Source organism: Punica granatum, chromosome 2 (genome assembly GCF_007655135.1).
Source record: "Punica granatum isolate Tunisia-2019 chromosome 2, ASM765513v2, whole genome shotgun sequence".
NCBI classification, from domain to species: Eukaryota; Viridiplantae; Streptophyta; class Magnoliopsida; order Myrtales; family Lythraceae; genus Punica; species Punica granatum.
In genome coordinates, this window is record NC_045128.1 from 8,580,445 (window position 1) to 8,648,178 (window position 67,734).

The 67,734-nt window shown below is 37.0% G+C and overlaps 5 protein-coding genes and 1 long non-coding RNA gene across 8 annotated transcripts; 1 reads left to right on the top strand and 5 right to left on the bottom strand.

Moving 5' to 3' along the window:
* Positions 1-4,247: 4,247 nt before the first annotated feature.
* LOC116194452 lies at positions 4,248-5,170 on the bottom strand. Its single transcript, XM_031523258.1, has one exon. The coding sequence runs from the start codon at positions 4,930-4,932 to the stop codon at positions 4,729-4,731; it is 204 nt and encodes a 67-aa protein (XP_031379118.1). The 5' UTR covers positions 4,933-5,170; the 3' UTR covers positions 4,248-4,728.
* Positions 5,171-13,802: 8,632 nt separating this feature from the next.
* LOC116198053 (60S ribosomal protein L13-2) lies at positions 13,803-15,902 on the bottom strand. Of its 2 annotated transcripts, none has more exons than XM_031528366.1 (5): positions 15,752-15,902; positions 15,086-15,205; positions 14,796-14,929; positions 14,489-14,647; positions 13,803-14,310 (listed from the first exon to the last, which is right to left on the bottom strand). In XM_031528366.1, the coding sequence occupies exons 2-5, from the start codon at positions 15,192-15,194 to the stop codon at positions 14,089-14,091; spliced, it is 624 nt and encodes a 207-aa protein (XP_031384226.1). In that variant the 5' UTR covers positions 15,195-15,205; positions 15,752-15,902; the 3' UTR covers positions 13,803-14,088. The 2 variants fall into 2 exon arrangements, with proteins under 2 accessions (XP_031384226.1, XP_031384227.1); XM_031528367.1 differs by lacking the exon at positions 15,752-15,902 and adding an exon at positions 15,323-15,384.
* A 2,149-nt stretch (positions 15,903-18,051) lies between these two features.
* On the top strand, positions 18,052-26,171 carry LOC116196133 (protein TRANSPARENT TESTA 9). The gene is made up of 21 exons (XM_031525711.1): positions 18,052-18,578; positions 19,750-19,801; positions 19,883-19,959; positions 20,039-20,172; positions 20,270-20,366; positions 20,515-20,572; positions 20,894-21,002; positions 21,122-21,245; positions 21,333-21,519; positions 21,616-21,938; positions 22,440-22,528; positions 22,604-22,674; positions 23,014-23,124; positions 23,460-23,525; positions 23,640-23,777; positions 23,858-23,963; positions 24,054-24,122; positions 24,219-24,277; positions 24,413-24,572; positions 24,749-24,915; positions 25,359-26,171. Exons 1-21 carry the CDS (start codon positions 18,526-18,528, stop codon positions 25,677-25,679), a joined length of 2,571 nt encoding a protein of 856 aa, XP_031381571.1. The 5' UTR covers positions 18,052-18,525; the 3' UTR covers positions 25,680-26,171.
* Positions 26,172-29,657: 3,486 nt separating this feature from the next.
* Positions 29,658-33,636, bottom strand: LOC116198104 (protein SMAX1-LIKE 4-like). Its single transcript, XM_031528446.1, has 4 exons — positions 32,832-33,636; positions 31,813-32,011; positions 30,417-31,326; positions 29,658-30,309 (listed from the first exon to the last, which is right to left on the bottom strand). Exons 1-4 carry the CDS (start codon positions 33,428-33,430, stop codon positions 29,786-29,788), a joined length of 2,232 nt encoding a protein of 743 aa, XP_031384306.1. The 5' UTR covers positions 33,431-33,636; the 3' UTR covers positions 29,658-29,785.
* Positions 33,637-43,238: 9,602 nt separating this feature from the next.
* On the bottom strand, positions 43,239-47,048 carry LOC116194520 (mannosyl-oligosaccharide 1,2-alpha-mannosidase MNS1-like). Of its 2 annotated transcripts, none has more exons than XM_031523336.1 (13): positions 46,859-47,048; positions 46,519-46,656; positions 46,257-46,369; positions 46,068-46,133; positions 45,784-45,949; positions 45,405-45,494; positions 45,121-45,245; positions 44,908-44,973; positions 44,689-44,800; positions 44,349-44,447; positions 44,123-44,203; positions 43,840-44,010; positions 43,239-43,717 (listed from the first exon to the last, which is right to left on the bottom strand). In XM_031523336.1, the coding sequence occupies exons 1-13, from the start codon at positions 46,979-46,981 to the stop codon at positions 43,538-43,540; spliced, it is 1,530 nt and encodes a 509-aa protein (XP_031379196.1). In that variant the 5' UTR covers positions 46,982-47,048; the 3' UTR covers positions 43,239-43,537. The 2 variants fall into 2 exon arrangements, with proteins under 2 accessions (XP_031379196.1, XP_031379197.1); XM_031523337.1 differs by having other exon boundaries at positions 46,519-46,707; positions 46,859-47,045.
* A 10,105-nt stretch (positions 47,049-57,153) lies between these two features.
* LOC116194747 lies at positions 57,154-58,464 on the bottom strand. The gene is made up of 2 exons (XR_004154517.1): positions 58,065-58,464; positions 57,154-57,919 (listed from the first exon to the last, which is right to left on the bottom strand). It is a non-coding gene; the product is annotated as an uncharacterized LOC116194747 (long non-coding RNA).
* Between the last annotated feature and the right edge of the window lie 9,270 nt (positions 58,465-67,734).

Sequence of the window (67,734 nt, forward strand, 5' to 3'; positions counted from 1 at the left end):
TATTGGTTCGCCCAAGAAATCTCTAAAGTGGGATAGACGTAGGACTTTATCACAAGTTGATATTTTAGTTTCCAAAACTAAAATAAGTATAAATATTTTTCTTTTTGGGTGAACGGAAAAGGAAAGAAAGAAAAAGAGAGAAAATATTTCCAATTTGGATGAAGAGGTTTGGATAACTCCCCAAAATTCTCTCTTCTTTGGACTCCCTGGGTATCCTAGTCCCTCAGCCCAAACAATAAAATTGTTCATTTAGATTAATATTTTTTTATTATAAAGGAGATTTATGAGTTAATGTAAAATTAATATTTTAAATTGATTCAAATCTTACTAGTAATAAAGAAAGTACTCCAATCCTCTTTCGACAAAGAAATGTTCACGATTGCCTCTTGGTTTGCCACGATTAGCCAGACTTCTAAAGTGTCTCCTTATATTATTGGCTTTTCAATTGAGAAATGTAATTATTGGACTTGATGAGATTGGAAAAGGTTCTACGTCACCCCCATTGGGGAAGACACGTGTCAATCAAGGTCTAGTCCGACAAGAATCGAATTAACCACCATTCAAGATTCACCAATAACGCAGAATGCCTAATCGGTGCGAAACCACAGAAATATTAGTATAAATGGTGAATCAATACCGATTTCTCTATTGGTCTATGTTTGTTGCAATGCATAGCATATGTGATGGAGGTATAATAATTTGGATACTTTTACCCCCACCGCACTTGCAAAAGATAGGGCAACATTGCCTGATCCGAATTTTTAGATATTGTATGTAATTAAGGATCCATATTGGTTCTACATATCATAGAAAAAAAAAAGGATCAATGTTGATGCTGACCTCCATTTCGCAACTTTTAAGCTTTTGATCATCTCTTAGCCCCCACCTGCTATGGGATAATAATTATTTTTCTCATCATTAATCGACTTAAAAGTTTTTTTTTGACAGGGTTATAACACACTGACTTGTGTCTTCGAAGCACTTGTTTGGGACTCTCATCCGAAAAAAAAAAAATGCCTAATGGATGTACGGAAGATTTCTCCTCTATTTGTTTTTTCTTTTCTCTTTTCTTTCTTATTAGATATATAATATAGAGGAGATCTATATATTAGCCTATTATATGAAAATCAAGCTAAACAAACAAACAAATGAACTAACATGGGTTAGTTTAAGCGATTCCACCCTTGTTTTCCTTGAATAAAGTCTCGAATTCGAGTCCTTATAAATGTAGAAAATTCATACTATGATAACTTTACTTCCTTAGTGGATCGATCTGGCTCGAACTGAATTAATCGGGATGTTGGACTTCCGAATACCACGGTACGCATAAAAAAAAAAAGCTAAACAAATTAACACAGAGAATCACATTGTCAAAAATCAAATCCAAAATCTCTTGATTTTGCGGCATTAAAATCGCCGTTATACTACATCTCCTTTTTCTGCATTAGTTTAGACGTAATTATTGGCTACAAGAAAGGAAGAAATGGAAGTCATCATGCCCCTTCTTCTGGCTTATCGCTGACAGTCTGTTCAGGGTTTGAAACTCAACGATCGCAACTAAATATGAGGATTGCATTCATTACGGGGCTTTAACGCAATACCTGATGGCACGAGCTGACAACAACCATGCACTACTTGGATCCATATTCGTGAAGGCACACCTCCTTGTGTCCATGTTCTCTTTCAAATGAACTCCCCGGCATGTCAAGCTCCAGTAAGGTTCTTCGTTAGCATTGAATTAAACCGTATGCTCCACTGGCCTAGTCGCAATCAATTCCTTTGAGTTCCATTTTTGTATCTGAAAATTTGATTTTGAATAGAATTTATTAGCCAAAAACAAAAACGGTTCTGCTGATACATTTGAGTAATGAATCGTTTCATAAAAATTTCATTGGGCTCACACGAAATTGGGTCCAAATTCGAACTGTTAGACGGTGTAACATAGAATTCTCCCTGTATACCTAATTATCTTTCTTTGTTTGGCTGGCGTGGAGTTTGCATTTTTGACTCTCAACAATGGTAGGACCTCTATCAACTGATTTTTATTTTTTTTTATGGATTAAGAAAAGAAAAAGCAGAAGCTCGTTCAATGAATGTCCGTACACCCACAGACGAGAGCAACTACGAAAATTAAACCAAAATGAATGTATATATTCAATCATTTTGAAGGATCATGAAAGTCATTATTTAATACTTGAACTTGTTATACACTTTACTTAATAATAAGTACTTAATCAGTATTGCAGTTTTTGTACCATATCTTAGTATTTGATTATCAAATTCACATGGTATACGGACACAAACCGTTCCATGTGCAGAGCGGGTACATCTACCGCCCGCTGTATGTGATATTATGCAATGTCGTCGTACAATACGCCTACATTGATATATATTTAATCAATGCACAGTCTTATTAAAAGAATGTAATCGCTTCCATTAACATCAGTTCTTTCTCGATGTATGTAATTTATTATGTGAGATCTGCTGGACGTGCACCTGAACCGTTCTTAAATACTATTTAAGAAATTCAGTTGAAAGATTTTCTTCTATTGTTGTCATGTCGTAGAGACTTTCTGGTGAAGTTAACAAAGGAAATTCAGGCCAAAAAAAATGAAAAAACAAGGAAATTAAAATTTCGGCAAATAATGAAACTCCTGCCAAGAGGTCTGAATTTAATTCGTGTCAGTGAAATTTTCTTTGATCAGTTGTTTAATTCCCCTTTTCCTTCCTGATCTGCTAGCTCTACGAACCTCTCCTATATCTGAAAAATTAAATATTCCAACAAAAAGAATATTAACATTTGTTCATTTAGTCAAAAATTAAAAAGAAAAAGATTTAATGCAGCAAGGAGGAAAAGGGGTGCATTGATCAAAATATGGTCCGCCGCCTGGATCAAAAGTAAATAACAAGAAAAGGCAAAGGACTCTGTCGGTTATTTATTTTGTAATTTCTTTTATGTAAATTTTGTTTTATAACTTTTATTATTTTTAATGATTTCTTTTTATTTTATTTTATTGAATTAAATAACAAGAAAAGGCAAAGGAATCTGTCGGTTATTTATTTTGTAATTTCTTTTATGTAAATTTTGTTTTATTATTTTAAATGATTTCTTTTTATTTTATTTTATTGAATTTACCACCTCGCCGTAAATTAGTTTATGTTCTTCTTGACTAACACCGCAGATCTAGTTAAGTGAAAGAGAATTACCACCAGCACGATGGTCTAATGGTTAAGTTTCAAGCGTTCCACTTGAATATCACGAGTTCGAACCTCACTGAGGACGTAGAGCTCACTACTATTTGAGTGTATTCACTAGTGTGTTAGTGGGGCTGCAGTAATCAGATTTGACTAAAGTCTCAACGAGTTATGGCGAAATGAACATTTTATGGCGGTTAGGTTCTCTTAATTAGGACAATCACAGCGGACTAATAACCTAACCTAATACTTAGCAAAAAAAAAGTGAAAGAGAATTTACAATGATTAACTTTATGTGGTTTTGCGCCCCTCCTTTCATTTGTCGCTCCAAGTTGTCCCTCTCCTAAAAGAACTTTAGTTTATTTTTTGGTTATACTTATTTATTTATATTTTATATGAATCACTTAATATTTGAAAAACTTAACAAATAATTTTAATTAATTTAAGCTCGAGTCAATTCGGCTTAATATGAAAAATTCCTCTACTCGTGATTTTTCATTTACGAAACTTACATATGAGACTTTATAGGTCCAAGCACCTCAAGATTAGTTAATGTCCTTATTTTTAGTTGGGTTAATTGCCTAAAATTAATATCAAATTAATAATTCGTGCATTTTTAGGTAAAAAAAAATCCTCATACGATTGATAAAATCTAAGAAATTTGTATCGTTTTAGGCGATTAATCATTTTTAGTTTGAGGGCGGTACCTCATAAATTAGATTTGTGTCGGTCTCGAGTTATATACGGTGTCAGAAAAGCCGCCACGTCGCTTTTGGTATCTTCGCCCTCTGAAGTTGCCGTTAACTCCAAGGGTATCATATCATAGTATCACACGGATTGATTAAAAGGGAATCAGAAAATTTAAAGACAAGTGGAACACATGCAAAAAATTTTAAAAAAAAAGAATTTTAAGTACAATAAGAAAAATTGTTGAGATGGACTTCGTCATCCTGGTTTGTCTAAATTCAAGCAATGTAGGAACAGGGAAGAGCAAAATAAGAACAATTTCGAGAACTTTCATCGAGAGCAATGTAATGGCATATGTCATCGTGTGAATTAAGAGATTTCAATTCGATTCTCGTCAATGGAGAATTTCCGTTACTTTTGTCAATACTCAGGCTCTCAGCTCCGGCCTTCTTTATAATCGAAAAAAAGAAAATAGTAATAAAAGATCATCGTGGACAGTCGCGATCCCATTCGATTTATATGGAAAGACCCAGAATTCTAGAGAAGGAGAAGACCAGCTCATGACAGAGACCCAAAGTGCGTACCAGCCATGATTCATCCTTGTCGGACATTTTACGATCCAACAATAAGAAACAGAAGGGGAAAAAAGAGATTGCTCGACCTTTCGAGTCATCGTTCACTAATTACAAGGCTAAAGCTTTAGCTAGATTGCTTTCCCGCGGCAGATTTGAGATCGATCAGGTAGTGAAGAAACGAAATCGATTGAATTACCCGACTCGGACCCGGTTTTCGTCGGTTCATGTGATCGGGGTTCCTCGATGATTTACCGGGCGGGGAGCGGGGCGGCTACTGGTAGAGGACGAGGCGCTTGGAGCAGAGGGAGCAGTAGTACTTGCGCTTGAAGGAGAAGCAGACGGGGAGGAAGCAGAACCGCCAGTGGGTCTCCACGTCCACCGCCTGGACCTTGCCGCCGCAGTGAGGGCATGCCCCCGAAGCTTGCTGCCTTCCGATCTCCCGCTCTTCCTCTTCACAACCACACACCAAACACATTCTCTGTCTATGTCCGTCTCTCTGTCTGTCAGTCAAATGATCTCAACAACAAGAAGAAGAAGGAGAAGCTCTGCTTCCTCTTCTTCCTTTGATCAGTTTTTGGCTGGTTCTGCTGGGAATTGAATCTTCTGGAAGGGCTCTCTGTCTGTCTGTCTTGGATTTTGGGTTCTTCTTTGTTTCTATGGAGAAGGAGAGAATGAGATGGGGGGTAGGGAAGAGGGGAAGACTGGAAAAAGGTAGGGGGTGGTGGGAGTTTATATAGATAGAGAGGGGTGGGATTTGGGATATTCCCCCATGGATGAGATGAGTCATAGTTTCTGTTTAAGGTCAATTAATGATAAAGGTCGGTGGCCCCCACCCTGCTTCATTTGTTTATTATTGTTTTAACAATACTTACCTGAAAATATGTTCTTAGGAGTGTTATGGAGAAGCTGTTGGCTGATTATATTTCGCGATAGAAAGTATTAATTTACAACATTAAAATTAATATTAATTATTCGGATAATTATTATAATTATTTTTTATAAAAAAAATATTTATTAACTCTCTCTTGTTGTGTTATTTGACGTAATATCATTTTCTCGGTGTCATGGGAGTTGTCTTCAACAATTAACCATTTAGGAAAATCCCGACATCTATACACGTTGCATGTAGGAATGGACTGAGGGAGAGAGGGAGAGGAGTGCAATCGCCCATCTTAAAATTTCGATATTCTAATAAAACTTACACATGATATATCAAAATTTAGTAAGATTATTTGTGTTTGCTTTCTCTAAATCGAAAAACTTACTTTCTTATTTGTCTGTTTAAGATTTCTGCCCTTTTCCGATCGAAATCCTGAATCCATCCCCGCGTATATCTCACTCTTATATGAGTCCATAACATTAGGTCTGTGTTGAAAGATGACGGTATTTGAAACAAGCACTGTTTGTAAGAGTTTTTGGCAAGATATTGGGGAGTCCTATGACACGCAACACCATGAGATCTCGATTTTGACTTTTTGGCATCTCCCTTCCCCTACCATTTCCCTCTCCTATGCTATTCTAGGTCCGTGAGCTTTCGTCCATTAGACAAGTGCTCCTAATTGTTCACTAAGTTGAGGTTGGATTTTTGTGCAAGAATGAGGTGAGTTATAGAGGTTTCTTCTTTTTATACTTTTCGCGGGTCAATTTATTAGCTGAGACTCACATCGTTTAGGAATTAATTTGACTTTAATTACAAAGTGTTTTCAATAGGTCTCAAAACCTTTGCACTGCTTTATAAATGAAACTTCGTGGAAACAAAGCTTATTAAATAGTTATTAAGTCACATTCTTGTGATTTATTATGAGGTCATTTAGATAGTGTTCGATAAATTAAGTGCTTAAAAATTAAACACTTAATTAGTTAATAAAAAAAATATATAGGAAAAGATGAGGAATGATAAGGATGAAAAAATGTTTTGTGAGAGAAAAAAATAAGTGAAAAATAACTTATTTCATTAAGTTAAAAAAAACTTTGATCCTCTCATTAAGTAACTTTTTACTCATGATTGAGTAGATTAGACCATTATCTTTCATGTTTATCTCCCTCTCCTATTCAAATTTCCAATATAACTAACTAGTAATTATAAGCATTTATTTTATTACGTTGTAAACAAACATAACCTTAGTCTAAGTAAGTCATTTATTTTGCCCTAATAGTAAAAAAAGAGCTCCGTAAATCCTTCTAAAAAATTTATTGATCATTCTCGTAACTATTTATAATAGTATGGTTTGTAATTTAATCAACATCTAACCATTATATAAGATAGGGTAATTATGAGAATTTTTAGTATCCCTTTGAAGAAGGATGTTGCATTTTCTTATTAATGAACTATAATATAACAATTTAAGTGGTGACATGTGGGAGTTCTATTTAAATGACCCTCAACAATCTCTAATCTCTTAGGGGCCGTTTGGATTCAGAGTTAAAGTTACTTTGATTTTGATTTTGATTTTGATTGTTGAAAATAACAAATGAGATGTGATTATAAATTTGACTTGAGAAAAGTGTTTTTGTTGTGTAGTGTGTTGAGTTAAAGTTAAAGTTAAAATTTTTAAATTGGAAAATGTGTATTTTTATTGTGTAATGTGTTGAGTTAAAATTAAAGTTAAAGTTAAAATCAGTTAACTCTCAATCCAAAACGAGGCCAACTTTTAGATTATTTTAATCTTATCTAAATTATGACAATTATTTTATTGAAAATTACGAACAATTTTTAATATTACAAGAATATATATGTAATATTAATTAAAAAAATTTCTTCACATCTATATAGATGAATTTTACATGTTTTGGACATACATATTCAAGGCTGGTAAGTTTGACTTCAGGAAGGGCATTTAATAGGAATTTTTAATTTAGCGAAAGTCTTGATTAACATACCAGCAAATCACGCTGCCTAATGAGAATATTCTATGCAGTTATAATATACAAAAGCCGGAGAGCGAAAGGAAAATGCACCAAGTGATTCAAATTATGAAATTCTCAACTCTACATCGAATGAATAACCTTCAAATTCCAGTTCAATAAACTTTTACGATATTCGTTTATGCCATATCCTACGTACTTTAATTATTTATCCACATTATTTGTAAGTAGTAATATATAACTTTACTTTTTTAAAAAAACTAAAAGTTTTCACAATAACTAAAAATGACTCCTTAAAGTATGTATTTTTTTTCGAGTTTAATATGACAAATGCCCTATAAATAAAAGAAATGAAAATTTTATTTTTTATTTTTATCTTTTTTTTTGTCTATTATAGTTTTTCCAATACCATAACTCCTGTACATTATATCATGCAGCGACAAAAGCTTAACACGCAATTGCACATGTATTAACTAGTTAATATTCTTTTTCGAAGGCAGGTTCACGCACTTCATAGCTAAGGAAAATTTTGACAGTTGATTGCTTGTCGTACTTTTAATTCATGGCTATTAATTCAACACGACAACGTTTTGGTCAATCACGGAGCTAGACACACACTGGTACGATTTATTGCTAACATTACCTGTACTTGTACCGTGAGCTGTTTCCATAGTCAAATAAAAAATGAATTCATAAATAATTTTTTTTCACATAAATGTATTGAAAAGGAACTTCTAAAATTATGTCATCCATGTATGTATGGCCCATTAGACGCGACGAAATAATTATATTGTGTCTTTGCTGCAAATTTGTTGGTGTTTTCGCATACTGAAAGTCATAATAGTTCGGACCACGAATGACAAAAGATAAGGGAACCATTTGAGCCATGTATTTGGCCGATGTTGTGTGTATTAGAGAGATGATTGCGTGCCGATAGTTCTATCCAAGTCTCATCTCAAATCAATGCCTTAATCAATGTGACCTCTACATTTAACGCTAGAAAAATGCTGGTTCCTCGAATAATTAGAGAGATAGAGAACGCATGGGGCGCCTAAAGAAGAAATATTTTTGTGGTTGATATATGTAAGAGCAAAAATTCGTAATTACGACCAACATGGATTGGTTAAAGTTGTTTGGCGTCTATTCCGCTTAAACAATGTTTCAGATTCAAGTTCTTGTGATTGCAGAAAATCCATACTGTGAGAGTTTTATCCTTTAATGGGTCGACCCGACTCGACCGGATTAGTTGGGGTTCAATTAGGCTTTCGGATACTATGATTCACATAAAAAAAATTCTTAATTACGTATAAAACGTATGTATCCATATACTATCTATGTATATCCATACAATTGTAGGATGTCTGAACAATATCTACTCAAAATTATGAAACTGTCCATTATAGATCATATTTGATTAGAAAAATATAATCAGTAGAATCATTTTGTATTTTTTTGGCAAAAAAAAATGTATGTTTTCACTCTTCCATGACTACAATCTTCTCTCCATCTGTGCACATTTTTCTCCGCTGGCTCTCCCATTTCAAAGTGAAGCCCACACATCGCATTAGATTTGGATGTTGTCCACTTTGAATCTGCCACGCATAAATTCGAAATTTACTTAAAGTATTTAGTACCCCACAAAAGCTTATGGTATAGCAGATGATGATTTCAATAAATAAATTAAGAATACTATAATCACCACGACGAAAACTCTTAAAATTTTAAAAATTATTTCCTAACTCCCTGAGTTTCTGACATCTACTCAAAAAATGAAAGAACTTGAACGGTTTCCTTGTCGTGAAGCCATTAGGAGCCGTTCCTGTAAGAACTAAAACTCAGGCTGGGATCGAATTAGATGCACCAAAAGCCAATGGATTCTAATTTCAGAAATATACAAAAAAAAAATAAATAAAAAAAGGCAAAGATGGAAATTGTGAAAAGGGATATATTTTGGGGGCCGAAATAGAAAAACAAGAAAAAGATGGCCGGGGGAAAGAGATGGTTGTGTTTCTTCTGGGGGAGGAGACCAGGGGAGTGTCAGCCGAACGCCCTCAGATGAATCTGGGCGGTCAATTCTGATGTCGACTGTGGGACCCACCAAAACATGTGGGCCCAGTGAAACTGGAGGTTCCGGTGGGGCCGAGAGGATGGATGGGTTCTTCTGTGGCAAGTGGGTCCCATCTATTGTTGAGAAATTTCGAGGACCGGACCAAAGTTTTCATGTGGCGACGAAGAAGCTTCTGGGGCTAACAACATTCTGCCCAAGTGAATGTGAACACCTGCACACGCCTGTTGAACCCGCCGAGCCTTCTCTTTTGCCCATTTTTTTTTATATAACTTTTAATTTTTTTAAAAAATTACTAAAAGCTTGTTTGATTTGTAAATATGATTTTAAAACCACAATTTTAACTTAATTTTACCCGCAACAAAACAAAATAACTCATACAAAATCAAAGAATGAACCCCATTTATATCACATTTTTTCATAACAAAACAAAATAACTCATACAAAGTTAAAGGGTGGGCTCCATTTATACCACTCTTTTTCAAAATTAAAATCTGATTTTAAAATCCTACTTTGAAACCAAATGTAGCAAATCTTCCGAAGTGTTATGCATAAAAATTCTTCGCATTCAAAATTACATTCTTATCTATTAAATAATTCTTGAATGTTTTGTAAATTACAACTAATATTTTATTGTGATGTGATTTATAGTGTATTTGGTTTTAGAGTTGAGTTGAGTTTTGATTTTAATTGGTTTGTAATGATTGTGATGTTGAATTATGAGAAAAAGTGTGAAAAATGTGAAAAAGTAATGATTGTATTATTGAATTGTGGAAAAAATAATGAATAATTGAGAGAATTTATTATTAAAAATTGAATTGAATGATTAAAAAAATTGAACAAAAATGAAAAAGTAATAATTGTACCGTTGAATTTTGTTGTGTAGTGAGTAGAGTTAAAGTTAGAGTTACAATCTTAAAATCAGATTGCGAAATCAAATGGGCCGTTAGAATCCATATAATTTTTAATTTGATTATAAGAAGAATACACCAACAGTTTTTCTTTCTTTTAGACCAACATTCTTTTTTTTTTTAATTTCTTCTTTCTCTTTAATTTCTTTCACCCTGATTTATGAGAAAGTCTTGTATGTAATGGATACGTCACGTAGCATTATGTCACAATACTCAACAAAAAAAATCTATTTTTTAAACAAAGCCATTGCACAAATTCATAATTACCTACACTGATGTGTTTGATGTTATTGATGTGTTAAACACTAACTAGTTTGTGATACATGCTAATACCACGTGATACACATGTTACATACAAGACTTTCTCATGATAATGAGATGTTCAACGGGCCTCGAGTAATCTAATTCAAGTCGAATCGATTGATTGAGGATAGTACTTCACAACCATAATTTTTTTTTACTCAAACTCAAATTGAAAATTTTATTCAAAGGAGACGAAACCAATATATATTGGCGAATTCCTTCTCATTGAATTATAAGTGTAATTGTAATTCACGTAAGCACGCGCGAAAGTGGTAAAGTTCAGACGGCTGCAGTCTTTTCCTTGTATAGAAGATGGATTCGCGCACTTGATGGTTTGCCATGGCTTTTTTCTTGCTTCCATACTAACATGAGGAATGACATACATGCACCGAGTAGGTAGGGGTATTTTAAAAACTATAATTTTTTTTTCTCGGTAGTTATTTAAAAAACTATATGGTATTTGCATAATCCAAGTTGAATTTTCTTGAAGTTATTTATTTCAAATTTGTTCTCGAGCTCTATATCCACTTAATTTTCTGGATAGGATTCGGTTTTTGAGACTCAAACCTGAAGAAACATTTGATGAATCAAATATAAATTAACAAGTGATAAAGTATAACATTGTCGTATTAAACTGACATATGCGTGTGTGTATATATATATATATATGGATAAATTGCACTGATAGTCCAAAAAGTATTACAAATGCTCTAATATGGTACAAAAAGTTTTTTTTGCTATTTGATGGTACAAAATATTTCAAAGTTATTTCAGTATAGTACAAACCGTCATCTCGCCATTGACGCTGTCAAGCTGTCCTTTACAAGACTGTAAATTTTGCACCATCATGTAACTTACGTAAAACATTTTGTACTATTAAGTAACAACTTCAAAACATTTTGCACCATCATGTAACGTCCCACAAAAACTGGTTTTGCACCATCAGCGTTGGCTTGACGGCGTCAATGGCGAGATGGCGTTTTGTACTATACTGAAACAACTTTGAAATATTTTGTACCATTAAGTAGCAAAAAAAAACTTTTTGTACCATATTGAAACATTTATAAAACTTTTTGGACCACCAGTGTAATTTACCTATATATATATGTCAAATTCTCCTTAAAGTGCGTTTAGTTATCTTCTTGATATTTATATCTAATAAAATACTTTAGATACTTATAAAATTATAGTTTGTTTTTTTATGAGCATAAAATCAAAATTATATATGTTGATGATATAATTATCACGGGTAGCTCTCCTTCTCTTTTGAATTGCTTCTTTAGGATTTTGTTTAATGAGTTTGCCATGAAAGACTTAGGTTCATTACATTACTTTCTTGGAGTCCAAGTTTGACGTACCTCCAATACTCTTTTCCTCTCTCAACAAAAGTACATCTCTGATTTCTTGGCTAGGTTTGGACTAGACAAATCGGCTACAGTTAAAACACATCTACCATCCTATAGTAGATTGTCATTAATTGATGGAGAATTGCCAGCAGACTTCACTGAGTATAGGAGTATGGTTGGTGCTTTACAATACATAACGATAACTTGATCTGACATTTGTTTTGTTGTGAATCTCGTTAGCCAGTTTACGCATGCGCCACGTATAGATCACTTGCAGGCTGCCAAGCGCATATTGAGATATCTCTGGGGCACTGTCTCACATGGTCTTTCCACCACTCTTCCGACCTTCAGATAACGGCCTACACTAATGCAAATTAGGCCAACTGCCGGGACACATGATGTTCCATTACTGGTTATGCGGTTTTCCTCATACCTAATCTCACTTCCTGGCCCTCCAAGAAGCAACCAACTATGTCTAAAAGTTTATCTAACGAGGTTAATCTTCTATTATTAGTCAATGTTATGTTCATGTATAAACTTTGACAAGAAATATTCAATTAATTGATGGCACTTAATTATTGTACTCTCTAAGCAAGTGCAGGGAGGATATACCATTTGGTGCTGAAGAGGAAAGCTCCCGTCAAAGTGTGAAAAACGTGCTTACCCGACATCCTATTTTCTAAAGTTGGAATTTGATTTCCCTTCTTTGATTTTCAACGAGGACCTTCCACGCTGGACTTTTTTGGCGGGGTCTCTTGCGCGAGTTGGTGGCTGGTCTACGTTCTTTGGAGAGATCAATATGATTTTTTTTCTTTTTTATTTTTAGTCTACGAGATCGATGGATTCATTCTATTAACTAAAATTAGTCCCTGTCTGAATATCTGCTTGATCATAACCACATAATGCTAATTTCCGTAAATTAAGTACTCATATTACAGGTATTCCAAACTCACTACTGACTGTGTGTTTGCTTTCCGGCTTAATTATTAATTTTAGGCGAAAACAAGGATACCGTCAGAAGAAGAAGAAGAAGAAGAAGAAGAAGTAGTAGTAACTTCATGGCAAAAAAAAAAAAAAGTAATTACTCTTCCTTCCCTAAGGGGAGGTAACGGTCAAAAGTCAACGGCCGAGGGGCTGATGGGCTGCGGACAATTGGACAGTCAACTTCTCCGGACTGGACACAGTTATGGGCCAATCTTTTGCCATTGAAGGCCCAAGAGATATGTTGGCCCAACAAAGGCCAAGAAATATCAAGAAATCGCGATAAGATCTCATCTCATCCGATGGTTTAGATTGAGTCCTTGTCCGCGACAATCAACGAGTGAGTGAGAGTGAACCACACGCAAGGGGTGCACGAAAACAAGGAGAATGCTAGCTCCCCGGCTCGAAGCCCCCTCAAAGGCCTCCCGACCATTAGATTGAGAAAACTCTCATCGCTAAACAAAAGAAGCATCGTCGGACAGTGATGAAGATCTCAAATATCGTACTCCGCAAGTAAGTACTAACAATTCAGAGAATATGTTCCGGAGAAATTTTAGTATAAAATCCTAAACAATAAAACCCAAAATCCACACAAAATTTAGCAAAAAAAGATGAGATCTATACAACTGCATTAGGTCATTACAGTACAAAATGAGAGTAGCAGGTGCAATTTTGGTACACCCTACAACAATGATGGGTGCCATGCGTGATACTCCTATTGTCCCGCCCATATGGTTTGGTGCCCACCTCCCCTCTATCGCAACATTTGAGCCTAGTCAATCTCAAATCTATATCAACATTTGAATTATTATGTAAAAAGGCCTACCATTTGTAATTACTTTAGAGGGAGGAGATGATATTGAGTCTGCGAGTGTGGGGAAAAAAAATGCTCCTACAGAAACGCAAGTTTTGTTCCTCAGAGACATCGGAGAAGCAAAGACTCAACAATAAACACATTTACGTGGACAATAGACTCAAAGAAATGGTCAAGAAAACATAGGCCATCCGAACAAAAATCTACTTCAGTTTCGATAACAAAAAAATAGAGACATCTATATCAAACGTATCATTCGCATAACATCCATTAAGAAACTCTAACCAAAACTGATAGAGTAGTCATCATAGGACTGATGCACGACTAAAACCTCTCACCGGAGTTTTCACTTCTTATCCTCCTTCTCAGCCTCAGCCGCCTTCTTCAACCTGGCACCATAGTGGCGCTTGTTCGTGCGTTCCACGCGGAGCTTGGCATAGGCATTGAACGACTTCATCTCGTCCGTGACCTTGACAAGCTCAACAGAAGGCTTCTCCCTGACAATAGGCATGTAAGAGCCTTGCACCTGGGTGGCGCTGGCGAGTTCCTCTGCAGTAGAATCACCAGCCTACAGAAAGAGTCGGAAACGCACATTAGTTTCAGCAAAACTGCACAGGACATTATCTAGCTACATGACCCGATGAAAATCTGTCAGTGCTCTTAAAGAATTTTGTTTAATGGGGCAATGAACTGGATGTTGAAGAATAGCAGATGACCCTAACAATGTATTTCACAGCCGAGTTTACCTTGAATTTCCTTGGCCGTCTCGGGAAGACAACCAACTTGGCCTTGTAGGTCTTCAGCCTCTGCGCATTAGCCTGGAGACCCTCCAAGGATCTGTTCTTGCGGCGGTGGTCCACTGCAATTCCAATAGTTGGAGCCAGTTTCTTGGGAATACCAGCAGCCTGAGATGTAAGAGACAGATAATTAGCAGAGGTGATTCGAGTTTTTTTCCCACTTCTTTCGTAAGAGCTCAACAAGATTTTCCAAAGTGCATTATCAGATTTTCAAAGTAACTCTTCGATGCATATGGCATGAATAAAATAAAAGTACCTTGAGCTCCTCAAGAGAGAATCCCCTTCCAGCCCTGACTTTCATGTTATACTTCAGTGTCTGACCATGAACAATCGGTCTAAGTGGTCCCTCAGTAGGCCTAGGGAAGATCTTCACGGCCTTCTTTTGCCTAGCTGGAGATGGTTAACAAAGACAGCAAAAAACAAAAAAACAGATCAGGATACTTCACTTCCGAGAGACCAGAAATAAATTTACAATGAATTCGAGCACCAAAAAAAACTGATACAGTAAAAATAACTAAGAATCGATCAAATGAACTGGAAACGAACCTAGGCGTCTCCTGACTTTACGAGCAGGCTGGTTGAACCAGGTCTTGACGTAGTTCTGCCAGTGCTTCCTGAAGTGCCCATTGGGCACAACATTGTTGTGCTTCACCATGACTTACTTACCTAGATGAGAAGGGAAAAAACCCAATATTTTATTTACTACAAAAATGCACCTGAAGGGTATATTTTGTAAACCCTAAGCATGTCAGATGCTCGGAGAACGGAGAATAGACCTCATACCATACTTCCTTAAGATTGAAACACAAATCGGAAAACTTCAGTGGAGGAGACTGTGCCTGAACATAGAAGCTGAAGAAGACGAAGTACTTCACAAATCATATGTATCTGCTCCCTCTTGGAAGCATTTGGGGATAGGAGACATACGCAAAAAAGTCGACTTTATTAACTATCCCAAGATGAATTCCTCATTGGAACCTTAATTTGCTTTCCTCGGATATGTAAACTATGCAATTGAGCTCGTTCTCAACAGCAAACCTCGCAGCAATCAAAGGGGGCTAACACTCCTACTGAACTAACATCAATGATAAAGCACTGATTCATCGACTAATTAGCAAACATCTATACACCGAAACTTTGCAGAAAGATAGATGGGATCAATTCATGTAAAATGATGAGTGAGCGAAGAGCTGAGATAACGATTTCCGGTACCTGAGGGAGCTGCCCGCCGACGAAGATTTTGTTTTCTGAGGATGGACTGCGTTTCATCAGAGCAGAAAAAGCGGACGCCTACCCTAGCAAGGCTTGAATATGATGTCTTAAATTACGAAAATGCCACTTCTCACAGTCAATCGGCCCGGCCCGGCCCATATATACAAGGTAGTTGTGAGTTTGTCTAACACTGGCAGGCCCATATATGTGTTTATCTAAATCTATCTATATATATATATGGATAAATTGCATCGGTGGTCCAAAATGTTTTACAAATATTTCATGATGGTCCAAAAAATTTTTTTCGCTACATGATGGTACAAAATGTTTCAAAGTTGTTTCATGATGGTACAAATCGTCAATTCGAGCTTGACGCCGTCAAGCCGACGCTAACGTGGCTACTACGTGTCACCTCCTTGCTGACGTGGCCGAAAAATTTTAAATAATTCTAAAAATTTTAAAATTTTAAAACTTTTAAAAATAATTTTAAATTTTAAAAACTTTTAAAAATAATTTTAAACTTTTAATTTAAAATTTAAAATTACAATTTTAAATAATTTTAATATTAAATTTTAAATTTTTATAAAATATTTTAAAATTATTTTTTAAAAAAAAATATTTTAAAAATATTTTAAAAAAATAATTTATAAAAATAATTTTAAAAATTTCAAAATTTCAAAATAATTTTATTATTATTTTTTTCTAAATTTTTACTCTTTTTTTTATTTTATTTTTTTGTATTTTTTATATTTTTGAAAAAAAAAAATTTTAAAAATTAAAAAAAATTTTAAAAAAAATTTTAAAAAAAATTTTAAAATTTTCAAAATTTTAAAATTTTTTTATTTTTTTTTCAAAATTTTTAGTCTTTTTTTGTATTTTTTTTGGACTTTTTAAAATTTTATTTTCTCTGAAATGACGTGGCGCACTATGATTGGTTTCACGTAACAAAAGTGACACATAGAACGCGCCACGTCAACAAAATATTAATGGCGTCAGCTCGAGTTGACGGTTTGTACCATCATGAAACAACTTTGAAACATTTTGTACCATCATGTAGCAAAAAAAACTTTTTGAACCATCATGAAACATTTGTAAAACATTTTGGACCACCGGTGCAATTTACCTATATATATATATATAAAGTTGTAACCCCTACATTAAATAGAATTATAAAAGTAAATATCAAGAGTATATAGGGCCATAAATGTAAATTTCTAAATGAGATTCGAAATTAAAATTTCATTTATACGAAAATATCTGTCAAATTCTTGTATTAAATAATAAAACATCTAATAACTATTTATTAATTATTGTCATTGTAAACGAGGAAGTATCGTAATTTTATTTATAAAATATTCTATAGTTTTTTACTTATTCAACTTTTTATTCTACAGGATGATCATACAATTTTTAATGTCTAAACAAGAATTGCGGCTAAAAAGGTATTACGACTATATTTAACATTTTTTTCCACAAATAGAAAAAATAAATATGAATATATATAGTCCAACCTACCTAAAAGGCTTAAATGTTTACTGGTATATATATATATATATGTACTGTGATTGGTATTAAAGTGAGAGCATTAGATCCACTAAAGTATCAGTTATCGACCGAGCAAAATTACGCGGTGATTAGAAAGAGAGCATTAGTACGGTCAATATACGTGATTCGGGATAGTAAAGTATATATCCAAGGACAAAACTCCGTTCACAACTTATATTTTGGCAATGAGCTACAAGAAGAGATTATCAGATGTTACCCCGTGCCTCCATCATGCGTATTACCCTTTCCCAAATCACCAATTTTTTAAATAAAATTCCTACCAATCCCAGTCTATCTATGAGGAAATAAATCAAATTCAAATCAGTATATCTCATAGAAATCTATCGATAGGAAAATTATAAGTATATTTTCTTAATCCGTTAATGATAAATACAAAATATCCCTAATTTAGACTGAATTCGAATCCAAATTGGATATCCACGTTCGTTTACTCACTAAGAGTATATATTGCCCCCGCCAGTCACATATTTGCTGTCAATCCTAGTCCGCTTCAACTCAGCTTGCCCGAACGACTCGGGGACATGCTCATCGCTCGAACCACGAAGCACCTGACCATTCCCCCACCTTATCGAGCCAACCAAGGCCCAATAGGATCTAGTCTTCATTTCCGAAAGTACATCCCCATCCTCAGCCCAAACAGCAAGTGACCACGACTATCTAACCCGACCCGAATTGGAACCGACTTGAAACCGTACCCGATTCCTCTTCCTCCCTCTCCCCACCCCCTCTCTTCCTGGTTTCAGAGCTTGCCACCTTCTTCTTCTTCCTCTCTCTTCTCTCTCTGGGCTGTATGTCTGTCTCTCAAAAGTTACCGTCGGGACTCTGTGTTCTGTCGTTTTCTGTCCGCTCCCTCCGTACTCGCTTGCAATAACTCTCGGCACCGCTTCCGTCCAAATTTCGCTCTTTCTCCTGGAATCTTCCGCTCTTGATCGCTCGATCTTCAGCTGGGATACTCCTCTCTGTCTCTGTCTCTGTCTCTCTCTCTATCTTCATCGCTTCCCGTGCTTCGCTTCTTGCTTGGATCAGAGGGTTCTCGGATACCCACATCACCCCGCGCTCGGAGCCCAATTTGGTAGCTCGTTCTGGGTTTTGGAGCTCTTTGGTTTCCAGTGTGAATGAAGGTGGATGAATTGGGAATCGGGTCGGTTGATGGGTCGATGGATGAGGAGGTAGAATGCTTAATTTAGGGGTCTGATGATTCTCGAATCATGTGGTTCTCGTTCTGGAGATCCAGGAACAGATTCTCCGTCGACGAGCTGAGGTTTATCATTCTCTCAATTGATGAATTGCTTCGTTGAAGTTGTTTTTGTATTCTGCCTTGTTTGATTGAATATATCTCCATTGCAGTAGTGCTTTTGTACCGTTTAATCAGTGTTTGCGTGTCGAGAATGAAAGTCCATTAATTATTCTTTTTTTAATAGTTGATTAGTGAAACAAGTCAGCTGTATGCATTTACCACCAGTTTCTGGATTGACTTTTTATGTTTCTGATGATGTTGGGAGCTGTCATGGTGATGGGGAAGGAGTCTAATAGAATTTACCTAGTTAATAATATGATTCATGTGCCACAAGAGCATTTCTGCGGTCAAGACCATTCGAACTGCACGGGCTGCCATATATGGAACTTAACGAGGAATGCACACAAAAAGCTCTGCGGCCTTTCTTTGATGAGGGCATAAATAAATTCTGCAGCTTGGTTTGTATGGGAGATTCGTCGGGTCTTAAGTCTTAATCCTGCATTATGCTTCTCCTTTTGTGGACCATGTGAGGGATTCCAAATTTGCGACTGGATTGTGATTTGTTGAACGCTGTAGATTGTGAGCTGAGGTGCTGAGTTCTCTGGTTGTTCCTTTGCAGTCAATTTAATCATAAATTAGGTCAGCTAGAATTTGCACAACCCTGATTTCTGGACTTCATTTTGTTTAGATATAAGAGACATACTGGGAAGATGCTGAATTGTTACCATGGAGATGAAAAACAAAAGCTTAGTACTAGTTTGGAGGTTTTTCTTGATTAATATCAAGAGACTTCCCTTGTATTCCCCTTAATATCAAGCAGAAGCTTGCTTGTGCTATATAATAGATATGGGTGATGCCCCTTAATAGGTCAGCTGCTTATGAAATGGGCTTGGCTTTTACGGCGTGGGAATATATATGCATTCCATGCAAATGATGGAGATTTGAGCTTCATATGAGGGTTCCTTAGAAGTATAAGCTGTCAAGTGGGGGCATTTTTACTCCAACTGAGGATAACTTTAGTTAGTGGGCTTGTTACCCTTTTACAAATTCAGTTAACCTTTTGTTCACTTATCAAAAAAAAAAAAAAAAAAGAAAAGAAAGAAAGTTACCCTTTTATTATGTTGCTCATCATCACATAGATCAGCAGTTGGAATGCAATTGTTGCTAAAGATTGATTTGTTTCTCTCTGGTGCAGATACTTAACTGATCAGCTTCTTAAGTTCCAGGTTGTTAACGAAGTTAACAAGGTATCTTATTCTTGCATTCTTGATCTTTATACTCATATCTGAGTATTCAATACTAGTTTTGACTTCTACTTTATTTTGAAGGATTTTGTCATTGAAGCATTGAGATCAATTGCAGAATTAATAACATATGGTGATCAACATGACTCGTCCTTTTTTGAGTAAGGCATCTTAATTTGAAGTCTTTCCTGCAGGAGTATATATTTTGTTGTCATCATGCATACATCTTTGTTGCCGCAGTTTTTTTATGGAGAAGCAAGTCATGGGGGAGTTTGTACGGATACTAAGGATTAGTAGAACTGTTAGCGTCTCCCTTCAGTTGCTGCAGACAATGAGTATAATGATTCAGAACATCAAAAATGAACATGCTATATGTGAGTTTGAAAAACTGTATTGAACATTTGACCTTACTTTGGAATTTTAAAACTGTTAGACCATCAGGCTGATTATTATTTTTCTGTGAAATCACAGATTACATGTTCAGCAATGAACATATCAACAGCCTCATAACATATTCGTTCAACTTCGACAATGAGGAGCTGCTGTCTTATTATATATCTTTCTTAAGGTTTGCATTCTGCCTGTGGCTTCTGCAGTGATGATTCTTCTTCTTTCTTTATATTATATAAGTGTATGTATATATTATATGCATATTCTTGATTGTCTCCATTTTCTGACCTTTTGTTCTTATCGTTTGTATGTCTTTATGCATAAAGAGCAATAAGTGGAAAGCTGAACAAGAACACAATTTCCCTGCTTGTAAAGACTGAAAATGTGAGGCTCTTCTCCCCTCTCTAGTCTAAATTATGTTCATATCCGGTGAGAGATCTTGAGTCAAATCTTGCTTTCAGCAATATTTATGAACTTTAGTCATTTTATCTCTATGGCCGTAATAAGTCCATTATAAGTAGATATGGTATTGGGATACTGAGAGAACAGTTGATTAACTAGCCCTTTTGGTCCTGAATGTGTGTAGGCTAAATTGGGCAAATCACCTTCTGTTGTCATCATCTGCTCTGTGCTCTCTCTCAGTCTCTGTCTCTTTCTCACCTGTTTTATGAATATTGTTTTTTATCTTGTTTCGGTGAATGTCAGGATGAAATCGTTTCCTTCCCACTATATGTTGAAGCAATTAGATTTGCATTCCATGAGGAGAATATGATCCGAACGGCAATACGTGCTCTCACGCTTAATGTATACCATGGTAATCCATTGGTCTGTGTTCCTATTCCATGTTTCTTCTAGAGATTCTTCAAATTCTCGAGTGCCATATTGATTTAGCTTCACAAATTCTAACTTCTTTTTATGTTTTTGCATGTTTAGTTGGAGATGATGGTGTAAATAGATTTGTTGCAAGCCCTCCCCATGCAAAATACTTTTCGAACATGGTCAAATTCTTTTGCAAACAGTGCATTGACTTAAATGGGCTAGTTACTAATGCTTCTGGGTAAGGGCTGAGAACTTTATTCTTTCCAGTAGTAACACAAATGAGCTATGGCTCGAGCAATAATAATCTTCTGGTTGCTCTATGCAGGAAATCTGAGCCAGACTTAATCGCTAAGATTTTTTCTGCAGTTGATGAAATTGAGGATACTTTATACTATTTTAGTGATATAATTTCCGCTGGTATTCCTGATATTGGGAGGTTATTGACAGACAAGATTTTGAAGCATTTGGTCTTTCAGTTGCTTCTTCCTTCTCTGAGAACAGAATCTAATCAAGTAAGTTAACCCTTTTGATTTCTAACGTATTTTTCCTTTTGGTTGAATATTTGTTTTCAATATTAGTATATTACTGACTTCAACATCAAAATGCAGGAGGGACAGATTGGTTCCATTACCTCCCTCTATTTGCTTTGCTGCATTCTACACATTGTCAAAATCAAAGATTTGGCTAATGTCATAGCTGCTGTTCTTTTCTCCCAACCTGAGGCAGTTGTTTCAAACCGTGGAATTAAAGTCAATGGCATTGTATCTAGTCATAAATGTATCGATGAAAGACAGCAATCAGGTGATGAAAGTGTTACAAAGGAAAACAGTGGAGCACTTAAAATCACCGTGCCTTCCTCTTCAAGTGATATGATGAGTGATTCAGGCGATTGTACTATAAGAAAGCCTTCTACTGTTTCACATGGAGTGAGGTAAGAGGCAGAGATTGCTACAGTGGTCATATGTGTCCGGGCTTGTATTTAAATCTTACTTTTCAGAAAAGCTTAGGTTAATTAACTTGTGGTTGTAAACTTGCTTTGTTGGAATATATGGTTCCTACTTGTCCCGACTCCCATGTCAAGCAGTTGGAAACAGAGGAATGCTAGAGTTTAGTGTTGCAATCCATTTCTTTTCCATTTTTCCTATTTCATAGTAGATTGCGTTTATGCTTCTGATTTTATCCAGATAGATTATCCCTGTTTGTCATTCTTGTACTTTTGTATCCATGCACTTCCGTTGGTTTTTTATTTTTCTCTGACCTTATATTAGAAAAAAGGAAGAGGCACAAAGCCATGAAAAGCTATAGGAGCATAGCTCACTTCGATTTTGTGAATGGGAGCTTACAAAACTTATCATTCTTCCATGAGGGAGTGAATAACCATCCTGGGTTGTTTCTTGCATTGCTTTAGCTCTGACAGTGTTATGTTTTGCAGGGAGACTTTGCTTTCTTATATCAGATGTGGGAACGATGTTCAAGTTTTGGGTTCCTTAAGTGTGCTGGCAATGTTGTTACAGACAAAAGGTTGTCCATTAGAATATTTCAGCTCAAATGCTGTTGCCTCCAGTGCTGGTTTCTTACTAATATGCGCTCTTGTAGAACTGGATGAATCGATGCTAGATGCACTCGGAATACTTCCTCAACGAAAAAAGCACAAGAAACTCCTGCTGGTATGCTGTGCTAAATATTTATATTGGATTCTCTGTTCAGTTTAAGTAATTTTATCGCTATACTCATCATGTGTGCATCTTTAGCTACGTCAAATACCCGGTCTCTCCCTCTTTACACACACACACACACACACACACACATACACACATACACTTTTAAGAACGGTTGAAGGCATTTTGATGGATTGTCACTTAATATTGGCTAAGTCATTGCTAAGTTTAGTGGGCAATATGTTGTTGGAGCATATGATTAAAGTCCATATCTGAAATATAGTTTTTCTGTGTCTTTAATATCCCACCCCAGCTTGCTTGTGAGTTTCTATCTTTGTATTCATGTAGGAAGCCTTGGTTGGAGAGACGTCTGGGGAAGAGCAACTCTTTACATCAGAAGCTAGCTCAAGGAGAGATAGCATAAGCAGCGAACTTGATGATTATATAGAAAGGCTTAAGGTATTAATAGATAATAGATACCTAATGTCTTCTCTCTCTCTCTCTCTCTCTCTCTCTCTTTCTCTCTCTCTCTCTCTCTCTCACACACACACACACACACACACACACACACAAACACACTCGCACACACTCTCATGCACACAGATGCGGAAGCTTACGATAAGCCTGTGTTGGAATATCCTTCGACATACAATAGCACTTTCCACAAGGTTAAGCTTTTATAAACGTGGATGCATCAAGTGTTCTGCCATTATGGTCTCTTCCTCTTTTGTTTCTAGGAATGAACATTTCTTTGATAATTTCTTTCCACTCTTACACATCTGCATATTGAACAGGAGCAGTATGGTCTATCAAATTTAATTCTGGAAGAGGGAGCTAGCCCTAGGGTACATAGGTTTCAGGTATCCTTTTACCTAGTTAAGGTTATCTTTGAATTGTTAGCCTTTTATAGATTTTTGTGGTGGCAGTGATTTATGTATGGATATATATCTTAAACTTTTGCTAATGTCTTGAAGGTATTAGATGTTCTGGTTACTCTTCTGTGCCGGTCAAACATATCAGCAGAAACTCTATGGTATGGTGGTTGGCTTTTACGGCAATTGCTCCCCTATGGCGAGGGAGAGTTCAGCAGTCATCATCTGCTGACACTCAAAGTAAGTTGCCTATGTGATGGAACAAAATTGAGACATATGATCGTTCATCTACTAGAAAACTGATAATATTTTCCATGCAGGAGTCATACAGGGAGAGTGCTTGTGCTCTTATGGGGGAGACAAGAGGCAGCTGGCCTGATCATGTTGTGACAATCCTTTGTGATGAGTGGAGAAAGTGCAAAAGAGGTATATACTGGACATTTTGAAATTGAAGAAACCAATTCTCGTGTTTAGTCATGCATAAATTGGTACTTCAACTCAATCTTCCATCTGTAGCAATTGAGGCACCGTCACCCAGAAAGGAGCCAAAGTACATACTCTTGTCACTGTTGAGGCCATCTGAAGGTACTCTCACTTTCCTCCAATAAAATTTTGTCTGGAAAGTTCCTCCAAGTGGTGCATACAATATGATCTCTAGTTAATCATTGATTATCTTAACAGATGGTGTTCCAAGTAATTCTTCTTATGCTGCTGGTGAAAAGATGTGTGAGACGGTCAAGGTCTGTGTGTTGCTGTTCTCTCTTCCCTCCTCTCATATATTATTGGTTATTCATCAGTTTCTATAGATGTCTGTCAAGAGCAGCAGATATATCTTCTTCCTTCCATATTTTTTGTACTTACACTCCTTGTTTCAGGTGTTTGTGCTGCTGCATCAACTGCAAGTGTTTTCAATAGGTAGAACTTTGCCTGAGCAACCTCCCATTGGTTCACCAAGTGATAGCAGTGAAAGTTCGCGTGGAAAAACTGCTGGATTAGATGAATGTGGTCCCAAGGCGGGCACTGAAATAAAACTTGGTAAACTCATGTCCTAATCTACCTTCTCTCTACTTTCGACTCTTTTTTTTTCCCCCTGCAGTAATCTGTCTTCCTTCAGAGCTTTCCTTTGATAATTACCCTCTACTTGAATGCCGAACTGAGATTAGCGAAGATCTGTTCTGATCAGTGATCACTTTTTGGGTTACATTGGCTAGGTGATGCTGTGCCCTGCAGAATTTCATTTGAGAGGGGTCGGGAGCGTCATTTCCACTTTCTAGCTGCCTCTGTGGGATCTAATGGATGGATTCTCCTTGCTGAGGAGTTGCCACTGAAGCCGCGTCATGGAGTTGTGCGAGTTGCTGCTCCTTTGGCCAGTTCAAATGTAAGCTTTACTTTCTTGTGCAAAGATCTGTTTATTTTATCCACTTATGATCTTCCATGAAAACTCTCTGTTGCATTGTCAATTTTATTCATCAGAAAACTCAGGTCAATGGAAAACTGATAATTAGGAAAAGAAAAAGAAAACTCAATTCAAATTTCTTGAAAATTTATTGTTCGGGGGTGGCTGCAGAAAAACATTTACTGATAATATTAACATTGCATATGCTCTGCTATAATAAATATGCATTTTATGTACTAACCAAATGTTGGGAACAAAGAAAATTCTCATGGTCAGTGTCTTTCAGTCTTTTGGAACAAACAGTTGCTTGAGATACAGACCTTTATACTCAGTATATCTATTCTGGGGTTTGCTTTCCACCCGAAAATCTTTTTGAAATAGTTGAGGTAGGGTAAGTTGGATTCTGATGTTTTCTTAATCTCCAGCCCAAGATTGACGAGAAACACCCGAAATGGCTACATCTTGGGATCCGTCCCTCCACACTTCCCTTCTTAGACCCCACCAAGTCTCCCCTACAAGGAAAGGCAAAGGCCAGAGCTCTGGTTGATGGGAGGTGGACTCTCGCATTTCGGGATGAAGAGTCCTGCAAGTCAGCTCTGTCCATGACTCTCGAGGAGATCAATATGCAAAGCAACGAGGTAGAGAAGAGGCTGAAACCTCTTGTCAGCCTCGATGCCATCTCAGGTTCTTCAAATCTCGCTCCACATCCTCTGTTCCACAAGTCAGTTTCCCCTCTAAATTCATAACCTGGTTGAGGTTTTCCCTTTTTCTTTCTTCTGAGTTGGATATAGTCGAGGCGAAGCACTGGGTGATAATTCTATTAGTTGCAATCACCCGTTTTATATATGGATCCATCTATTGTAGATATGCCCCGACAAGTAGATTAGATATCGGCTTTCAGCACGATTCTTTGTAACTAGTTTTTTTTTTGGTTAATTTATTTTTTGGCGTGCCCGATTTGTAAGTCTAGGGCAGTTTCCCATTCTTTCGATAGATAAGAAGCTTAGGTTTTGAGGCTTTCCTTTTTACCTTATACCTACTTTGAAGCTGTGTAAAATTGTTGTATATCTGAGGCCATTCCAATAGTGAAAGCTCTGATGTCATCATTCCTGTTTACCGAACTTGTCTTCTCAAGAATGTGAGTTTTAAGTCTTGAACTATCAGTGAAGATAATCTAGTTGGATCATCGAATAACTTATATAACTTTTGCAGCACCGAACTTGGTGTTAATTTCTTCATGGAGTGTTTACATTGTATGAACTTTGTGGGGTGTACGTCTTTCTGATGTTTGGTGATATCATATAGGCTTGCAGCAGTCTTTCCTTATGTGGCCTATGGCTACGCAGTATGAACTCTCGTTCGTAATCTCCTATTTAATTGCTTCACGGTACGTAAGAGTTGAAGTTATCTCTATGGGTTTGTTACTTGAGTGACGCAAGGGAAGATCATAAGAGTGAATCCGGACTACTTTCAGTTGATCGACGACCTACGACCTACAGGTGATGGACCGCATAAGCACCCCCCCTGGAAGAAGGAAATAACTCCGGAAAAATGCGACATAAAACAAATGACTTTCTTTTAAGTTGGAGAAATTGTAGAGGCTCTTGCCGAGATTACTGGCAACATTCGTAGCATAGAAAGTTGTAACCAAATTTGACGAATCTAATGACCGGATTTTTTTCAATATATGTCTAATGACCAAATTATGATAGATCACTTTTTAGAAAACCACAGAAAATTGGAGGAGATAAATTTATAATTCATAGAGAAGTATATTGTGATTTTCACGCTCCTTTAAAGTTTAAGGTGCTCTATCTTTACGTTTTTTTTTTTTTTTCATCTAAAAGGATTGGTTAAATTTTTGAATTATAAAAGATGCTTATAGGCCAACTAAGGACTACCGAAGAGCATAGAAAATTGTACTCGTGAGAAATCTAACCCGATCTCTCGATTCCATGTTCAGGGAAGATGTGACCGTATCGCCCACTGGATCCCTATCTCAGAATTGGTGCACCTTTGTTAGCCATTAGACCCCGTCTTTATTAAGCAAGTAGAGCTCATTCCCTTTTACACAAATGCCAAAAGTCACTTTACGGGTTAATTAATGAATGCAAGATTACTAAATACGAACAATAATTAATGTCTCGTTGGCAACAGTGGGGGGAAGGATTTCATGGATGATTGAATACATTTTCAATTTGATCAATTTGATCAATTGATTTTTTGTTTTTTTTTTTGTTTTTGGTTATTAATTAATCTCTATAGTTCTTAATGGTTGTGGACACATCATTTCCCTATCATAGGCAAAATATTTATAATTAAACAGGACTAGACATAGGACATTTGAGTACTTTCCTTTAAAGCTATGCAAAATCTAATTATTTTCTCTTAATCAAATCCATAATGCCCCCGATTAGATTAATTGCACTATGTTTCATCATGGCCAGACATGTCCCACTTGCGCCGTCTAGCGCAATCATGTCCTCCCCCAATTATGAGCCTCCTTGCCTCAAAGGATATGAATATCTCCCCTTTTTAGTTTAGCTTGCTTTACTTATTAAGCACACTAGACGAGATGTTCGTCGGTACGTGCGAGCTAGAATTATTAAGAATTTAAGGAGTTAAAATGTTCGATAATACATATTATAACGACAAATAAAATTATCGAAACTTGTAATTGGGACTCAAAAAGTATTCATTCTTAATATTGAGTAGAAAATTTTTCTTTCCCTTCTCATGAAACTTGAGATTAGTAGAGAGTTTCTTCCATGTCACTCGAGGCTTGTACATTGATAAGATTGTTTAATTAAAGATTATATATAAACAAGTCTATGACTTGTATCTTACAAAGTAATTGATTCAACCGATAAACATTTACATTACCTTCATATTGGTCCCAACCTAGGATTATGAAGTTCTAATGATAACTATGAAGAACGCCTCATACTCTCAAGTTAGAATTCTATTGGGAATTCGCAAATAGTCTTGGTTTCATCAAAGGCAACGGACATGAAAGTTTGAAAACTGCCTCCTCAATAATCTTATTTTAAAAAATTATCTTGCAAGAATTTACATTAAAAATTGATTAAATCAATATGCAGATGTGTTATTATCCACTGAAGAACACCTTTAATATCCTTTGAATCAATACCTTCCATGAGAATCACGAATCGTGTTCTTTTTACATCACAAAATAATAACAATCATTTTATATAACTCATTATAAATGTAAATTAAACTATGTAAATATATGTCTTTTCGGTTTCTAAAAGTGACATGGACTTAAGATATGAATATCTCTCCTTTTGGTTTTAGCCTGTTTTGGTTTTAAGCAAGACATGCACAGGTCCTTTATCCTGCAGATCGACTCCTTCGGGAGGCAACCATTTGTGTTGTATTTTGGGCGCTTGCTCACTTTTCCTGTATCTCGTGGCGACTAGTAAACCGAGTTTACACCACTGCTACAGACAGATAATGTAGTGTAAGCCTTAAAATAAATTGGCCATTCACATGATCTCATATCGTGATGTTCTCGTGGAAGAAGTCTTGGTGTCCTTATCATTCATCAAACCTATGTAGCTGCCAATAGGTCGACATGCATCTATATAATCGTCTACTTGATATTTCCTTAAACCAAAGAACGAAGAAGACTTACTAGTTGTGTCAGTAGTCATTCCACATCTCAGTACGAGACGAGGAATATCCTGTGTTCCTTGGAGGAAATCGCTTTACAAGATCATAGAAAATGTTTGAAGGTGAAAAGTTCATTGACATACCAAACTCATTAAAGGGTCATTAAATCTAGTTAATGCTTATTATTTTTAATAGGTTTTTATTATATTGGAATAACTTAGGAGTTACCGATATCTATGCTTGTTTCATAACTTAGGTGTTTTAGTGTAATTTCAATTTATGAGTGTGAGAAACCTTAAATCACTGTATGATGAATAAGGCTGAATATAAAAATATTTATAAAAAAATGTTGGATACATAAATACTTTTCATATGTGAAACTTTCGATTGCTTATCGAGCCGCACCAAATCACATTTTTAGTTCGAATTAATCCTATGATGGGCTTCCAACATTTGATATCAAACTAGCCGAGCTTCCAACAACAAAACCAACGGCTGAAGTAGGGAGGATGGCCTCTCCTTCCTAGACCATAAGATTTCCCATGAGAGCTTAGGCTTAAAGGTTTGGTCAAAGCAATGCTTTTGATGTGAAAGGAAACTAAAACTTTTGTTGCGAAAAGGGCCATTGGCTTGTAGTGGAGAAGAAGAATCATTTCTCTGTCTAGGCAGAAGCCAATAAATATGTCATCATTACATCTCCCCTTCTTCCTCCTTTTTTCTCTTCCCTTTTTGTTGTTTATAGATTCCTTTTTTCTTCCAATGACCCCCTGCAAATGAATGTCCTTTGATTGGTGATCTGTGAGGAGTATGATAACATTGTTTAAATGCCTAACCTAATATAAGTTTATTTTCACATTAGTGTGCACCACATCACCCCTTCACCATTTTGTCTAGCTCATTTTTTAAATTCCACATGTTTTTTCATTCACGTGTTACATCCACCGTCCCGAGATTAGATGCACCACACATAGTCTAAGCTTAGTTTTCTCACGCTGCCAATCTTCCATTATAGTTTCCAGTTATTTGTGGTTTTGCTGAGAAAGGAAAACATAAGGTCGAAGGATTCTCGGAAACAAAGAACAAAAGAATCATTTTACCAAATGAAAGGATCGATATACCATAACCCCCATATGAACATGACACAGTTAGTCACAACATAGTATATGGCCACTGCCATCTTGACGGAACTAAAAAGAGTTGCAGAGAGAAGCAAACACTTCTAGTCCTCAAATGTGATGTTTATTTTCTTGGGCAGAGATGAATTGAAAAACCCATCTCCCAAATTCCCTTCTCCTCTATCCCCAAGACACAGCCTAACTCCTTCACCACTTCTCCCACTAATCCTGACTATGTTCAAGCTTGTTTGGAATATCTCCCTTATCCACTTCTCAAGCAAACTATTCACAGCAAGCCCGGATGCATCGACTATCTCGTCTAGGACAGAGTCCTCGACAGTGAACTGGACCTTATTTTCACCCTCGTATACCTCACTGAAAGCCCCCTTGAGCTTGGAGAAGAAGAGCTCTTTCATCTCTCTGTCTCTGGTCGTGCTATGGTTGAATGTGAATCGATTCTCAATCGACTTGAGGAATGTCTGAAGGCCCTGGGTTTCCTCAGTTAGGTCACTTGAATTGGGGCTTGAGTCCTCCGATTCACACTCCTCTTCATCGGCTTCTACATTGAGATCAATGGCATTGAAGCTCCGCTCCCCCGAGAAATCTATCTTACTATAGATGACGCTACCTGCAATGAGATACATGAACATCAGATAATGCAAGACGAATTTTTTTTTTTTGCACTCTGGACAAACATGAGGCAGTCCAATGATCCAATATTTGGTCATCACTTACCATTGTCAAAGGTGCCGACGAATGGATCTTCCTTGTTGTCAATTCTCTGTTTCTTGATCGTGTTTGAAATCCCCAGCTCGGCTTTTCTCTTGTGACCGATAGCTTCATTTGCCTTCAGTATCATCTGAACAACAGATATTTCTTTCATCACTCCTCCTTTGTAACTACAATCTCCCTTAGTCAGTATAAACATTACTTGTCCCCCAATCTCTTCCCTTCCATCACTCGATAGAGCAAATTTGCCTGTCTCGAGCCTCTTCTCCAAGAACTTAACAAACTGGAACCCAGCCAAATCAACATTCTCGATCACGACAACAGCAAGCTTCTCCTTCTCACTGTATCTTGATCTCCTCCTAAGCATTTCATTGAAAAGGTCCCGCATGCTGTAACTTCTTGCCCTCATGTTGAAGTAAATAACAGAATCCGCAGACCCGAGAAGTGATTCCCCAATTGCAAGCCCCAACCTTCTCTTCCCAACTGTGTCATCCCCTTCAAGCATTACCCAAACGTCCCTCCTAATGGACTTGTTAAGGTCATTCAGGGCCTCAACAATGGGGGCAAATTTATCACTCTGCCACGGCACATTTTCTTGCAGCTTCCTAAGCAAATCTCCCCTTCTCAAGATTTCCTCCACCCCTTTATAACAGGAATCGAAATCCCCTAAGCTGAGAGTGATGTTAACTTCTTTCCCTTCGCTTTTCTTGAGGAGATCCAAGTTGGGTCCTGCCAAAACACACTTCTTGATGCCACTGAGATTTGGGGTTCTGGGTGGATCAGCCAATGAGATTGGATTAGGGGCTGCCCAGAATCCATGATGGGATGTAGGATAATTGCAGGGTCTTTGGCTGAGCTTGTCACGGTGGAGAGTTTGGCATTGTTTGGTCCACTTCTTCCTCAGTTCAACCTCATCCTGAAATTTTGAGATATAACAAGCAATCAGATAGAGCATCCACACACAAAGTGCCACCTTTCGCCAGAATTTCGATAGAAAAAACTAAGCAAAACATTCCGAATTTTGATGCATTGTTAAAAAAAAAAGGAATCTAGATTGAGAAAGTTACAATTTTTGGAATTTGCTCGTAAACGTACTATTGAAACTTTTTTCGTTATTTACCGTCAAGATAGTTGCTCCAGTTGCTTCTATCCTATGTTGTAATTAATTGTTTGTCCACAACTACTTTCTTGAAGACAATAAAACAATGTTGCCATAACGTAGACATAACTGCATCAACTGCAGCTCTTTCCTACTTGTAGCATGGTAGACAAGAAGTACCGAACGGTTAGTGTGGCCACAGGTTTTCTATGCTTTTTTATGTGGTGCAGGTTTAATCTTTCTTCTGATCGTATCAGATACTATCTGTAATACGAGCAAACATGCTTTGTAAGAGAAATGTACCTTGTGAGGGGGAACATTGGCCATTGACTGTAGCCAAAAGGGCAGCGGCTTGAGGAGATGAACTTCCGTCTCATAATTCGAAGTGCATTCCTCACAGCAATTGAGCCCAAAATGTTCATTGAGCTTACTCAAAGGCTTTGCAATCTCCGCCACCTCAGGGTTCCTCATCAGAGATAGTGGGATTCCTAATTCATGAAAGCTGCAATCAAGATGACACAAAAGAAGAAAAGTGGTCAGTTGATTTATTAATGATAATGGAATATTTTCAATGTTTGGGTGTTTTAACATGTTTTTTGTGCATTATTATGCAATTCGTACTTTGCCTCTTTATTTTTTCGATGAGATCATGAGGTATGATCAGACTATTAGTCGGTTGCTTCGGACATAATGTTTGAGCTGGTTAATAAAATTCAAGTACTTGTCATGGCAAAACAAGCAAAGGGAAAAAAACAAAGAGCAAAGGGAAAAGCACACCAACAGTCAGAATCAGATCACCCACGCCATTGCCATAAGAAGACAAGAACTTCTTTTGACAGAATTCAGGAGACAATGAAATCTCAAAGCAAAGCAGAAGACCAGAAATACCAAAAACAGCAGAATAATTTTCACGCCCGACAAAGAACATAATGTCAAAGAATCATTCATCTAACAGCCAAACATCAAGATCTTTGCCCCCACTGCCGCGTTCATGAATTTAAGAAAATTCCGCGGTTCCGCGGCATAGATGCCTCTACCAAACGTTTCAGCTATATGTACAAACATTTTGGATCAAACACTTAACGCATCAACTGAATGTATCAAACTTTGGATCACTTTGGTAGTTCAAGCACATGTGTTCATTAGCGGATATCGTACCCGTGGTAAATAATATAAATCTCATAGTTACACGAACACCGGTTCTTCGAACCATTTACAATTATCATATTTAGTAATGAATCATTTGATTGAAAGCATGTTTCGTATCTGAGGAAAAAAGAATAAGTGGCTAATGATTTAGGGAGCAAATTCAGAAACAAAACCTGAAAGTATGGGGGCTGTGGCCATATCCCTCGGATGGAACAGAGGAGGCTGTGGTAGAGTTAGAGCAGTACTCCTCAATGTGTTCCTTCACTGCAATGCTAGAGAACCCGGCTTCTCTCAGGACCCGACTCACGCTCGGGTCGTCCAATATCGAAATTATCAGCTGCCCCAACTCGACTTTGATGCTCACAACCGTCTGGCTCTCCTGCTGGCTCTCAATGCAGCCCCTTCTCTGATAAGCTTGGGCCCTCTTCAACGCAGCGATCAATGCATTCGAGAGCGGCACAGGTTGGGTAATGAGCGGACCGTCCGAGGTTGTCGTCGGGAGTCTATTCAGTGCCACGTTGAAGCAGAGCTCGAGTGCCCTGCTCTGCATGGAATATGCGATGGAAGCCGGAGGGGGCAAGTTTCTGTTCCGGGACTGGAGGCAAGCTTTCGTCAGGAGGCTCGGTTTCGAGGAGAGTAGAGCTGCAGCAACATGCAACGGAGTGAGCTGCGCGTGGCGGCGCCTCCTCGCGAGGCCCAGGGAGTGCCTTAGGACTAAGGCAGCCTCCGCTGTGAGGGTCTGCTGAGCCGCCCAGTTGGGTCCCGCACGCATTACAAAAACCCGACCGCACCCCACCCGCGACACCGACTTCTCGTGGTCTCAAGAACAGAGCACTCTGTTTCGAACCGTTCTCCGTTTCCTCAGCTCCAATCTCTTTTATACGTCTTCCCTGAGATTTGGGGAAGAGCTTTTGGCTATGGAGGTTTTGAGGTGAGGGGAGAGTAGACAATGCGGGGTTCCTTTATAGTTCTTCTCACAGAAATTTTTTTCCACTCCTTTAGTTCATAAAGGAAAAAAGTAGATAGGTAGCTTTCCTATTTGTATCATGACAATTACATATATATGATTAAATAAATAAAAAAACCATTCATTCGCCCAAAATAAAATAAAATAAAACTATTCACAACCACGAGGATATGATTGATCAGAAAATTATGGTTTCAGTCGGTGTACTTTACCTCCAGTCTCAATGGTTCGAATCCTAATCAAAGCATGTTGTGGTCAAGGTCAAAATGAGATAAAAAAGAAATTAGTCTCGGTCTTTCATTAATAAAAATTTGTCATTTCACTCAAAAAAAAGAAGAATCTATCAATTAGTTTCTCAGTCCTTGAAAGATGATACGCTATCTGTTTCTAGTAGAATAACATAAATCTTATCTGGAGTAGCAAATATATGGCTATTAGTTGAAAATATTTGTTCTTGTTGTGTTAATTCTGATGCATCTCGTTTGTATAGCATGTTGTCACATGTGATATGAAATATCGGGAAGAAACTTAAGACCTCTTAAAGACAAGCAAATCAGGAATGCTGAGTAAGTGAGTGGGACAGATTTATTATTGTTGTCGAGGAGGACGACGGGTTTTCATTTTTCTAGTAGAGGGTATTTCACGATCCTGGAGGGAGAAATGGCATACTGAATCTTATGAATGAAAATCAAACTTAAAACTTATCGTACTGAAATGAATAAAGTGCCGGTGTGGTTAAATTTATCTCAGGAAGATGCCATGTTTATTAAATGAAGTACTTACCATAAGATAAGGAATGTGTAGGATTAAATGAATTTATAAAAAGAGTAAAGTTATCTTATCCAAAAAAAAAAAGAGTAAAATTTTTGAAAGAGAGTGTAACATAGTTATGAACATCATTGTCTCGTAATTGAGAAGTTGTATGTTCGATGCGTGAGATCACTCTTGGCTTTTTATTAGTTATTTATAATTTTTATTTTGTTATATTAGACTTATGAATATCCTTTATAATCGATAAAAAGAGTAAAGTTACGGCAGACATTTTCTATCCAAAATAAATAAATACATAAATAAATTAATAAATGTAACAAAATAGTAATGCTTTCCGTTTCCTTTTACCGTCCTTGGCTTTTCAGCTTTTTCTTGCCACTCATTTACTTTCTCTCTTCACGTTCACATTGTAAGCAAACATATTAGATGACGTGCGTCCAGTAGGACTAGAAAAATAACAGTATATAATAATAAATGATTTGACTCTCATGAATGATGATTGTGCGAGTTTTACTCTCGGTAGATTGATATGGCTTGAACCAGCATAAATTCAAGCTTGTTGGGCTTTCGGCTCCCAGATGGTGCAATTGAAAAAAGTTTGGAGCAATTAAGTTTAACATGTATTAATAAAAGAGATAATCTGCTATAATTTTTTTTATAGGAATTTTGGAGAAATTTCTTCATTTGTTATAAATATCATATAATTAGAAGGTAGATCATATAATACATAACGTTTGGTAACGAAATTAAGTTTGATTTAATTTTATTTAGTTTAATTTGAGGAGATGAAGATAAAAGTAATTGGGAAATTTAAAAAATAATGATTGTGTTATTAAATTGAAAAAAGAAAATAAAAAAGTAATGATCATGTTGTTGAATTGAGAAAAAAATGTTGAAATTAAGGAAAAAAGCAATGAATGTTAATAAAATTTAGTATTAAAAAATTAATTTAAATAATAGATAATAAAAAGTATAAGAGAAATTAAAAAAAAGATAAAAAATAATAATGATTGTATTGTTGAATTTAAGGAAAAGTTAAGTTAAATAAAATCAAATTTTGTTATAAAAGATAATGTTTTTCAATTTAGTAGTATACATATTTGTCACATATTTTAAGGTGGAGCCGTAAAGCTTCCCATTTTCGCATTGTATATTTTGGTATTGGATTTGGAGTTGTTTTTTTCTCTTTAAAGGGTTTATTGAGTTGCTCATGTAAATTGTGATGTGTCACTAATATCATTAGTTATATCTATACATTTTGGACTCAAGAGTTTTGATGATCATTTCATTTACTTTCAGGTGCCCCTACTAGGAAGCCATTCGAATTCAAGTGATTGATCTCGGATTTGCTTGAAGTTAATCCAACTAGCCATTGCACCTACATGCTATGAGAGATTATTTTTTGCAGAAATTTACTAGATCTTTAAAAAAATTAATTACCATATATTTGTAGGATTAAATTTACAAAAGTAATAAGTTATATATTTTACATAAAAAAGTACTTTATTTATATAAAAAAACTATACTATTCACTTAAAATAATTAATTTATATATTTTATAAAGGGTTAATTACATCACGTATTCTAATCTTTACACTTTTTTCAGTAATATCCCATACTTCATAAATCACGCGGTACACGTTTAGGTTTTGGGTTTCAAATATATCTCATTGTAGGATACATTTGAAACCCAAAACCTAACCGTTGGAGTGTACCGCATTATATATGAAGTATGAAATAATACTGAGAAAAAATGTGCACGTTAGGATACGTGATGTAATTTTCCCTTTTATAGATAAGACTAGTAAAATCACATGAATAAAATTATTTTAATTAATATTAAAGCAATTAATTAAATCTTTTTAGTTTCTTAAAGAATCCTTAATTTTTTTAATATCGAAATTGTAGAAGATATTTGGATTTTTATCTTATATAAAAAAATAAACCAACCATAGAATTTAAATCTTCAAACTTTAATAGAAATAAAAACTAAACTTACTCAATTCATTTTATGACCCTTGCAATAAATAAATTTTTAGCATTCTTTTTTACTTTTAAGTGTATTTAATATTAACATAGAACTTGTAATGGTTTTTAAATATTTTAGAACCTCCTTACAATTTCAATTATATGAGTAATTACTTGAGTGGTCGAGTGGAAAATTTTATAAAAATATCTCAAAATCCTTTTAAAACTTAAAAATCTAATTATAATTTTAAGAATATAATTAAGCATTTATAGAATTGAAAATGAAAAATAAAATAAAATAAATTAATTGAATTTCAAAAGATATATTTATTCATAAATTGTATGGCGGAACCTTGTGAAGCCAAAGATGACAATGGGTGAAACCACTTTCACCTTTTCTTTGATTCTTGACATAACAACAACAACAACAACAACAATAACAACAACAATAATAATAATAATAATAATATATATAAATGTGGCATTGCACGAATCGTTGAATGAGACCCCTACATTTGTAGATTTTGTGCAAATACAATAAAAATGTTAAATGTCTCAACAATTATATATTATATTCAGATTACTCTGCAAAGTTAAGAGAGGGATAAACATGTGAAGCTCAAGACATCACTGCATTTTCCTACATAGGGTATTAGTTAATTACTAGTGCGGCCCGCCTCGCGCGATGTTGCGGGAACATATGCCAACTGTCTATGTGAATGCTATAATATATTTTAAGTAGATTAAATTATATATTAATTCATAAATCTGTCATGTAAAATTATTTCTTAAATATCAAGAATATATATATAGTACGTTTAATACTCATGGCACAATTTGATATATATTCAAGTTCGTTTACAATGATATATTATAAATATATAACTATAATAAAATAATGTAAAATGTTTTATTGAAGCATTAGACGTTATTGAGTTTAATTCATCAGTTTGCTCTTACAATTTGAGCTTGTGTTTTTCTTTTTTAGAGGGAAAAATATATTGAGAAGATGGAGTGAGTGAAAAATATTGGCAACAACTTCAAATTAAAAAGAAGGGACTCACTCCTACCGAAAAAAAAAGACACTCACCACAATATCAACTAAAATAAAAGAGAGAAACATAAAAAAATGTGAAAATTAATAAAAGATACACTGTGAACAAGGACAAACACAAAATTTGGGTTAAAATTGGGCGAATTCTTAGGAGGGACAATAATGAGGTCAATTTTCAAAATTAGGAAGGTATATATTTTAATCGAAAATCAAATAAAAGAAAATATGGGAACTCATAATATTTTCGATCCGAACTTAAAATAATCGGACGTAGTGGATTTTCGATTATCAAGTAGCACACACCAAAAAGAATATGTTTATTTATTTAAATTTACTAAAAATTATAAATCATAGATAACATTTTTGGGATTGGTGGTGATTGTATTTTTGAGAAAATTAAAAAAAAGCAAAAATCTAATAAATGGACAAGTGTCCCAGATGTGCAACAGTTTTACTTTGTTTAAGGATTACCACAACTTCTTCTTTTTAATGCCAATAAATACTAAAAAGTTACCTTTTGAAATGATCTTTTTTTTTCTTTGGGCCCTACAAAATTGTTACCTTTTGATTAAAAAATTCATCAAAGAGATATGGTTGCTCTTCTATATGAACTGTACATGGCGTGGCGCATTTATTAGTAAAAGATTCATCACCTTCGAGATGATGAAAAGCTGCAATATCCAGTTAATTTTAGTAAAAATCATTCCTTAATTTTTTAAATTGGACATCCAATTTCAAAAATTAAGCAATGATTTCCAATTTCAAAAATTAAGGAATGATTTTTACTAAAATTAACTGGATTCTTTGTCCAAGAACAAAAAATGTAGTAGAAAAATAACTAATATGACAATATATATGGCAACGAGCAATGAATCATGGGCGCCAGCAATTAACTTTGTGCTACCAGTGCAACTTGTTCGACGAACCATAAGCTACCACGTATACGACCAAGAGAAACGGGCAAATCACTGTACATAAGCTGCGACAATAGGTGTATGCCGATAACGGCATTATTTCAAAAAAGAAAAAGGAAGAAAAGTTATGCCTTGGGATCAACGAATGGGAAAGCAAATGTGTATAAAATGACCTTTATCATACCGCATCAACTTATATAGTTTTAATTATGTAAAAAAAAAACACAATCTTTTACACTTTTTCTTAAATATATTATGATTTTTAGAAAAAAAAATAAAGATGTACGATCTTCACATTTTTTTCTAAATATAACATGACATTTGCAGAGTAGCATATAAATATATGACATTTACACTTTTTTTTCTAAATATATCACGACCTTTAAAAAGTAACACAAAAATATACGACTTTAGGTCGAGTTGTGATTCTAGCAAGGTGTCAATTATTTCGTCAAATTAAAGGTAACAAATAGCGGGAGTTAATGATGTAATGTGGCACAACATGATTGAACGAGTGACACCTAACACTGGTAGCTCCACAATAGCTTTTATCGTCTGTCCAATCATGTTAGATCTACTCGTCTAATTATGTTATGTTACGTGACACCGTTAGCTGTTATCGTTACAATTTGACTGAATAATTTACGTTATGCTAAATGCGCAACTAAACGTAAATGTCAAGTTATATTTAGAAAAAAGTGTAAGGGTTGTGCCTCTATATGTCACTCTCCAAAGGTTGCGCTACATTTAAAAAAAAATGTAAAGGTCGTACCTTTCTGTACTATTTTTCAAATGTCGTGCTATATTTAAGAAAAAGTGCAAAAGTCGTACTTTTTTAGGTAATTAAACCCTTTATATACATATAGGTGCATTAAACGAAGGAGGAGCTCTTTACATATACTCAACATGTCGAGTTCTACACCAAATATATATATATATATATTTTCTCAATAATAAGGGAGGCATATGAGTCCAATATAAAGTTAGGAGGTGAAATAAAAACGTATGGAAGTCTCACCTGTCAAGAATTGAATTGTGACCTCATGATTTTGAGTCGGTGATTTGTACCACTGCATAAAATCCTTTTTTTTTCCCTTCTTTACGAAAACTCATCCTTTTGAATGACACAGACAAACAAAAACAAGAGCAGCAAATTTCAGAAAACAAAAAAGAAGCAAAAGCAAGCGTGACATCCTTTTTCTATTCCCTTTGTCGTGGCTGATTATTTTGTTTTGTTTTCTGGCTCATAATTGAAAAATTAGTCTTTCTGTTAAGAGGAAGAATTTGGTACTGTCGCTTTCATGTTTATTTTGTAAAGAAAAGGGACAACATATTATTCCCCAGCCATACCCAAAAGGACAAACTCCCTTGCCTCCCATTTGTATTCTTCGGGGACACATGCTTCTGTATTTTCTGTCTTGGCAGTGACATAAATCGTTTGATGTTTCGGCAGCTTAGTTGAAATCAAAGGGTGATCTCTGCAATAATAAGTGACAATTTGCTCTACCTTTTGTGATATGATATCAGATAAAATTAAAAGTATTGAATGCGTCGTGTTTATGTTTTGCATTTCTTGTTTCTCCTGTGTAAGTTTGAATCGATATGTCTGTCACCGCCACTCACGTGAAACAAATTTACAAAATATAAAGATTATCGAGATAACAGGGAACATTGACCTCAGCTATAGTGAGTGATCACATGGAAGTGTCAACCATCAAGTTCGGTAAATTTTTTTTTTTTGGGCACGTATAGCGTTTCAGAATGTGTAATGATTCTGTGCTCTAAACAATAGTTAAGTGTATTCTTACTCAATTAGCTTAGAGATTATACCATTGTATTAGCAGCGTTGATACTTCTAATCCCTAGGGAATATAAAGATATGCGTAGTCATGTACATTTCTGGTCCCGAACTCAATCATAATAATATGGTCTTCCTTCTTTTTTTGTTTTCTTGGCTAGCTTTCTTATGCTTGCACCCTAATAAAGTTGATTTTAAGTTGATCGACGAGTTGAAGAGCTAGATTTCTACAAATTTAAAGTTGGACCGAGACGATTAACTTCCACTTTTTGACAATTTGATGACTAAATTTTCAGTTTATCCTCACTTTTATTTTGTGGATTGTTATTAGATGCTGAGAAAAATTCTCAGCACCTCGACCAAAATGTACTTTGGGTCAAAAATATTCTTCAAGAAAAATATGTCTCCAACATAATCTCGGCATGCATGCATGAGATTAGTCTTTTGCGACCAAAAGTAAGAGAAATCGTCTAAGCCCAATCTTATGCATGCAAATAAATTTAAATAATTAGAGATAATATCGCCTTTGTAATAATTACTCTTTGAGAAGGATTTTTTGACCAGAAGAATTTTGATTCTGATCCCGTCAAGATCTCAATCCCCACGACTAAAATCAAAAGGTTCAATAATTGCTGCTAGTATTAGCAATTTATGCGTAAATTATTATTCAGAAAAATAAGAATGGAAAAAAGCGACAAATATGAGCAATAACTCAAATTAGATTTTCCTCTAAGATTATCCTCTAACCGATGACGATAATAATTAAAAATTTTATTCTAATGTATCGAAAGAAATTTACAAGTGTTTATCGTACTCCACATTGTCCACAAATTGTGCAAACATCAACAACAATTACTATGTAATCACTTTTAATCAGTAAAATTTTATACTATAAATTGTTTTAAAAATAAGATATATGGGACCTTAACATGCGCGCATTCATTTTATATTTCTGGTCATTAACTATATCAAAGCATAGAAATTTTATCTAAAATAACAACAATGAAGAGTGAAATATAGTTCAATAAGATCATGAGTATTCTCAACCTATCGACTAAGAAAAATTCAATTCAGGGTTTGGTTTGGTTCTGGCCACTAGGAAGAATTGATATAGTTATTGTACTATTTGTAAAAAATAAAATAAAATATTTATTTACCTATTTCGGAAAGCTATTTTATTTTCTTATTAACGGTCTTCCAAATACTTCTATGTAAATACTCGATGAAATTCTTATTGCTTAAAGTTTGAACTTTGTTCCGTATATTTCAAGCTTAAACTATTTATAAAAAGACAAAAAAACTATTTGACTTCTAAAAGTCATTTGTTTTCTCATTGTTTCCATTGACTATTAATACGTTCAAAAGCTTGAGCAATTTTGAAACATTTCATCGACGCATAATGCAGAGCTATGTTGTTTTGAATTGGAAAAAGTTCTTATATGATCCTACCTCATTGTATGATGCCAATTAGCAGCACTATAATTGCCAAAAAGAATAACTAAATGTTAATCATGTAGGTAATTCATCTGCCGTAAATTAACTAACCATAAAGGTTTTCATTGGTTCTTCCTCATCAAATTAATGTGAGATAAGATTCAATGCGAGCATGATGTGTCCAACCATGCCTGTCCTGGCCGTTAGGTTTTGATTTCAAAAGTACATAGATATATCTATGGATTGTTCCTTCACTACTAGTCTAGTCTTCATTGAATATGCGTCACTGAAGGAATAAGTATTAGGGGACTAAAGGAATCTGATTCTATTTTTCGCTTGTGGTGCTTGTATATAGATATTATCCAAAAAGTAGACTTTGTTGTAGGCATGCACGTGCACCGACTTGTATCAAGAATTCGATGTTAATATATACTTATGAGCTAAATAACGCTATTTCGTGTCATATGTTTGTGAAATCCAACCAATAATATTAGATAACTGCATAAATCACAAAGGTTAAAGGGTGAGAAAATGAAGCATTTAGTTTACTCTACTTACACGAAAAGAATCCCTTTATGAGGTCTCACTCTTTTTGGTGGTCGCATTTTCACTTGACATGAAATCAACTCGAGTGAAAAGTTTTATTCTTATAGCTTCGTTAAATTGGGACATGCAGACCCCACCATCTTTGAAATTCTTCCCAATAAGTATATTCAGATAGTGACATCCACTCAACAAAATTAGTACAGCAAAAATTACCCCGTTGCGTCTTTGCTAATAGTAAGGATTCTTAAAATGAATATTCAAGTATATATCTTCGAATATATTAGCTTGGCGTGCGAATTTTTCCATTCAAAACTTACTGAAAAGGACGTTTTCTTACCAAAAGCCATACTCCTTTTGATACGGATATAAAGAAGAGCTCTAACTCAGCTTGTAAGAAGGGGTCTCTAAAAGAGTAATGGAGCGACTGAAACCAATTTACTATATAAAAGTCACCACATCAATCAAGTGACCTTTAAGTGGTTGTTTGTACTGCGGGTTATGGCGAATTATGGAAGGTAGGTTATGAAATATTGCTATATAGATTTGTATAGAAACTCTTCATTTCCTTCCATAATCCACCCTTCATAACCCGCGAACAAGCTATAAGGGAGCGGATGAGAAATATTTAACTAGAAGGCTCCATCCATCACTCGACTCATTGAGCCCAATAGGATATCGTAAGAAAAGAGCTTTTCCAGCACGTGCAAAAATTGAAAAAGGCAATAATTAGACCGTACCTCTATATATAGTCGTCCATTAATCTATATATACATGTGCATAGATTAGTGGATGACTATATATAGAGGTACGATCTAATCTTGCATATATATAGATTAGTCGTCTCAAATATGATGAAATCATTTTTATTAATTTTGAGTTGAGAATCGCAATCGCCCCTCTATTGACTTAATCATTGGAGGGTCGAGTTGGGCCATCATCCCCAATTCGACTGTCCTTGTTTGTTTCATCCTTTCAGGACCGAACCGCACCTTGACCAAGGAGTTACGTGGACGAATGTCAACTACTCTTCACACGTCAAGTTAGACCAGTCATATATATCACGCTTGATAGTAAATAAATAAATAAACCATGTTTTATTTAATAAGGTTAATTTTTTAGAGCAGACAGTTATAGTAAATAATCGTCAATGATTCAAATGTGCTTTACCAAGTTATTCATATTATTGTGTAGTTTTACAGTAGAATCCAACGATCCTCTTAGATCATATTATTTCATTTCCCAATAATATATGCGTATAGCATGCATAATTAACAACTAAATGTGGACATCGACTTCTGCTTCTCTCTCGACTATCTTACTGATGCGCGACGAAATGAGCTCTCACACTACTAGTGATGAATGTGTTTGTGGCCCGTACCTTTGTGCTGCTTCCTCCCATGATTCCTGGGGAATGACAAATGTCCAGTTCAACCTGAATTATTGGGACCAGTGGTTCGGGTCACGATCTTGAGAGGGTGAGCTTCGGTGTTGAATACCCACTGATCTAGGGGAATCACTGATGGAGGTGAGAATAAGAGGTAAAGATACTTCAGGGTCTCTGCTAGGAAGAAGCTCTGCTGCAGATTGTCTTGCTCACCAGTGTTGACCTAACAAAGATCGACAGATTATAGAGACGAGGCAATTGCAGTGATAATCATACAAATGTTACAGGCATGCGGCCTTGTTGTCAATATCAATGGACCAGTACTAGTCGGTTGAAAGCACTCACATCTTCGAGCCCGACATATCCGGTCTTCAACTTAGAGTGCTTCTCGAATGCTTGGAAGATGTTCCAGGCAAACTCTCGATACGTGTTGTTCCCAGTCAAACGCCACAAGTAAAAGAGCGACTCCACTGTCTCTGGCCTCAAGATGTTATATGGAGTATTGAGACTTATGTCCTGAGAAGTATGATCATTTCTTTTTAATTAGCGATATATCAAATAAGGACGTGCTTACTAACTGTCCTAATGTTGTATGATGTGACCACTTGTAATAAAAGTGATGGCCGACCTTCCCGGGATTGAATCCATAATTCTCCCCTGCCAATTTGGTTTTTGTCATCTGATAGAAATTGTAACATGTCCTTGCGAGCTGCAATTCAACACGCAAAATTAAAATGAGGCAATAGCTCGAGAATATATGCAAACAGATCAGACTAGAGAATTTCAATCCAAAATATAACAAACCGGAATTTCTGTCATACAAAATGTGCCATTGGGTCACGAAAATTATATACCTCCTCTGCGAGGGACAATATTCGTTTAGCTTGTCGAGGGGCAAAGCCAGGAGATCCCAGAGCTAACATTCCAGGTACAAAGCAAGCTAGTTCATCCATCTGCAAGTACCGATCAGTAATTAATATGACACTAAGCGTTGAGCTATACAATTATGTTACAATTTCCTTAGTTTCTACATAAAAATGGGGGCCAACGTATAGAAGTAGTATCTGTATAAAAGCTATTAAATTCCGGCTGGCTTGGATGTAGTGATGGGCCTTTAGGAGGTCCGAGTCACTGTTCCAGCCGAAACCTGACCTGATGCAATTAGTCCATCAATAGCTTAATATGCAGACATACAGTATCAATAAGAGTATTCCCATCCTTCTCGCATATGTAGGCATAAGAGGAAGGTGTGGTTCTTCGGATCAAGCTTTGCAGTCCCTTCACTATTGAAGTCTCCCACATCTCCCTGTTCATCTCCAAAAATTATTTAGAATCATCACCGTTACATATTTAGGAAAAAAGGAAAAGGAATATCGGGAAACAGTCCATTGCTCTCCAAGCTTACGGTTTTACCTGTAAAAGTTTACAGCTTCAGTTTTGTTCCCTTGTACCCAAGCCTTGAGCAAATACTCATAAAAACTGCCATAAAAAACAAGTATAAACACATTGAGTACATAAACAGAACATACTTTTACAGGAAAAGAATTCAACCAAATCTAGACATGATTAGCAGAATATGTACATATAGATATAGATATAGTAATTGAGGGAGATTAATGTAACCACCTGTCACCCCCGCCACCAAAGGTGATGATGGAGGGTGAGGGCCTTCCAGTTTTGGGATCGATGTTGATGGGAACCAGTCCATCCACAGGAAAACTCTTCTGAAGCTTTTTGATCACATTCTCCACCTGCATCATCATGAATTTTCTGGTACATCAGACAAATCCTTGTAACCAGCAACAACATTGTTCATCCCGTTTGTTTGCTGAGCACATTGGAAGAACAGTTGAAAAGATGATTGTACTCGACATGGATAAATGAGAATAGATGGGGCAATGCTGTAATACCTTCTGCTGGTACTTGGTATCATTTGTTCTCTGAGACAGGGCAATGAATTCAAGCTGCTCCGTCCCGACTTCCGCCAGAACAGTGTACTTCTGTAGGACGAATTGAACAAAATCCTTCTTAAAATATAAGAAGCAGCAAAATCTAATTTCAAGATTAATTAGTAAATAACTTGGCGATTCAAGGAATAGTACTGATTATATATATATATATGCAAGGATATGTCAAGTAGTCACTTTTGTCAAGTCCATCTGAGATGATCAACATGATTAGTCACCCAAAATTCCATTGTGAACACTATATAATAACCGGAAAAGCTAAAATACAAGTATAATGAAAGAAAGAGCAATCAAAATTAGAGAAACATTATAGGTTAATTACCCCATTAGCATTGTGGGCTTGCCCTGTTGCCAAGTTAACCCGGTTCAAGTTGATTCCGGAGGGAGTGTTCCAAGCAGGCAGCAACCTGTCTGCGAGTTCAGTTGCTTTCTCCAGGAACATTTTGTCCCCTGAGAGATCGTGTGCACTCAAAAGCCCACCAAGAATTCTACAGTCGAAAAAACGAAAAAAAAAACCTTGTTAATCTTAATTTCAGGAGACCAATACTTCTTTTATTCTAAAAACTGTCAAAAGCAGTAGTTGTCATATCAGTCGGTTGATGTAACCTTATGGTTGTCTCGAAGACGCTGGCATCGTAGTCTTTGTTGAAATCCAGAGAGGTAGCAACCCATCTACATTAATGATAATTCCCCATGGTTATTGTAAGCTAATTATGACAAGTATATCCTCCTAATTAGAATTTATTTCTCACGAGAAGCATAGAAAAATCGAATAATGAGGATTAATAAACTCACTGTCTAGCTCTTTGGAACTGCTCATTAAGGCCCATAATGAACAAAGTGTCAAGAGCATCAACAACTGTTGCTCCCAACCCACCAAACGTATCCACCCCATCCTTTGTCTGTGGCTGTTATCACAATTAATTTGGAAAAACAAGGAAAAGCAATTAATAAGTATATGTACATATAGATGTGTGTATATATATCAATAATATCAATATTGTTTCATTTTTTTTCCCCAATATCTTCAAGTTGGAACCGATGATAATTGAAGTACCTGAAGCTCATCAAAGCCCCATGCAAACTTCTCATAAGAAGACCAGGCATGGAGCATAGCATCCTTCACCTTTGCTGCCCTTGCTACGCTGACTGGGTCCTCTATGGCGATTTCCTCATCGACCCTCACCCTCTCGACCTTCACATGATCAACCTTCACTTATGCAGTAGGACTGATTTCCAAGGTGTACTTCTCCAAGACAGTGTGAAAACATGTCCCGGTTTCCACGAAGAAAGTAATTCAAGAAAAGGGGAATCCCAAGCATGTTATTTATTTTTTATTTCCAGAAAAATGGAATCAGTTTTCGATGCCAAAGCCATAGATGTATGTACGACGCTACCTGAAGGTGTTTTCTGGAGGAGTGGCCGTTATCTGCTGCGGCACTATGAACAGATAGTAGTAATGAAGCCAAGGCGAGTGATGACCGTAATAAGATTTGTGGCTTCATCTTTCTTGGTGTCATGTGCTGATTACTGGCGAGTGGAGCTTTGTCTATTTAAAGGTACTTCAGAGAAAGAGAGGTTGACTAGTCAACCGCCAGCCAACCTATGTGAGCCGGCAAGAATGGATATTCAAAGTTCGATTATAGCAGGTAAGACTTCCCCTGCGTATTGGATACGTAGTGGGTTAGTTATTTGTTCACTTACAATTTATTTATTAGACCATTAGCCTGCCTTATAACCGAAAGTAGTCATTATTAAATTCGATCGCTGAAATAAGTATTACGGAAAGATTTTCTTCCCCGGGAAAGAATATTGTACATTTATTTTGTATATTATTTGGTTGATGTATTTTAAGCCTTAATAGTTTTCTTTCTCTATTCTAGGATAGTTTCCTAGCTCCGATATCCTCTAGATGTGTATATACAGATTTGCATACGCTAATGGAATTCAAGCTTGAGCCTTCAATATCATGTTTAATAATAAGTCTACCCAAAAAACAAACAAATAAATAAATAAATGAGTAATCCAAAGCAGAATGTAGTACTTGATATCATCGAGAAAAAACAATACATAATTTTTTTTTTGCGCTCTTGTAACATAGTAGATCCACAATTATCCCAAAAAGAGACAAAAATAAAATCACGTGATAGATACATCATCCAGCGGTGCAAGTTGGATGCATTGGCTTTACGTATGCATAGTCGATACGTTGTCGCTTTTGACTCACTCTATGGGCCCCCAAACAATATCTAGATGTACGTAATAGTTGTACGGTAAATATTTGATGCGCATTTCAAGTCCAATCGGATGATTCATATGTAACTGATTAATGATGAATGTGCTTATAAATGGAATGGGCAGAAGGAACAATATTGGCTCTCATCAAATGGCAGATGATTTTTTCCTGGCTAGTTTAATCTTATTTCCTGAGCTCTCAAGCTAGGAATCGGGTTGTAACTAGAACCACGTAAGTGGTATGTACTAGGCCATTGTTACGATGTTCGAAAATTCAATGCATTGCTCATCCTAGCAAATTGCTAATACTGTTGTGATTTGTGCACACCACCGACACGATGAAGATGATTGTATGTATTATCAAAATACTGTAAAATATTAAGCAGTAAAGTTTAAAAGGCTTTGAGTAATTATGTAAATACACATAGACCAATGTAGTTGGATATCCATTACAGAGACGTGCCCCTACAACTTTAAACTATATATATTCAGGCTCCGGGTACGTATTTCTCCATAAAAAGAAACTGTATATATATATATATATATATATATTTCTTTAAATGCATTTGACAGCAAGGTGCTGATACAGAGCATCAAAGTTGATGGCACAGATCAAACCTTGAATGCGTCGATTAGATGTCTTCATTTGCTTTGTTACTTTGCCGCCTCTCTTATGGAATGAGGCTTATTGGAAGGTTCTGGCTGATGGGGTTGTTAATAAGATAATACGGCAGCTGTAATCGAATAAAGTTATATTCTTTTAGAAACAAACGGCTTTAAATATGGTTAATTTTTCTGAGTTTACGATCATATCAGAGGGCAACATAGATACATTGCACGGGCATATGTTGTATTCTGACAGGGTTAACCTTCATTCGGAGCACGGTTGAGTGCCACTTCGTTGAATGAAGAAGATATTCGGTTCCTGTGATTTTTCAAAGCTTCGAGGAAAACTTTTGTCTTCGTGAAAACTAAGTGACAAAACACGCATTGCACGGTAGAAATTGATAATTCTTTGTAGCCGCAAGTTATCTTATCAAATAATTCAATAGTATATGCAGAAAAATTGTTTTATACACGGTTCCAATGAACTATGTTGTGAGCCCCATACTCGATATGATCTGTTAGGACCATTGGGATGTACTACGCTTGATGAGCTGGCTTCGGGAAAATAGGCAGGTGCCGACTTTGTCCAGCCCAAGCCCAGACAGGAACCGATTTACTATAGATTTAACTAGTTTCCAGGAACATAACTATGCAACCATCATCAGTTCATTTGATCTGAATCGGCGCAGAACATGTTTCAGATCATGTGTTTCTTCGACAGTGCTCTTAATATCTCTGTAATGCAATCACTGAGTTAAGTTCACATGCGGTAACATTTCTCTTTGAGGACCGGATACTGGAAAGCTAGTAAGCAGTAGGCAGTTGGATTTGGGCAGACCCGAAATTGAAGCAAAACTACATGAAGACGAGATGGCTCAAGGCACGGAAAACATCTTATTCAAAGACTTTCACGTCAAGTTCATTCCAGTGAAAGACAAAACATAAGTCCTATAGAGTCTGGGGGCATTTTCTCTTCTGGCACATTTAGTGCTGTTCAACGGCTCATACTTGTGCCCAGCAATTCATCTAACCAACTCCTGTTTGGGTGGAGGACAAGATCTGTCAAGACGAACTTGAGGCCCTGTGTCGAATTTGTCAATCTTGCACTTCTTCGAAAATACTCCGCCCACATGGATGTATAAGGTCGTAGCCTCTCCTCCCAGTAATAGACATAGCTCACCTTCATGCAATCAAGAACCTCCAGAATCTCGTTAATTTCTCTGAGTGTATCAAAACAATCCTTGATCTCGTTGATGCGATCCCTCATGTTAGTGGACCTCATCAGTAGATCCTCTCTATCAATGGTCAAATCAGGGACATGGCGGCCACTATGGATCAGCACCTCGATCAATAGGACTAGATCAGTCACAACATGAATTGCCATTGTTGAGAGCATTCTGTCTTCCCAGGGAATATTCCTTGCTAGAAACTTCTTTAGTATTGCTCGTAGAAGCTTCTTCTTTATCCGATTTGCCAGTTGAGGATCCTACTTTCTTCTCCATGTCGTGGAGAGCACTCTTAACAAACCTTCAAAGAGCTTTCCAAATCGCCACAGCATTCGTTGGTGGATTTTTTTTTTTGAAGGATTCTATCACATCTAACACTTTTTTAGCCAAATCACTTCGAATCATTTGGAGACCTTTAATCAAGAAATTGTGTCATCTTTCACGAATTCAAACATAATTTGCCATAATGCAAGATACATGTAGAATTACTTTACCATGAGAACAGATGTTGCACTTGAGTAAATCTAAGGTGCAGTCCTGAATTTCCTTCGTCAACTCACACAAGATACGAGCAGGGGTGGATCCTACACTAGGAATGGTTCGGTGGACGTGCCAAGCAAGGCTCTGGATCTCTTTGAGTATCTTTTGCATGCAATGCCCCAGGATCGTAGCTCTTAGCTCTCCAACTGGTGCACCAATGCAACTGAAGGAAAAGCTTATGTTAGTGCAGACATCATGGGATGTGAAATCCGTAACTGAGTTCATATTTTGGAGTTCAAAATGAAAAAAAAAAAAAAAAAAGAATGGCAACAAACCAGATGGTATCCAATTTTCCTTTGAAAGGGAGTCAGTCCGGCTTGTTAAAGCCTCGGCTGATAAACTTTTTGCATGAAAGATGCTGAACAAGAAACTTACTGAGTGCAAATTCCTGGCTGATGTTAAGACTAACTGTGTAGAGAACTTTTCCATCCATTACAGCCGGAGCATCATCGAGTGGGGCGTCATTCATCTCCTACATGCAACTCAATGAATTGAATGTCAGACCCCGCGAATCCTACATCGATTGTGCAAGGAGATCTGAGATTTATATGTTGGGAAGGGATGTACTCAACCAAACAATAACGCAGCGATTAATCTTCCTCCCCTACTAGTGTAATCGAGATAGGAACTAATCAAATCAACCAACAAGCAGTAAAGTAAAAGAACACCAATAATTTTACGTGGAAAACCCCGATGTGGGGAAAAACCACGGGACCAACTCCGAATCAACGATCCACTATGAATAAAGGTTATACAATGTCTTTTATCAAGGGTAAACCCTTGGATCACCAAACTCAAGAGAAACACTCTCTTGGATCACCCAAATACTAAATTCGTCACCCACACCGGGTGGTTCACAAAGTCAGCTGAAACAGCACCTACAGAGCTCTAATAGGAATTCTGACCGTTCAGAACTTAGCCCCACCTGTTGTGAAGCTGCTGTCAAAATTTCGTCCCAATCGGAGTTCGTTTGACGTCCCGATCGAGGGTTGATCTAGCTCTGGTCGCACAGAAAAAACAGCTCTCTGTTCTCTGTATTCTACTGCTTCTCTGTACTGTTCTGCTGTCTCAATTCTGCCGCCTCTTACCCAGCTAATTTAGCTGAAAATTAACCCTAACAAAAGTGGGTTCTTGGGCCTATTAAAGCCCGATAAAAGCTCAATACAATTTGAGCTCAACTTCCTCCAAATTGGAGGGATACCCGACAAACTCCCCCTCCCGACTATTTGGAGGCTTCAAGCATACCGGCTATACTTCGGCAAACATGAAGTTTCTCCCTAGCGAGAGGTTTTGTCATCATATCAGCTCCATTCTCATCGGTGTGCACTTTGTCTAGCTTCACCAGCTTGGACTCCAACACATCTCTAATCCAATGAAACTTGATATCGATATGCTTCGACCTCGAATGGAAAGTGGGATTCTTGCAAAGATGAATGGCGTTTTGACTATCACAGTGTAGAACATACCTTTCTTGCTTCAAGCTCAACTCCTGCAAAAACTTTTGCAACCACAACATCTCCTTACAACCTTCGGTTACCGCAATGTATTCGGCTTCCGTTGTAGACAAAGCGATGCACTTTTGTTGGGTATCCCTCCAATTTGGAGGAAGTTGGGCTCAAATTGTATTGGGCTTTTATCGGGCTTTAATAGGCCCAAGAACCCACTTTTGTTAGGGTTAATTTTCAGCTAAATTAGCTGGGTAAGAGGATTGAGATAGCAGAACAGTACAGAGAAGCAGTAGAATACAGAGAACAGAGAGCTGTTTTTCTGTGCGACCAGAGCTAGATCAACCCTCGATCGGGACGTCAAACGAACTCCGATTGGGACGAAATTTTGACAGCAGCTTCACAACACGTGGGGCTAAGTTCTGAACGGTCAGAATTCCTATTAGAGCTCTGTAGGTGCTGTTTCAGCTGACTTTGTGAACCACCCGGTGTGGGTGACGAATTTAGTGTTTGGGTGATCCAAGAGAGTGTTTCTCTTGAGTTTAGTGATCCAAGGGTTTACCCTTGATAAAAGACATTGTATAACCTTCATTCATAGTGGATCGTTGATTCGGAGTTGGTCCCGTGGTTTTTCCCCACATCGGGGTTTTCCACGTAAAATTATTGGTGTTCTTTTACTTTACTGCTTGTTGGTTGATTTGATTAGTTCCTATCTCGATTATACTAGTAGGGGAGGAAGATTAATCTCTGCATTATTGTTTGGTTGAGTACATCCCTTCCCAACAAGTGGTATCAGAGCCCAAGGTAACGATCCTGGGGAAGTGCACACGCTATGCGTGGAAACCCACACCACGCCAAGGCCCGAGTGTGGAACTCGTGGCTAGTGATGGGCCTAACAATTGGTATCCGAGTCCGGAAGTGGAAGCCCGGCTCAAAGTCCTCCATATAGTCGAGAAGGGGGGGAATTGTTGGGCCGGTTTCTCTCCTATATGGAGAATGGTGAGTGCGGGTGTTGGAAGTAATCCCACATAGAAAAGTTGAGAGGAAATCCATAGGTTTATAAGAGATAATGGTCTAGCAACCCATTGGCTTAAGTTTTTGGGTTACGGATGGGCCCGAGTCTGAAGTACGCCTGTGGATTTTACCTAACATTATATGTAAGGCTCAATGACCTCACTAGCAGCTAGCACTTTTAAGTGACGGTCCTGTGGTCCTTACATATGGTATCAGAGTCGACCTGACCTACAACTATGCAGGATCGTGGGTGGGTCTCCTGGGGGCTACCCCCGAGCCTGAATCCGTGAGAGTTACGTTCTGGATCTCGGCGCAAGAGCCCAACGAGGATGCTGGGCTAAAGGGGGAGTTTGTCACGCCCTGCGGATCCCACATCGGTTGTGCAAAAGGGAGATCTGGGTCTTATATGTAAGGCCCAATGACCTCATAGGAAACTAACAATTTTGAGTAACAGGTCTATGGTTGTTACATTGAAACAAAATGAAACTTCAATCAAAGTATTTCGAAAGAAAGAACGAGTGAACATCGATCTTATGGGTTTGGAAGATGAACCTGGAAGGCTGCTGACAGTATAATCCATTCACTTTTGAGTAACGAGCTGAGCCCATGGTTGTTACATTGAAACAAAAAGGAAACTTCAATGAAAGCATTTCGAAAGAAAGAGCTAGTGAATATCGATGTTACGGGTTCGGAAGACAAACCTGGAAAGCTTTTCAGATTGCTTCACAATGCTGACAGCATAATCCACGGACGTGCTTCTCCTTCGCTTCCTGCATCTCCATCTCTATATCTCTCTCTCAATGGAAGAAGCCGCTCGTTATTTGCAGGAGGTTTCAGGGCTTTCTTCCTTGGAGGGAAAATCTTTATGCTGATGGGAAGTTTTAAATTTGGCCCCTGAAGTTACCTTTTGTCTTTATTTAGCCATAAAAGTTTCCAACCGTTTCATTGGTCTCCGATGAGATTTATTGGGAAGAAGAGATTTATGTGTACTGCACTTTAGTCCTAATCAAGAGTTTCTGAGCGCCCCGTAGTGCTCTCCTGATATCAGTCACTGTTTGATTACTTCTTGTTGGCAGATGGCATACCGAGTCAGCTTAAGTCGAATATGCATGAAGCGAATATGTTATGAATCAGGAAAGGTAGTTTTTTTCTCGGAGGCCCTGTAGGTTCTTAACTACTACAAGGAGAGGGATGTTGCATCTCCTGGAACACCGATATGTGTGACAGCTGTTGTGTATACTTATTCAGAAGTTTTGTCCCCTTATGCTAACAAAAAACGTGATCTAAATTCAAGCGTAAGTGCATTATATGGACTAGTCCATCCAAGATGATTAACTAATCGTCAATATGATTAGTCACTAAGAACCTCACATGATGGAAGTAGAGGCGAGGGACAAGAATTGTCCCACACGAGCCCCAAGATAAAAATAGGAGGGGCTTATACGTGGAAAGGCCCAATAACCGATTGACTTAAACTTTTGGGTTGCGGATGAGCCCGAACCCATATGAGTCTGTTCCAACATTTGGTATCAGAGCCAGTCAGAGTTATTTGCAGCTGCTATCGAGGGTTGGTCTTGGAATATCAAAGGCTTCGAGATGAATGGCAGATCGAGTAGAAGGTGATCGCGGAGACTTTGACCGGTGTGGAAGAGGAGATCATGGTGCCGAGTGTCGCATGTTAGCAGTGTGCCTTGGAGGGTTGCCAGAGTGTTGACCCAAGAGGTTCGACTATGGCAATAAGCTCGTAGTCAAGAAGGGGTGCCGGTAGTCCTATACAGAGCCTCGAACGGGCCCGTTACCTGAGTGTGGCAATTAGCACGTAGTCTAGTTGGACTATTGTAGCCCAGTGAAGGACTTAGACTCCAGTAGCCCAGTGAGGAAACTCATGATATGGGCAGGCATCAGTAACCCAGGGTGGCCCAAAAAGTTAGGCCACCGTGGTAGCAGGGGTCGCTGCCGCCACACCCAATGCTAGAAGAAGGGAGAAGCAGCTTCCAATGACCAAGCTCACCCACCTCATGAGGGAGCAACAGATCGTGGACATCTATGAAGATCATGCTTGTGCAGAAGCGAAACCAGGAGGAGCAGATGACATGACTCAGGGCTTTTGTCGCACGCAAGGGCCATAGAGAAAGGTTCCTGTATGACTAACAGATAAGAATGAGTTCATAATCGTAGCTGAATGCGTAGAAACCAGATTAGGAGTAACAGACATGGATGACTTCATGGTCGTGGCTAGAGGTATGCATCGATTCGAGCGTGGTTGTGGTTATGTTTGTATCTGGTTGTTGTTGTGCTAAGTGTTGGATGATGCTTAGTGTACTACGACTTCAAGAGATGAGGCCGGAGGTAGAAAGAGGATTGATACTTCAGGAGAAGGTGAGGGGGTGGGAAAGAGAAGGGTCATCTTGCTAAGAGGAGAGTTAATCAATATTGATGTTCGAACAGTGCTAACTGGAATGTCAGAGTGTCCTTTTGCTGGTTCTAGTGTTCGAACAATCTAAATTGGGACATTGTGTTATGTTGCACATGAGGGTGGATGTTGAGGAGTAAATGAAAATTTACTATGGTATTAGAGCGGGTTACGTTGTTACGTGCCCTTAAACACCCGCCCTCAACAAATGACCTCGAGCCAGGCTCATTTTCCGTGCTGGGGCGAGGCAGGACACTAACACGCGGCACACTCTTGGCTGCACTTGGACATATTAGGCATGGTGTGATAGGTTGTTGGACCCAAACCTCATATAAGTTTATGGTTTCTTTATCAATTTTTCAATGTGACATAACGTATCTCAACACACGCCCTCATGCGGCAACATGTGGTTCAACACGTGCCACGTGCCTTTAAACACCTGTCCTTAACAACTGACCACGAGTCGGGCATCCTCTTCCGTACTCGTGCAAGGGAGGACAGATATCAAACTAGCCTTGAGCTCTACACTCGGGCCTAACTAGAAGTGCACCTTTAGCTATCTTGAAACTGGACCAGGCCATTTTTGGTCCCGATTAACATGAGACACATTCTTGGCTGTCTCGAAATTGAATATGGCTTGGTGTGAGCCCACATGAGCACGCGGAAGCATAACTCGCTCTGACATTGGAATGACCTCTTGCTGCTTTTGGTGTTCAGTTCGAACAAGTAACAACATTTGTACAAACAAATCCAACTGTGGAGACAGCAACAACATTGGTTGAAGGTTGACAGTTCCCTTGAGTTCAAGAAATTGAACGGGGATGGTCAAAATGAGCTCGGTTTAAGGGAGGCTGTTGGAAGATGTGAAGTCTTATCGGTAAACCAAGCTCATTAAGAGTCTTGGTGTCTAGATAATATCTTAGAATAATCTAGATAGAGTAGATTTAATGTATTGCAATAACTTCGGGTTATTATGGTAGTCTAAGTTTATAAATACCCATGTGTTCTTAGTTTGAGAGTGTGCGCGGGCATGGCCTTCCACCACCAAATTAAAGATCGATTCAAGAATTCTCTCTCTTGGATGTATAAATATAAATAGTTGTCCCGACAATTCCTATTGCGCTTCCATCATTTGGTTTCAGACCAGCTGCGCGTCTAACATTATATTGGAAGACGTAAAGTCCCAATCGATAAACCAATTGTCTAGTTAATATCTTGGAATAATCTTGATAGAGTAGATTTAACGCATTGGAATAACTTGGGTTATTATGGTAGTCTAAGAGTTGTTTCGTAACTGTTGTCTTAGATCTATAAATACCCATGTGTTCTTAGTTTGAGAATGTGTGTGGGCGTGGCCCTCCACCACCAAATTGTGGGTGGGAATATCACTCCACCACCATTTTAAAGTTCGATTCAAGAATTCTCTCTCTTAGTCGTACAAATATGAGTAGTTGTCATGACCATTCCTATTGTGCTTCCATCATTTGGTTTCAGATCAACGGCACATCTAACATGTGGTATCAAAGCTAAAAAGGTAACGATCTTGGGGTGACAAGCACCTTGCACGGGCCCACATCACGCCCGACAGTAGGCTCAGGCTCAAGTGTTGCAGGTTGTACACCTCAAGTGGGCACCTGCGACTAGGATGGGACCTCAAGGTAAGTCGACGGTAGCCCAGGTCTGGACCTCAGTGTGAGGGCAGGTGTCCACAACCTAGAAGGGGTGGCTGTAGTTTAGTGAGAACTACAGTATGGGACCCCAATGATTAGGTTGGGCAGTTAAAGGCACGTGACATTTGTAAGATTACATGTTGCCACATGAGGGCAAATTATGGAAGTAAAGGAGCGGGCCAAGAGTTGCCCCACACTGGCCCCAAGATAAAAATAGGAGGGGTTTATATGTGGCAAAGTCCAGTAACCCATTAGTTTAAGTTTTTGGGTTACAGATGAGTTCAAACCCACATAAGTCCGTCCCAAAATCACATCATGAACACGATATAATCGTCGGAAAAAAGAAAATACAATTATAATGAAAGAAAGGCCAATCAAAATAGAGGTAACAAAAATTGTTATCATAATCGGATTGGATCGGTCGGTTTGACTGATTCGATCGAGAATCGAAATCTTGACCGGTCCAGTTTTATAATCGAACCCTATATGCATAGTTGAACCCATGGACCCATAGAACTGGCCGATTTTTAGACAAATTTACAGTGAACCAACAATGAACTCACAGGATCCTTCTATTTTTTTTTAATAAAATAAGTGAAACTGAGCTTGACGTAGGGGAGAATTGAATTGCCGTCTAGTGACGCCCCAACAATAGAAATGCTTGACTTGCTAACCACACCACTACTACTTCCTTCGTGCCATAATTGTAGATTTGCATTTATTTCTATGTATACTCAATTTATTTTACATTAACCATCGCTTAACATATTATTTTGCTATCATAAACGCTAATTAAATTAATTTAGCACATTTATTTATAATTTAATTAAATATGCAGTTCGACACATCGAGCCCGGGTTCGACCCAAAAAATCATGAACCCAAGCCTCAACCGGTCAACGTCCGGTCCGTCTCTAATAACACTGGTAAAAACCCAATTGCAATAATAGTTAGTCATGGTTATTTATTTTAGAGTACGCTATCACTATTACTCTCAACTTTTCAAAATGCCATCACTTTTGCCCAACATATATTTTTGCCACTAATCTACCATCGTTTTCACTCTGTTTAACAATCATGCCCTTCCGTCAACGCCCTAAATTGAAATGTAACATGGCTACTTATGTGAAACTAACGGTGTTGAAAATATTATGTTTTAATAGACATGAGCCGAAACGACATCGTTTCGGCCTTTTCATCTGCCTGAGCTCCTTGCAGAACAGCCTGTTCTCCGTTCTCAACATCTCGTTCTCCGGGAGCAATCGTTGGGGAATTCCCACCGACTAATCAGGCCCCACGTTCGTAGATCCCTGCACGATCATGACCATCCGATCTCCAAGTCAACATCTCATGATCGACACAATCCCCAGCTACAATGACTAATCAATCACAGATAGGGAAGACAGATGCTGAAGACGATGATTACACACGTAGGTGTTCAATTGCCGGACGAACCTGGAGAGGTTATTGTGTTTGAAATACTCGGGGAGCAAATCTCGGGTGAACACGGTAGGATTCCACACCACAAAGCTGGATCCGTCCTCGTTACAGGAGATGACGTCGTCTATTTTGGCGTCCTCGACGAGCTGATTGGTTTACGTCAGGAACGGCGTTAGAGTAGACCTCTGCGAATCGCCGGCGGCCGCTGCGTCGCCGTTTTGCTCCACCAGGGGCGGAGCCATGATAGGATAGGATGTGCTTAATAATCAGAGCTTCAGAAGAGAGGGACTCAGACTGGAGCGGCAAGTTCAGAGGCCGAGATCAACGGTGATGTGATTCTAGAAGCTTCGTGGTTTCCCTTGACGTGAAGAAATATACGATAGAATTGAGGAGGAGGAGGAGGAGGAGGAGGAAGAAGAAGAAGAAGAGAGAAGGTATTAAAAAATAAAAATCAATAAAAAAAACAAAAACACCAAAACGACGACGATTCGGCTCAAATCTGTTAAAAAATAATATTGTCAATGCCATTAGCTCCAGTCAGCAGCCATGTCACATTTGTGTTAAGGATGTTGACGGCGGGGCGTGATTATTAGACGGAGTGGAAATGTTTAGGGTAGATCGGTGACAAAAATGTCTGAGGTGCAAGAGTGGCGGCATTTTGAAAAGTTGAGGGCGACAGTAGTACCGCCCTCTTTATTTAACTATGACAAGCATCCTAATTATATTATATGTCACAATTGGCATGAAAAATAAAATAAAATAATGATGACAAAATTGGACTTAATTCATGGGAATTGGCATATGTATACTCACTTTATAAGCAGAATATGTTTCATGTTTGAATTCAAAGAAAAGAAACGGGCAGCAAGGCTTTGAGGGAAAGTCCTTGAATTATTATGTCTCATTTGGTACGTTGAAATGAGATAGAAATGAATGGAATACAAATCCATTTTTCTAGTCTATTTTCTTATATGGAGACACTTCTATGAGTTAGAAAGAGCATTTTATTTGGAGGAAAATTTCTTTACGACATGATGGAATGATTATTCCTTAAGAAAACTAAAGGAATATTCATTTCACCATTTCTATTAGGTTTTAGATATATCATATATCATCTTTTAGTTATATATATATATATATATTTAAACATATGATATATAAAATGATATCATGAAAAATAAGATCATCTAAGAAATTTAATCATTCATATTCTATAGTTCAAGTTAAAAATTACTATTTTTCTCTTAATATAATTATATTCACTATACAAAAATTCATTCTATTCATTTTCATTCCATTCTGGCATACCAAACGGGGTCTTAATAGAAATGGCAGTTTATTGAAACCTTGGCCTGCACATTTGAGATTAGAACAAATAGATCTATCTGTTTACCGTTGAACTCTGGCTCCGGTTTCGTAGTCTTACCTTAGAACAAATGACGGATCATAATAATGCTAAAACTCTAGGGAATTCTTTCGGGAAAGCTGTAGAATTGGACAGTATTGAAGAAGAATAAAGTGTAGCTAGGAGTTTTGTTAGACATAGGTTCATCATAAACACTGAAGAAGCTTTAATTAAAGGAGATTGGATTAATGGATCAAATGGGGAGGAATATTGGTAGGATGTAAACCCGTTAAGATTTTTTTTTTAAAAAAATCCCAATTATTTTCCACTAATTTAACGTGTACCTACGAACCTGTCTTTTTTTTTTTCGGTAGAACAGGAACCTGTCTTTTGCCTGATAATATGTTTGGAAAAAAAGTTTCTATGGGCTTATCATAATATCTAATTTATACAAAATAAATATAAAATACAAATTCTATGAGATATTGTAGATCTTACACAAGATTTATTAAATTTTTTTTTAAAAAACTTCTTTTGACTGAATCTACCGGAATCGTTAACAATATTCTGTAATCAATATATGTATAATTTGAAAAAGAAGCATTATGTTTGCCCGAAGAGTTGTTCTTTTTCATTCAGTATATATTTGAGAGGGAGATGCAGGAAGCAGAGTAGAAGCATCTTTATGAGCGGTATAAGCCTATCAGGTTCATCTCTTGCCTCGAAGCCATATCCGTACATTACCACATATACTTTCAATACTCGTCAGATCAAAATAGACTCGTCTGTTTCTTCCAAATCCTTTTTGTGGAAGTTTTCTTTTCTTTCAATCGGGATGCCGTACATGTAGGAGGAGTTTCTGACACCCAATACTACGATTCTCGAGTAGTTGCTTCCTATGTAAGTAAACCGTTCCGCATAAGCTTCTCGATCGATATCTTTGGTGCAAAAACTCAACTCACGAGGCTTTCATGGGAAGTAGATTTGCTTTATTTGCTTCTTGATCGGTATCCTTCACTCTTATATTTTTAAAGAACGACTGGTTGCTTGTTATTTTTGATTTTCTTTTTGCATTTCTGCGATGTGGATCCATTTACTGATATTGGTATTCTCTTAACGAAGATATATTCCATGAATTCGAAAAATAAAAATAAAGTATTAGCATATGTTGAATAGCTTGAATGGACATCTCGTAGACTCTGCAGAGAACCTCTCGTTTCACTTTGAGGAATTGAATTAGTTGGGATGCTAATTATCAACTTCTACATATCCAAAACAGTATTAGCATTTTGATGGAAATAAAATAAAACAAATGGAGGGATTAATCTCTACTATGGTAATTAACAAGTATCAGAATATGTGAAAGAATGGAGTTCATGGGACACGGCGCTGCACTCTCTGCTTCTTCCATCTCTCTCTCTAAACTTTAAAGAAGCTGATCAATTGTTAGTTCGGGCGTCTGGGCTTTCTTTCTTGGAATGAAAGTCTATTTACTGATGGGATGTTTCAAATTTGGTCCGTGAATTTATCTTTTGTCTAAACTTACTTCCAAAAGTTTCAACTGTTTCACATGTTTGCGCTTAGCAGGAGTGCCGTACTCAGGTTCCTGGTTATATCTTTGTGGTCTTTTCTATGATTTCGTAGCACCTCTCCACTATAGGATCAGTGTGACACTTGCAATTAATGCGTTTAAATTGTCAAAACCGGCCGGACTTGGACATACTACCTCAAAGGAGTCGGACTATGATTTTCTAAGTAGATTTTCTTGTAGCTGTGAAATGCCACAAGAACACGCGGTTGGCTACTTTCGAAAGAGAGGGCTGATCAGTCAGTCTACGTGTGTGAAGCTCTACTGCACGAGCGTGATTGAATAAGTAGAGAGTTGATGATTGCAGTGTGCTGGGGGTGTTGGACAGGAATTGCCTCATTGATCTCGAATTTGAGTTACTTTGATATTCATGCATGTAATATTACCAGATCACCATTACTTTGGAAGAAAATTTTCATTTGTTGACGCAGTTCTAGAGAGACTCATGTAATAGAAAGTTCTAGGCAACCATATTAAACCTGACCATCGAGCCGGGTTGCGCTTGAGCCGGCTTCAGGAAAATGTGGCCGGACCCAACTGTGTGCAGGCTGGAAAAGAAGCAACACGTCGTGGGATGAGATGGCTTTTAGTGCAGAAAATTGGAATTATTGAACTACATCTTATTCAAATGCTTTGAAGTCCAGTTGAATCAAGCGAATGACATGAAACAGAATTCCTAAAGAGTCTGGCATTTTCATTTTCTGGAAGATGAAACATAGCTCAACAACTCATATACCCATGGCCTACAATCAGTCTGAAAAACTCCGATCGCGACTTGTTCAAGTTCTTTCAAGAAGATCTTGAAGCCTTGTATCAAGTTCTTCAAACTGGCACTTTTCCGAAAAAAACTCTGCCCCTGGGGATATATAAGGTTGTAAGATGGACTCCAAGTGAAGGACAGAGCCAGTCATGTGATCAACAGCCTCCAGAATCTTGTGAATTTCTCTGAGTGGAGAACAGCGGTGTGCGATCTCGATAATGTGATATCTCATGTTGCCGGACCTCGTAATTAAGCACATCTTCCAAAATCTTCATAGAATCAGGGACGTTTTTATTGCCCAAGAAATTGAGATGGATCAGCTCCTCAAGCACTGGCTCTGCATCATTCCAAACACGAATCACCATTGCCGTGACCATTCTCTGTTCATCCATGTAGTTCTCCTGGCAGGAAATTTCTTTTCCTGCGGAATTGCTTGCAGAAGCTTCTTCTTTATTAGAATTGCCAATCGAGTATCCAGCTTTCTTCTCCATCTCGTGTAGAGCACTCCTTATGTCATTCGCATGAAAGATTACGAGCATATAACGGCACAGCAGAATAAAGCGTTAAATAAAATTAATTTTTTATCACAAAAACCATGCATGCAGGATCAGAGTCACCTTGAATCTTATTCCAGGAGAGTGGTATCTCATTGTATTGATTTAGATAACTTTAAAACCTATGCCTATACAAGGTTGATCGGATACCTCCTCAAACCCAGATTCTTGCACTTCAAGTCGATTCCCAGGATCCTCGAACATGTAGCGGCCCATGTGTGTGACCTCTAGCTTGTCCAAAATGAACCCGAACTCGCTAATTAATAAGATGACTTGGGTAGATGGTGAACTGCCGTTTTTGTTTCTGCTGTGTGCCTGCACTCCTTTTCGCTTTGTGGCTTCGGTCAGATAAATTAACCATTAGGTTTTTTCTATGCAACTTATATATATACATATATTCATATCTCTATGATGGAAAATGTCTTGCGGTAAGCTTAGATTGGAAAGTCGAAGTCTCATATCGAGGAAGAAATCGGCAGAAAATGTTGTTTCTTATATTTTCGGGATTTCTCATACACTCAGAATATATTAATAAGAGAAAATATCTTAGGAAACATTCTAGGAGAGATAATATGATATTTCTAGAGATATTAGGATATATTCTCTTGTAAATCTATATATGGGTCTTCTAGGACCTGTAAAAAGTGTCGCGTTACCACAAAATGCTAGGCCCCTTGGGGCCGGTGGGTGAGAGTTTGGAATCATGAGGTCGGTTGAGAGTGATCTTTTCGGAAAAATTCTCTTGGTTATTTTCTTGGAATCTCAATTTAGAGTGAGAGGATTGAGAGAATTGAGAGACCGGATTAGACTCTTCCCTGGATTAGGTATGTAATTGGAGCCTAGGATTGAGAGACATTGATGAGGGTTGTAATCTCTGATTTATTTGTCTAGTGTTCGATTTTATTTTTATGTTATATTGGCTTCATGTCACAACACTCTACACATACATATATTCGTATGTATATATATTCACTCTCTTTCATGACTTATAAATATGAAGAAAATCATTTTTTTTTATAGATATTGAAATATTTCGTTATGTTCTTTATGAATATAATTGATATGACAACTAGAAATTCATGCAAAAAAGAGTGAAGTTTTCCTCACTGAATAATTTCAGAAATTTTCCATTTTCTTTCTGTAAAAGTTTGAGTCCATTTATATATATTATACGTAAATCTTTCTGATAAGTGATTTTTTTATTTAGTTATCCAAAACCATATGTATTTTATCTATATGTTGTCTTCACTATTTTTCTAATTTGCAAAAGAACTTGCATTACTTTACCAATAAAAAAAAAGACTTTGCATTATTTTTTTATTTATAGTACAACAAATTTTGAAGTGCTATTTTCGCATTGGATCATCTAAAGGTATAAGGATTTTCTCTCTCTTCTCTTTTCGTTATTTTTTATTTTATCAGTATAAAACAGGAAGAAATTATTTTATCTAATTTTCGAGTCCCAAAATGCCCTTCGAAAAAATAAAATGATAAACTCTGAGCCATTAAATGATAAGGTAGTTAAGGCTAAACATGAAAATTCATATATTTATTAACTACCCCGCTTCTCCTATTATCTCTCTCCTATTTTTTCTCTCCTTCTCAACTTTTTCCTACCGGCTGTTTTTTTTTAATTCTTTATTTATATATTCACCTATATCTGCAAGAATCATTAAAAAATAATTTTCTTAGAATGTTTTCTTTTAACCGGGCGAATTCCTTCTTAAGATTCCCAGGTTGTGCTGGCCCTAAAGTTTTGCAGATTGCCCTCTTAAAGTTCCCTTTTGATATGACTCTTTGCACCCTTTACCTGTCTTCTTATGCTTTTAAGTTTATGAATTGTTTAAATTCTTTGCCGCATTATGTCCCGAATCGGCATTTTCAGTTGAAGTATAGAGGCTTGTCGGGCTGAGCCCGTTAATGGAACGAGGTCCAATTACTTATTGAGAAGGCAAACTTGGCAAAAGTGATGGTCCCAGCCAAACCGTTTTAAACTGGGGCGCTTGATCTTTACTTCCTAGCGTTTCTATCACAATACTGAAACGTTGAATTAGTAACGGGATCTTTATATTCAGGTAGACCTAAAAAAGAAGTAAAACGAAACCAATGGTATCTTGCTCAAGCATGTTTCCTTGACCAATAACAAGCCACCAGAGAAATTCACATCTTACGAGAAATCTTTCAGGTCCAATTCGATACAGAAAATGGTAAGGGAACCGAATTTTCCTTTTCTTTTTTCTTTTTCTTTTTAAAGTTTGTCGTTTCTACTTCTGTCCGGCAAACCGAACCGCTTAACCACCCAAATTCACGCCCTGCAGTTTACCCTGAATGAACGATTTGGATTTGGGAGGAGGACAAGCTTGTCAACATGGACTTTGGCCAAATTGAGAGCCACCAAGGTCATACGATACCCCATGTCGATGCGTCTAGTCGTTCTGCTGAGGTGCAACAAAATGAGTGATCACATGAACAAAAGGAGGTGCAATTGTTTCTGTAAGGGCTTCCCCATTTAACACCTCGAGGTTGCAGGCTAATGGTGGGAAAGAATGTAAAGGAACAAGCTCACAATGTACATCGATCAAGTATGATCCAAGATATTGGAGATCAGGAAATATCGTCAATATCATAGCAAATTTGCTATTTGAGTTGTGCTGGTTAGACATTTTAAATAGGTTTGGCATGTCACCTATTTAGATATTTTAAACAAGTTAGACATTTTAAACATTTTAATTGGACATTTGAACATTTTAGACATTTTAATGTCTAATCATATTTAAAATGTCTAACCAGGTTTAAACCGCGTTTAAAATAGGTACAGGTTAAACCAAGTTTAAAACCAAGTTAGATAGGTTTAAACAGGTTAAATCAAGTTTTAAAACACGTTAAACCAAATTTAAACATGTCTTAAAACAGGTTATGACATATTTAAAACATATTTAAGACAGTTTAAACCTATCTTAAACAGGTTTTCAGACAGGTCTTAAAATAGGTTTAAGACACGCTTAAAACCTGTTTAAGATAGGTCTTAAATAGGTATGTTTAAAACAGGTTTAAAACTAGTTTAAGTCAGGCTTAAACAGGCCTGTCTAAGATCGGTTTTAAACCTACTTAAACCTGTCTTAAACATGTTTAAACAGACCTCTTTAAACAGGTCTGTTTAAACAGGTCTTAAATAGTTTTTAAACAGGTTAGGTCTATTTCAACAGGTTTAAAACAGGTCTATTTAAACAGGTCTTAAACATATCTATTTAAACAGGTCTTAAAGAGGTTTAAAATAGGTTCAAGACCTATTTAAACAGGTTTAAAATGTCTAACAAGGTTTTAATGTTTAACTAGGTTTAAACAGCTTTAATATTTTTGACATTTTAAACCTAGTTAGACATTTTAAACTTGGCGATGCAAGTTTTTTGTGATATAGCAGCAACAGCACGAGATTGTATAAAAGATTATGAATCCACTGTCACATTAAGTCTTAATTTGGGAAATTCGGTGAAGACAGTGATTCAACATATGGTAAAGACCATCTTGGGGTGGATGACAGCTAGTAATAGACTAATTGAAATCTTGGGAAGCCTCCTAAGATTTTGCAAGGAGATGAAGGAAGCATACGGTTCTATATTGGAGGGTGTCCTCCTCGAGCTAGAACTCCATGAGTTCCTATCTCGTGTGATCAGGAAGGACATGGTAACGGAGGTGTGCAACTGAAGCTTCATCTTTAACCCAAAGATTTTCGTCAAACTCGACCAGCTAATGGCTTCTATGGCTTTCCCTAAGCGCAAGTGACTCAGCTTGCAAGGGGCTGATGACAACATCAAAAAAGCTATAAAGGAGCTAAGGTCCACCTTGCTTCACTGCCCAGTGGGAGTTGTTGATTTGATAGACGAATCGTAGAGATTGAGCAATTAAGCAGCTGAGTGTGTGGAAAAACGAAAAAAATGGTACTCTTAGCAATTATGTTTCTTCTAATTCACTGTATTGAGTTGTACTAAAAAAACCTTTCACTCAATGAGTAATCTTTCCCTTAAAACGGAGTTGTGTTATGGTTCCAGCTTTCGATTACTTTTTCCATGGTTTTCTTATACCTGCATAACATGGGTACTAAATTAAATAATGGCAAGAATCGGTTCACTACTAATTATAAACAATGATGGTGCCAAATCTCTATAGATAAAGCGGGATGGTGTTGTTTGGATATGGGCATGAGGGAAATTGACATTTTTCAAACATGAATTCCAAGATCGGGATAACCATATACAGTTTGCTCTTTGTTCGTAAGATCTTAAAATGTGTATTAATCTCTATAGATAAAGCGGGATGGTGTTGTTTTGATATGGGCATGAAGGAAATTGACATTTTTCAAACATGAATTCCAAGATCGGGATAACCATATACAGTTTGTTCTTTGTCTGTAAGATCTTTAAAATGTGTTTTAATATCTTCTTATGTCACTTCTAAGGAAAAATGAACAGATGAATGAATGTGTAGATCTACTTTTAGTTTTTAGACATTTATACTTAGTCAGATCCTTTGCAAGCCTCCCGCTATTTGTCTTTTGACTAATTTCATGATTGAAACAATCAATGATACATATTCGATTATTTTCCGTTGTTCCATCGCTATATTAGAAGAGTATATGTTTAATCCATAATATGTGTCCGATGAAAGAATATCATTTAATAATTTACTGCTATATTGCATAGTCATAATCGAATCAATTGAATGTCTATATGAAAAAGAAGAAAACAAAATTTGTTCACAGAGTGTTATGTTCTGTACTTCTAATCCATGGTGCACTCCATGGGAAGGCCTTGTAGGAACCGCTTCCTTACAAAGTGGTTAGAATGCCCAACCCTAACGCCGATAGGTTTTAATGTCTAACCGGGTTTAAACAAGTTTGACATTTTTGACATTTTAAACTTGGTAAGACATTTTAAACCTAGTGATGCAAGTTTTTCGTGATAGAGTAGCATCAGCTCGATACTGTATAAAAAGATTGCGAGTCCACTGTCACACTAAGTCTTAATTTTGGAAATTTTGTGAAGACATTGATTCAACATATGGTAAAGACTATCTCAGGGTGCATGACAACTAGTGATAGACTAATTGAAATCTAAAGCCTCCTAAGATCCTGCAGGGAGATGAAGGAAGCATACGGTTTTATATTAGAGGGTGACCTCCGCGAGCTAGAACTCCACGATTTCCTATCTCGTGTGATCAAGAAGGACATGGCAACGGATGTGTGCAACTAAAGCTTCATCTCTAACCCAAAAATTTTCGTCAAACTCAACCAACTAGTGGCTTATGTGGCTTTCCCTACCCGCAAGTGACGCAGTTTGCAAGGGGCCGGTAACAACATCAAAAAAGTTGTAAAGGAGCTAAGGTCCACCTTACTTCACCGCCCAAGTGGGAGTTGTTGATTTGATCAACGAATTGCAAGT

What these genes read in the sequence shown, in the direction of transcription:
- LOC116194452 (XM_031523258.1), bottom strand. Translation starts at nt 4,932, where the DNA reads ATGTGTTTGGTGTGTGGTTGTGAAGAGGAAGAGCGGGAGATCGGAAGG.
- LOC116198053 (XM_031528366.1), bottom strand. Translation starts at nt 15,194, where the DNA reads ATGGTGAAGCACAACAATGTTGTGCCCAATGGGCACTTCAGGAAGCAC. An exon ending in TCTCTCTTGAGGAGCTCAAG is followed by an intron (nt 14,648 to 14,795) that starts GTACTTTTATTT and finishes CTTACATCTCAG; the next exon opens with GCTGCTGGTATTCCCAAGAA. An exon ending in GACGGCCAAGGAAATTCAAG is followed by an intron (nt 14,311 to 14,488) that starts GTAAACTCGGCT and finishes CTCTTTCTGTAG; the next exon opens with GCTGGTGATTCTACTGCAGA.
- LOC116196133 (XM_031525711.1), top strand. Translation starts at nt 18,526, where the DNA reads ATGTGGTTCTCGTTCTGGAGATCCAGGAACAGATTCTCCGTCGACGAG. An exon ending in TGCTTGTAAAGACTGAAAAT is followed by an intron (nt 20,573 to 20,893) that starts GTGAGGCTCTTC and finishes GGTGAATGTCAG; the next exon opens with GATGAAATCGTTTCCTTCCC. An exon ending in CTAGTTACTAATGCTTCTGG is followed by an intron (nt 21,246 to 21,332) that starts GTAAGGGCTGAG and finishes TGCTCTATGCAG; the next exon opens with GAAATCTGAGCCAGACTTAA.
- LOC116198104 (XM_031528446.1), bottom strand. Translation starts at nt 33,430, where the DNA reads ATGCGTGCGGGACCCAACTGGGCGGCTCAGCAGACCCTCACAGCGGAG. An exon ending in CCAATGTTCCCCCTCACAAG is followed by an intron (nt 31,327 to 31,812) that starts GTACATTTCTCT and finishes TCAAAATTTCAG; the next exon opens with GATGAGGTTGAACTGAGGAA. An exon ending in CGTCGGCACCTTTGACAATG is followed by an intron (nt 30,310 to 30,416) that starts GTAAGTGATGAC and finishes ATCTCATTGCAG; the next exon opens with GTAGCGTCATCTATAGTAAG.
- LOC116194520 (XM_031523336.1), bottom strand. Translation starts at nt 46,981, where the DNA reads ATGACACCAAGAAAGATGAAGCCACAAATCTTATTACGGTCATCACTC. An exon ending in GGGGCTTTGATGAGCTTCAG is followed by an intron (nt 46,370 to 46,518) that starts GTACTTCAATTA and finishes TTGTGATAACAG; the next exon opens with CCACAGACAAAGGATGGGGT. An exon ending in ATGGATTCAATCCCGGGAAG is followed by an intron (nt 44,011 to 44,122) that starts GTCGGCCATCAC and finishes CATACTTCTCAG; the next exon opens with GACATAAGTCTCAATACTCC.